The sequence below is a fragment of the Aegilops tauschii genome, chromosome 1 (assembly GCF_002575655.3).
Source record: "Aegilops tauschii subsp. strangulata cultivar AL8/78 chromosome 1, Aet v6.0, whole genome shotgun sequence".
NCBI lineage: Eukaryota > Viridiplantae > Streptophyta > Magnoliopsida > Poales > Poaceae > Aegilops > Aegilops tauschii.
Window position 1 is genome coordinate 174,436,769 of NC_053035.3, and position 72,089 is coordinate 174,508,857.

The following is a 72,089-nucleotide window of genomic DNA, read 5'->3' on the forward strand; positions in this document are numbered from 1 at the left end:
AGTCCAGAATTTCCTGGCTGACTCTCCGGGCTATTGAACTATGCGACTTAAGTGATCGGCATCCAGAGGTCGGACATATGTACCTTGGAAGTTGTCGAGGAAGGCGTCTTCCAAGTCCTCCCAGCTGCCAATGGAGTTTTCGGGCAAACTGTTCAACCAATGCCGAGCTGGTCCCTTGAGTTTTAGTGGGAGGTATTTGATGGCATGAAGATCATCACCGCGGGCCATATGAATGTGGAGAAGAAAATCTTCGATCCATACCGTGGGGTATGTTGTCCTATCATATGATTCGATATTCACGGGTTTAAACCCTTCTGGGAATTCATGCTCCATTACTTCATCTGTGAAGCAAAGGGGGTGTGCGGCACCTCTATATCGGGCCACGTCACGACATAGCTCGGATGGAGTTCGTCTGCGGTTTTTGGCCCGGGCGTGCTTATGCTTGTCGTGTCCGGCTAGGTAGCCATCGTCGCGTGTCGGGGCACGCCCCCGCGATCCGTAGATCTATCTGGTCTGTCCTGCTCTACTGTCCAGGTCCTGCCGCAGGTCATATGTATATCGCCAGGCTGTTTTATCTCTGCCATTACGATGAGGTAGTACGGGCTGGTGTTCGGCTTGAGTTGCCGCTTTGCCCCGGCCACGTGGTGGTCGATCAGCCACATTACGCGCTGATGGTATGGGCTCAAGTGCCTCGTCATCGAATTGAGGTAGCAATTTGCGCTTCGGGTAACTTTTGGTGGGGCGCTCGAGGCCGTATTCCTCGGCTGCTAGGACATTAGTCCATCTATCGTTGAGCAGATCTTGATCAGCTTGAAGCTGCTACTGCTTCTTTTTCAGGCTCCTTGCAGTGGCTATTAGCCGGTGCTTAAAGCGCTCCTGCTCGAGAGGTTCCTCAGGTACGATAAAATCCTCGTTGCCGAGGCTCACCTTATCCTCGGAGAGCGGAAGATAATTACTGTCCTCCGAGTCTTCGTTTACGGCCTGTTAATCAGGGCTGACTCGCCCATCTTCCCGTTCGTCCTGTTCGGAGGTTGGCTCAACGGGGTCTTCATTGTCTTCGGCATCGTCTAGAGTATTATTTTCTCCTATGCCAGTATTGCTATCTTTTCCACGGCGTGACTTAGAGCGGAGCCGCTGTCGTCAGCACTTTGGCTGTATCTCAGGAGGTTTATCCTCGACTGGGTCTTCTTTGTCATCACCGTTAGCTTCTTTGGGTGTATCCACCTTGTACACGTCATACGAAGAGGTGGCCGTCCAGCGTCCGGTAAACGGCGGGTTTTGGGCCTGCTCTTCTCCGGCATCGTCATCCATACCGTCGATGTCTTCGGTGTCATAATCAAGCATGTCGGTTAAGTCCTCGACAGTGGCTATAAAGTGGGTGGTGGGTGGGACGGAAAATTCCCTGCTCCCAGTCCCTAGTCCGGGCTGGGCATAGTTCGGACGTTGCTCCTCTGTAATAACAAGGGATCGCATTAAGTCCATGGCCTCGCTTAAAGGCGTGGTTTGGCCCGAGAGAAGAGAGACCGTGGAGTACGGCGAGAGGGAGACTCCTTGGCCGGACTCACACGATGCTGACTCCGAGGGTTCGGAGCCAGTGTCCGGAGAAGGGTCCGGCTTCATGATGGTTGCCAGCGACACCAGTTCCTCCGGCTCCCCTGTAATGGGCTTAATGGCCGTAGATAGTCCGGCGGGCTCAGGAAGCCCGTCTTCGGACCTGGCCATACGCTCCTGATCTAAGGCCAGAGCGGAAGTTGGGGGCCCGAATCCTTGGAATATCAAGTCTCCTTGGATATCAGCGACGTAGTCCAGATTTCCAAAACTAATGTGGTGACCTAGGGCGTAGTTGTCGATCTGCTATAGATGGCCAAACAAGTTGCCCCGCAGTGCAAAGCCGCCGAACACAATGATCTGGCCGGGGAGGAAAACCTCCCCCAGGGCAGCATTGTTGTAGGCGATTGACGGGGCCATCGATCCTTCTGGGGACGACGCAGCGGAACTCTCAATGAAAGCACCAATGTTGGTGTCAAAACCGGCGCATCTCGAGTAGGGGGTCCCGAACTGTGCGTCTATGGTCGATGGTAACAGGAGACAGGGGACACGATGTTTACCCAGGTTCAGGACCTATCTATGCAGGTAATACCCTACTTCCTGCTTGATTGATCTTGATGAATATGAGTATTACAAGAGTTGATCTACCACGAGATCGTAATGGCTAAAACCCTAGAAGTCTAGCCTGTATGATTATGATTGCCTCTACGGACTAAACCCTCCGATTTATATAGACATCGGAGGGGACTAGGGTTGTACAAAGTCGGTTATAGAGAAAGGAATCTTCACATCTGAACGCCAAGCTTGCCATCCACGCCAAGGAGAGTCCCATCCGGACACGGGAGAGAGTCTTTTGTCTTATATCTTCACGGCCCATCACTCCGGCCCATGTCCAACAGGTCGGGCACCCGAGGACCCCTTAATCCAGGACTCCCTCAGCAGCCACACGCCCTTGGCCACGCCCGGCGGGGCAGAGGAGGCAAGGACGCAAGACTACCAGAGCCGTGCTCAAGACCAGAAGCATAAAGAGTAGAGGGGCGAGGTGAAACTCCCCCGGCAAGGCCCTTGCCGGGGTGAGGTGAAACTCCGCCGGCAAGGACCTTGCCGGGGCGACCTTCACGACCCCGACAAGAGCCTTGCCGGGGCAACTTGCCCGACACCAACGAGGCTGCCACCCTTGAGTCTAAGAGTTCCGCCGCCGTCAACCACATTGGAACCAAGGCTCGGGAGGCGCCTCCGTGGTGGCATGCAGATCTTTGTGAAGACAAAGGGCCTGCAAGGCCTAGACAGGAACCAGGAAACAAGACAACAGCGAGGCTCCTTGCCTAGGATGCCCATGAGGCCCCGACAAGGTTCCTGCCGAAGATACCCACGAGACCCCGGCAAGACTCTTGGCGAGGGCACCCACAAGGCCCCGGCAAGATCCTTGCCGGGAATATTAGCAAGACCACGGCAAGGCCTTGCCGCCCCGTCGCCGCCCCAGCTCAGCGGCTGACCCACCAACTAAGCAAGTACCCACGTGGCAGTACGTGGCTCCTAAGCCAACTAGTCAAGCACCTACGTGGTGGCATGTAGATTTTCGTGAAGACCCAGCCTACATGGCGCTGCATGCCTCGTTGGCCTGGACGCGTGTCGGAGCAAGGCGAGGCGGCGACGGACGGGACGGGCCTCGTTACCGTGCCCAATAAAGTAAGAGGACACCTAAGTAGTGCATTTAATGTGTTTTGTCCTGTAATGTCAGGCGATAAACTCAACCACTTTACAACTTTCCACCTCCTGTGTGCCACTGTGGCAGCCCCTTTGAATATAAAAGGAGGCCCGCGGCGTACAGAGAGAGGATTTGGACTTTCTGGACCCTGTACGCTTTGTAGCTAGTCCAAGAACACCGAATAAACACAAGCCAGCAGGAGTAGGGTATTACGCATCACTTGCGGCCCGAACCTGGATAAATTTCCCGTGTTGGTCTCTTAAACCCGCTCTTTCCACAGCCCCGCGCCCGCCGACCGTAGAAGGGGTTCCCCGTGATCCCATAGGTGTCGTTTCCACCGACATCTACGATGCACACGCGTGATCCGCGTGGCTGGGGTTCCGGTCAATCATAACGCAACACACAATAGGCTCAGCGCACACTGTTTCCGAAAGCGAAAGAGATGAACCGTGTGCGATAATGAATGAGCAAAATTGTAAGAGAAGCCAAATTTCTGTTGTCATTTGTCGTTGAGCTCTTGAATACCATCGCACTGTACGGCTACCCGGCCCCTCTGTCCCAGAGCTCTCTCCTGGCGTCGTCCATGGCACCGCGGCGCATAGTGACTGGTAAGGAAGCGATGGCATCCGGCCGCGCCGCGTTCCTCACCGCCAGCGACCGCACACATGGTAAGGAAGCGATGGCATCTCGCTGCGCCGAGTTCATCGCCGGCGGCGGCCAGACAGTTACATGGGCGGACTTTGAGGCTGCCATGGCCGAATGGGTGGTGGATCTAGAGGCGGCCAAAGCCGCACATAAGGAGCGGAAAAGGCATAAAGCAGTCAAGAAAAGAGAGTCCCGCCGCCGCAAGAAAAAAGAGGCCGCACACCATGGTGAGGAGAGCTTGGCGGAGATCGAAGCACGGTGGGCTGCCGCCTACAAGGTCGGGAAGGAGAATGCTGGCGTCTGGCCAGCATGCCCTGATGGCAGCATGTAAGAAGTAGTTTAAGTTTGTAGTATTAGAGCAAATTACCAGTAGTACTTTAAGTTTGTAGTATGAACGTATAATGTCGAGAAGAGCATCCTTTGAGGGCTTGAAGTATTGATTAGCATGTGTGCCCGTGTGCATTTTTTGCGTTAATCATTAGGAGATCACAAAACACACGGTTTCTATGCCGTACCCGTCTGCGTGTTTCTGCGTTAATGACCCATAAGTCAGTTACCTGTGCGATGTTTCCTAATAAACCAGGCGTACCATTGACCGAAAAATATCAAGTACACGTGTACATTTTTTTGGAGACAGGATCTGCCAACTTTGTTTTTTCTCGCACACGAGTATTTTACGCACTTCGTCTACGTTGTGTGTTTCCCCCGCCCAAGTTTCACGTTTCGCACCGAAATTTTCATTAGGCGCGCGATTTCAGAATTTATTCCTCCAACCACATCCCCTTCCCCTCAGTATCCCCCCTCCCTTGCGCCTCCCCCTACCGGCATCTCAAACCGCCGCCGCCGCAACCACAGCTTCAACCACATCTACGTTCTGCTCGGATCCAGTCGGGTAACCCACCGATCTTTATCACGTCCCCGCCCTGATTGCTTAAATGGTGCCTGCGAAAGATCCTCACGCCTCCAAATCCTCCCCGCCAGGGGCTGATGGCGGTCCATGGCGCGATGGCCGCTGTGCGTGTTGACCCGGAGGAACACCTCACCTCCGCCGCCGCCGACGACATGGTGCAGGCTCTGGCCCAGATGAAGCCCCCAGCGACTACCCCCAGGACTTAACAGGTAAGATCTGACCAGCTAAATCTTACCAATACCACTTGCAACGACTATGATTTGTACGGTTGATGTATTAAGCATGTTCGTGCCTTATTTATTTCAGTACTGCACACTATGTGATGTTCAAATATTATCGTGTCCAGCTCAATTTCACCAATACCAGCAACAAACTTACAATACATTACTCAGGATATCACTACACATGCTGCCCATTTGCTATTTTTTGTGGATGCTAACCCTATTGTACTTAATGATATGTCTCCAACGTATCTATAATTTTTTATTATTGCATGCTATTATATTATCTGTTTTGGATGTTTAATGGGCTTTATTATGCACTTTTATATTATTTTTGGGACTAACCTATTAATCGAAGGCCCAGTGCAAATTGTTTTTTTGCCTATTTTAGTGTTTCACGGAAAAGGAATATCAAACGGAATGAAACCTTCACGAGGATCATTTTTGGAACAAACGCAATCCAGGAGACTTGGAGTGGACGTCAACGAAGCAACGAGGCGCCCACGAGGTAGGGAGGCGCGCCCCCACCCTAGTGGGCCCCTCGTGGCTCCATCGACCTACTTCTTTCGCCTATATATACTCATATACCTTGAAAACATCAAGGAGCACCACAAACCCTATTTCCACCGCCGCAACCTTCTGTACCCGTGGGAACCCATCTTGGGGCCTCTTCCAGCACTCCACCGGAGGGGGAATCGATCACGGAGGGCTTCTACATCAACACCATAGCCTCTCCAATGATGTGTGAGTAGTTTACCACAAACCTTCGGGTCCATAGTTATTAGCTAGATGGCTTCTTGTCTCTCTTGGGATCTCAATACAAAGTTCTCCTCGATCTTCTTGGAGATCTATTCGATGTAATTCTTTTTGCGGTGTGTTTGTCGAGATCCGATGAATTGTGGGTTTATGATCAAGATTATCTACGAACAATATTTGATTCTTCTCTGAATTCTTATATGCATGATTTAATATCTTTGCAAGTCTCTTCGAATTATCAGTTTGGTTTGGCCTACTAGATTGATCTTTCTTGCAATGGGAGAAATGCTTAGCTTTGGGTTCAATCTTGCAGTGTCTTTTCCCAGTGACAGCAGGGGCAGCAAGGCACGTATTGTATTCTTGCCATCAAGCATAAAAAGATGGGGTTTATATCATATTGCTTGAGTTTATCCCTCTACATCATGTCATCTTGCCTACTGCGTTACTCTGTTCTTATGAACTTAATACTCTAGATGCATGCTGGATAGCGATCGATGTGTGGAGTAATAGTAGTAGATGCAGAATCGATTCGGTCTACTTGTCACGGACGTGATGCCTATATACATGATCATGCCTAGATATTCTCATAACTATGCGCTTTTCTATCAATTGCTCGACAGTAATTTGTTCACCCATCGTAATATATGCTATCTTGAGAGAAGCCACTAGTGAAACCTATGGCCCCCGGGTCTATCTTCCATCATATTATTTTCCTATCAATTTGCTATTTCTGCCACCGTTTATTTTGCAATCTTTACTTTCCAATCTATACAACAAAAATACCAAAAATATTTATCTTATTATCTTTATCAGATCTCACTTTTGCAAGTGGACGTGAAAGGATTGACAACCCCTTTGTCACGTTGGTTGCAAGGTTCTTGCTTGTTTGTGCAGGTACTAGGGACTTGCGTGTAGTCTCCTACTGGATTGATATCTTGGTTCTCAAAAGCTGAGGGAAATACTTACGCTACTTTGTTGCATCACCCTTTCCTCTTCAAGGGAAAACCAACGCATGCTCAAGAGGTAGCAAGAAGGATTTCTGGCACCGTGGCCGGGGAGATCTACGCACAAGTCAAGACATACCAAGTACCCATCACAAACTCTTCTCCCTCGCATTACATTATTTCCCATTTGCCTCTCATTTTCCTCTCCCCCACTTCACCCTTGCCGTTTTATTCGCCATCTTTTTCCGTCCATCTCTGTCCGCTTGCTTCTTGTTTGCTTGTGTGTTAGATCGTTTGTTTTGCCATTATGGACAGTCCTTTATCTGCTCCTTTGTCTCCCGAGTTTGAAGTTCTTCACTTCAAACAAAAACAAGGAGAAAACTTAAAAGATGCTTGGTATAGGATGTTGGAATCTTATCGTAATTGCACCTTAGAGGTGAATTTTAAAATTTTACTTCGCAATTTTTATGTTGGACTAAATATGTCCCATAGACAACTCTTGGATTGCGTTGTCAAAGGAAATTTTATCGAATTAGATCCCAGTATTGCGCATGAAATTATAGAGGGAATAGTGGGAACACTACCTCAACAAAAGGGGCCACATCATGCCGAGGAAGAGACACAAGTTTTTGGGAAGATTTGCGCAGTAACCGAAATTTCACAAAAGTCTCTTGAACCTCTTAAGAGTGTTAGCGGAAATCTTCACCGCATGAATATGTTGATCACCCTTTGCAATAAGCGGTTCAATTCTTTAGATCTAAAAATTTCCGAATATGAAGGGAAGCGCAAAGAACCTCCTGGATTCGAGCATGACTCCGCTAAAAAAATAAAAACCAAAGATGATAATACCTAGATCTATTCTTGTTTTTATGCCTAGCTAGGGGCGTTAAACGATAGCGCTTGTTGGGAGGCAACCCAATTTATTTTTGTTCCTTGCTTTTTGTTCCTATTTAGTAATAAATAATTCATCTAGCCTCTGTTTGGATGTGTTTTTATGTTTTAGTTAGTGTTTGTGCCAAGTAGAACCAATAGGATTTTCTTGGGTGATAGTTGTTTGATCTTGCTAAAAAAGACAGAAACTTCGCGCTCACGAAAATAATTGTTAAAATTCACCAAAACGTGATAAATTGCCTATTATTTTTGCAGTAGATTAATATACTAATTATCCAGGTTTTCCTAGTTTTTCAGAATATTTGGAGTTTCAGAAGTATTCGAACAAATCAGATTGCTACAGACTGTTCTGTTTTTGATAGATTCTGTTTTTCGTGTGTTGTTTGTTTATTTTAATGAATCTATGGCTAGTATCGGGGGGTATGAACCATAGAGAAGTTGGAATACAGTAGGTTTAACACCAATATAAGTAAATAATGTGTTCATTATAGTACCTTAAGGGTGTGGTTTGTTTTCTTATACTAACGGAGCTCATGAGATTTTCTGTTGAGTTTTGTGTTGTGAAGTTTTCAAGTTTTTGGGTAAAGATTTGATGGATTATGGAATAAGGAGTGGCAAGAGCCTAAGCTTGGGGATTCCCAAGGCACCCCAAGGTAAAATTCAAGGACAACCAAAAGCCTAAGCTTGGGGGTGCCCCGGAAGGCAACCCCTCTTCCGTCTTCATCTATCGGTAAATTTACTTGAGGCTATATTTTTATTCACCACATGATATGTGTTTTGCTTGGAGCGTCTTGTATGATTTGAGTCTTTGCTTTTTAGTTTACCACAATCATCCTTTCTGTACACACCTTTTTAAGAAACACACATGAATCGGAATTTATTAGAATACTCTATGTGCTTCACTTATATCTTTTGAGCTAGATAATTTTGCTCTAGTGCTTCACTTATATCTTTTAGGGCACGGTGGGGGTTTTATTTTATAGAAATTATTGATCTCTCATGCTTCACTTATATTATTTTCAGAGTCCTTTAGAACAACATGGTAATTTGCCTTGGCTATAAAATTAGTCCTAATATGATAGGCATCCAAGATGGGTATAATAAAAACTTTCATATAGAGTGCATTGAATACTATGAGAAGTTTGATACTTGATGATTGTTTTGAGATATGAAGATGGTAATATTAAAGTTGTGCTAGTTGAGTAATTGTGAAATTGAGAAATACTTGTGTTAGAGTTTGAAAGTCCCGTAGCATGCACGTATGGTAAACGTTGTGTGACAAATTTGAAGCATGAGGTGTTTCTTTGATTGTCCTGCTTATGAGTGGCGGTCGGGGACGAGCGATGGTCTTTTCCTACCAATCTATCCCCCTAGGAGCATGCGCATAGTTCTTGGTTTTTGATGACTTGTAGACTTTTGCAATAAGTATGTGAGTTCTTTATGACTAATGTTGAGTCCATGGATTATACGCACTCTCACCTTTCCATCATTGCTAGCCTCTTCGGTACCGTGCATTGCCCTTTCTCACCTTGAGAGTTGGTGCAAACTTCGCCGGTGCATCCAAACCCCGTGATATGATACGCTCTATCACACATAAACCTCCCCATATCTTCCTCAAAACAGCCACCATACCTACCTATTATGGCATTTCCATAGCCATTCCAAGATATATTGCCATGCAACTTTCCATCGTTTCATTTATTATGACACGCTTCATCATTGTCATATTGCTTTGCATGATCATGTAGTTGACATCGTATTTGTGGCAAAGCCACCATGCATAATTTCATACATGTCACTCTTGATTCATTGCCCATCCCGGCACACCGCCGGAGGCATTCATATAGAGTCATACTTTGTTCTAGTATCGAGTTGTAATCTATGAGTTATAAATAAATAGAAGTGTGATGATCATCATTAATAGAGCATTGTCCCGGAAGAAAAAAGGGAAGGCCAAAAAAGGGAAGGCCAAATAAAAAAGGCCAAAAAAAGAAGAGAAAGGCCAAATAAAAAAAGGACAAGAAAAGGGACAATGCTACTATCTTTTTTCCACACTTGTGCTTCAAAGTAGCACCATGATCTTCATGATAGAGAGTCTCTTATTTTGTCACTTTCATATACTAGTGGGAATTTTTCATTATAGAACTTGGCTTGTATATTCCAACAATGAGCTTCCTCAAATGCCCTAGGTCTTCGTGAGCAAGCAAGTTGGATGGACACCCACTTAGTTTCTTTTGTTGAGCTTTCATACATTTATAGCTCTAGTGCATTCGTTGCATGGCAATCCCTACTCCTTGCATTGACATCAATTGATGGGCATCTCCCTAGCCCGTTGATTAGCCGCATCAATGTGAGACTTTCTCCTTTTTTATCTTCTCCACACAACCCCCATCATTATATTCTATTCCACCCAAAGTGCTATGTCCATGGCTCACGCTCATGTATTGCGTGAAAGTTGAAAAAGGTTTGAGATTACTAAAGTATGAAACATTTGCTTGGCTTGTCATCGGGGTTGTGCATGATGAGAGCATTTTTGTGTGACGAAAATGAAGCATAGCCAAACTATATGTTTTTGTAGGGATAAGCTTTCTTTGGCCATGTTATTTTGAGAAGACATAATTGCTTAGTTAGTATGCTTGAAGTATTATTATTTTTACGTTAATATTAAACTTTTGTCTTGAATCTTTTGGATCTGAACATTCATGCCACAATAAAGAAAATTACATTGAAAATTATGTTAGGAAGCATTCCACATCAAAAATTGTGTTTTTATCATTTACCTACTCGAGGACGAGCAGGAATTAAGCTTGGGGATGCTTGATACGTCTCCAACGTATCTATAATTTTTTATTGTTCCATGCTATTATATTATCTGTTTTGGATGTTTAATGGGCTTTACATGCACTTTTATATTATTTTTGGGACTAACCTATTAACCGAAGGCCCAGTGCAAATTGCTATTTTTTTTGCCTATTTCAGTGTTTCACAGAAAAGGAATATCAAACAGAACCAAATGGAATGAAACCTTCGCGAGGATCATTTTTGGAACAAACGCAATCTAGGAGACTTGGAGTGGACGTCAAGGAAGCAACGAGGCGGCCACGAGGTAGGGAGGCGCGCCCAGGTGGGTAGGCGTTCCCCCCACCCTCGTGGGCCCCTCATGGCTCCACCAACCTACTTCTTTCGCCTATATATACTCATATACCCTGAAAACATCAAGGAGCACCACGAAGCCCTATTTCCACCACCGCAAACTTCTGTACCCATGATATCCCATCTTGGGGCCTTTTTCGGTGCACCGCCGGACGGAGAATCGATCATGGAGGGCTTCTACATCAACACCATAGCCTCTCCGATGATGTGTGAGTAGTTTACCATAGACCTTCAGGTCCATAGTTATTAGCTAGATGGCTTCTTCTCTCTCTTTGGATCTCAATACAAAGGTCTCCTCGATCTTCTTGGAGATCTATTTGATGTAATTCTTTTTGCGGTGTGTTTGTCGAGATCCGATGAATTGTGGGTTTATGATCAAGATTATCTATGAACAATATTTGACTCTTCTCTGAATTCTTTTATGCATGATTTAATATCTTTGCAAGTCTCTTCGAATTATTAGTTTGGCTTGGCCTACTAGATTGATCTTTCTTGTAATGGGAGAAGTGCTTAGCTTTGGGTTCAATCTTGCGGTGTCCTTTCCCGGTGATAGCAGGGGCAGCAAGGCACGTATTGTATTGTTGCCATCAAGGATAAAAAGATGGGGTTTATATCATATTGCTTGAGTTTATCCCTCTACATCATGTCATCTTGCCTAATACGTTACTCTGTTCTTGTGAACTTAATACTCTAGATGCATGCTGGATAGCGGTCGATGTGTGGAGTAATAGTAGTAGATGCAGAATCGTTTTAGTCTACTTTTCATGGACGTGATGCCTATATACATGACCATGCCTAGATATTCTCATAACTATGCGCTTTTCTATCAATTGCTCGACAGTAATTTGTTCACCCACCATAATCTATGCTATCTTGAGAGAAACCAATAGTGAAACCTATGGCCCCTGAGTCTATCTTCCATCATATTACTTTCCTATCAATTTGCTCTTTCTGCCACCTTTTATTTTGCAATCTTTACTTTCCTATCTATACAACAAAAATACCAAAAATATTTATCTTATTATCTTTATCAGATCTCACTTTGCAAGTGGCCGTGAAGGGATTGACAACCCCTTTGTCGCGTTGGCTGCAAGGTTCTTGATTGTTTGTGCAGGTACTAGGGACTTGCGTGTAGTCTCCTACTGGATTGATACCTTGGTTCTCAAAAACTGAGGGAAATACTTCCGCTACTTTGCTGCATCACCCTTTCCTCTTCAAGGGAAAACCAACGCATGCTCAAGAGGTAGCACTTAACATGCCTGTCCATGTAGTTACGTAGGGTCATAACGGTCGATGCTTTTGTTTGCCGTCGAGGTGAGCTGCATCCCATGTCTTATAGTATTTCACATAATTTGTGCAATTGCAGTTTAACTTCTACCATTTACTGGTTGCCTGTAGGTACACATGTCAGTGGCACTGATCCACGCTTCGACCCGGAGGAACAACCCGCCTCTGCCATTGCTGACTTTGGGCGAGCTCTGGCCAAGATGAAGTGCCCCAGCAACTACCTCTCAGGACTTACCAAGTATGTACTCACCAGTTCAACCTTAACAATACCAGTTGCAGTTAATGGCTATGTTCTATATGGTCGATGTATTAAGCATGTTCTTGTAAACATGCCTAACACGTTTTTGCTACTTTCCCTACCTTTTTATAGACATGTGGGCCATTATCTGCTCTAGCAGCACCTGCCTTGTGATGTTTAACTATGGCAATTGCATTTTTATTAGTACCGGTTTCAATGTCTATTAAGCCTGTTGAAATTAACAGTTGAATCCATTTCTAAACAGTTGTATTTCAATGGCTACAAACTTACAAAACATGACTTAGGATGCTGTTAAGCCTGTTGCAATTAACAGTTGTATCTATTTTTTAATCTGTCCATTTGCTACCTTGCTACTCTCCGCAATGAAGATATATTAGAGATGCTGCCCATTTGCTATTTTTGGTGGATGCTAACCCTGTTGTACTTAACATGCTTGTCCATGTACTTACGCAGGGTCATAACGGCCAATGCATTTGTTTGCCGTCGAGGTTAGCTACATCCCATGTCTTACAGTATTTCACATCCTTTGTGCAATTGCAGTTTAACTTCTACCATTTACTGGTTGCTTGTAGGTACACATGTCAGTGGCACTGATCCATGCTTCAACCCGGAGGAACAGCTCGCCTCCGCCGCCGCTGACTTTGGGCGGGCTCTGGCCAAGATGAAGTGCCCCAGTAACTACCTCTCAGGACTTACCAAGTATGTACCCACCAGTTCAATCTTACCAATACCAGTTGCAATTAATGGCTATGTTTTGTACTATCGATGTATTAAGCATGTTGTAGTAAACATGCCTAACATGTTTTAGCTATTTTCCCTACCTTTTTATAGACAACCGGGCCATTATTTGCTCTTGCAGCACCTGCCCAGTGATGTTTAACTCTACAATTGCATTTTTATCAGTACCGGTTTCAATGTCCATTAAGCCTGTTGCAATTAACAGTTGTATCCATTTTTAAAGAGTTGTATTTCAATGGCTACAAACTTACAAAACATGAATTAGGATATTGTTAAGCCTGTTGCAATTAACAGTTGTATCCATTTTTAATCCGTCCCTTTGCCACCGTGCTACTCTTTTGAAATGAAGATATCACTACAGATGCTACCGTTTTATTACCAATTGCTATTTTTGGTGGATGTTAACCCTGTTGTAGTTAACATTGGCTTTCCATCTACTTACACAGGGCTACAATGCGCGATGCTGTTGTTTGCCGTCGTGGTTAGCTGCATCCCATGTCTTATACACCATATATTCCTAAATATAAGTATTTTTAGAGATTCCAATATATACTACATAAGGAGCAAAATGAGTGAATCTAGATACGTCCGTAAGTAGTTCATATTGAAATCTCAAAAAAACTTGTACTTAGGAACATAGGTAGTTGTATTTTACATCATTTGTGCAATCTCAGTTTAGCTTCTAACATTTACTGGTTGCTTGTAGGTACATATATGTGTGGTACTGATCCATGCTTCGATCCCTTTTTAGTATGGGGCAATGAGATATTCATGAACAAGCATCAAGTGAGGAAACTAAGAAAGATTGTTAGGCGAAAGAAACGGGTGATTGGAATTAAGCTCTTTATTTACACTTTGTCGAAGACAACAGTGAACTTTAGGATGGTATGTAATGTGTTGCCTTTTCCCCGTGCCCACAACAAGTTACTCTATTAGACCTCAGTATCTGATATTTTTCTCTCTTCAGTGGTTTCCGAAGCTATTTACTGATGATTACCTTGCAAACTACATGACCGGAGTGGAGGCAACTAAGGTTAAAGTATATAATTCATGCTACCATGATAATGCTCTAGAAGTCTTCCTGAAGGCGGTGAAGGATGGGCGGGTGATCGTCACAAGGGGTTGGACAAAAGTGGTTCGTGCCTATGGCATGTGCAGGAAGGCACATTATGGGCATTCCGCTTCTTCAACACCGTCGGCAGTCAAAATGATTTTACACTTGTCTCTTCACCTTTACCGCCTTTAAATACTGTGGTTCATCATAGTTAATTGCTGCCTAATCATGTAATTACTGAACATATTGTACTGGCAATTTTATTTATGGATTCGTTTTTGAACCATTGTGCTGAGAATTTGAATTGCACATTTCATATTTCAAAATTTCCAATTAGAATAATAAATTACAGGCAAAAATAAAAAGAGAACAGACGCTCATGGAACTTTGCAAACGGTTCTGGCAATAAAAGTGCTTGCGATGGATAGCCCAATGCCACACAGTTTTCTACATCAAATCGTGTGTGATGTAGTTAATCAAAGCGAACAGTTAACCAAGGCAGAGTGTGTGTGATAGTTACACCTTTCACACATGAGCATATACATAAAACTATGTGGGATGTACATACGAACGGAAATGTTTTCCCTGGATTGACTATGGGATGTACATAAGAACAAAAATATATTCCTTGGATTGACTGTGTGTGATATACATACGAACGGAAATGTTTTCTGGGATTCACCATGTGGGATGTACATACCTACAGAAATGATTTTCTCGGATTACCATGTGGGATGTACATACCTACGGAAATGATTGGGTTTCGATGCCTCGCCCGATCGCACACGGCCCCAGCCTCGGTCCCAGGAGGGCCTATCCCCGACGATTTCTGGGTCGTGTGGGAAGGACACCCTATCGCACACACTCACTTGGCGACGGTTCCAAATGCCGTTGCGGAAAGGGGTTAAAAACCATTTGTTTAGGACCGACGCATACCAGTGCCAGCACGGTACCGTCGTTGAGCGTTTATTCAACTTTGCATTTCTGAATTGATTATTGCTGACCCTTTTTGCTACCATATTAAATCCTTATCAGCTCCACATACATCTATGTCGTGCGTTTGACTCTCCATGGTAATCTCTCTATCCAAGCTTTGAGAATTTTGACTACAACGGTTGCTGATCACCACCTGCTGCTGGGTAAGAACTGGTAAGAATTTGAGATTTGCTTAACGGATTTGTGACACACCGCCACTTTCAAGTAGTCTGTAGGATCATATTCTGGTGTGTTTCTATTGCTGCTAACCATGGCAGGACCACAAGCCGACGAAATTGACTGGGAGAACATGACGAAGAACGATCTTCATGATAAATTTCAGCAAATGTTGAGTCAACAAGTGAAAGACATCATGGCTAGCATTGGAAAGGCACTCAACAGGATTGATGACGTTGAGAAGACAATGGACACCAAGTTGGATGCCAAATTCGATGAAGTACGCGCGCATCTTCCACAACCACCACCTGCATCTGCTGCACCATTTCAACAACAACCACCTCCACGTCACGAAACAGCCCTCCGTCGAGCGGGCCATGTTCCTTTTGAGCCAGGACAAACTTCTGGTGCCGATGCTACTGTTGTTGATGTTTCTATAGCTCCTGCTGCTACTGCAGAGGTGGAGGACTATTACGAGGATGAGGTTGATCAAAATCAAAACTACGTGCAACCACCAGCACCGCCAGCACCAGGTCAACCTCATGCATATAATCGCAACGGTAGGGCTGCAGCACCACCTTAGGTACGAGATTATGACCATATTCCTAAACTAACATTGAATATTCCACCGTTTGAGGGTAGATATATTCCTGATGTATATCTGACTTGGGAGTTAGAAACTAAACAATGTTTCACATGCTTACAATATCCTGAAGAAAGACGTGTTGCTGATGCTGTTTGTGAATTCACTAGTTTTGCTCCTGTTTGGTGGTCTGAACATTATAGATTGTATCATGATAATATCCCTACTACTTGGGTTGCTTTGAAAACTTCTATGCATACTCCTTGGGTTCCACCATATTATCAACGTGAGTTACTTCAAAAACTGCAGCGTTTGAGACAAGCAAAAAATTCTATAGAGGAGTATTATCAGGAATTACAAACTGGCGTGATTAGATGTGGTATTGCTGAGGATAATGAAGCTATGCTTGCATGTTTTATGGGTGGATTAAATAAAGAGATTCAGGCCATTCTAGAGTATAAGGAGTATAATAATACAACTCGTTTATTCCATCTTCCTTGCAAAGTTGAACGTGAAGTGCAGGATCGACAAGCATTGGCGCGAACTAATTTTTCTACAGGTCGACCTTCATCATGGACACCACGTACATCCTCTACGCCCACACTTCCTACTGCAACGCCACTGACTTCAGCCGCTAGTTCCAACCGAGATACAAGAAAACAGGCACCACCACCACCATCTGCCAGGAGTACACCTTCCGGTCCCGCACAGACCTCTTCTTCATCCATGGCATCAACAGGGCAAAAACATGAGGTTATATGCCATCGTTGCAATGGTGGAGGTCACTATGCAAGCAAATGTCCATCTCCGCATGTGATGATTGTTACTGAGGATGGTGGGTATGAGTCCGCTAGTGACTATGATGAGGAGACTTTGGCTCTTATTGCAAGTGAAGAACATGGTCAAGATGATTCTGAACATGAGACACAATACATGGCTGCTGAAGATGCTGACATGTATGAGAGTTTAGTTGCTCAATGTGTTTTGAGTGTGCAGGTAACACAAGCTCAGCAAAATTAGAGGCATAATTTGTTACATACAAAGGGAGTTGTGAAGGAACGTTCTGTCCGCGTCATCATTGATGGAGGGAGTTGCAACAACTTGGCTAGCATGGAGACGGTGGAGAGGCTATCTCTTACCACAAGACCACATCCACATCCTTACTACATCCAATGGTTCAACAACAGCGACAAGGTTAAGGTAACACATACTGTTCGTGTGCATTTTAGTATCTCTACATATGTTGATTCTGTTGATTGTGATGTGGTGCCCATGCAAGCATGTTCCTTATTACTTGGTAGACCATGGCAATTTGATAAAAATTATGTACACCATGGTAGAAACAATCAGTATACTCTTGTTCATAAGGATAAACATATTACTTTGCTTCCTTTGTCTCCTGATTCCATTATGAAAGATGATATTAATAGAGCTAATAAAGCAAAACAGGGGAAAAATAAGAGTGAAAATCAGATTGTGGCAAAATAATTTGAGCAACAAATGAAGCCTAATAATAAACCATCTAGTGTTGCTTCTGGAATTAAATTTAAAAGTTCATGTTTACTTGCCACCAAATTTGATATTGATGAGCTAGATTTCAGCAAATCTGTTTGCTATCCTTTTGTTTGCAAAGAGGCATTATTTTCATTTGAGGGCGTGCCTTCCTCTTTGCCTCCTGCTGTCACTAACATTTTGCAGGAGTTCACTGACGTCTTTCCACAAGAGGTGCCACCGGGAATACCACCTATTCGAGTGATTGAGCATTAGATTGACTTAATTCCTGGTGCTTCGCTGCCAAACCGTGCACCATACTGTACCAATCCAGAGGAGACGATGGAGATTATGCGTCAAGTACAAGGGCCGCCCGACAAAGGTTATATACGTGAATCTCTTAGTCCTTGTGTGGTTCATATTATACTAGTGCCAAAAAGGATGGTACGTCGCGTATGTGTGTTGATTGTAGAGGCATTAATAATATTACTATTCCTTATCGTCATCCTATACCTAGGCTAGATGATATGCTTGATGAATTGAGTGGCTCTATAATATTCTATAAAGTTGATTTTCTTAGTGGATACCATCAAATTCATATGAAATTGGGTGATGAATGGAAAACAATATTTAAAACTAAGTTTGGATTATATGTGTGGTTAGCCATGCCTTTTGGGTTAACTAATGCACCTAGTACTTTCATGAGATTAATGAACGAAGTGTTACGTGCGTTCATTGGACAATTTGTGGTAGTTTACTTTGATGATATATTGATTTATAGCAGATCTTTCGAGGAACATTTGGAACATTTACGTGTTGTTTTTATTGCTCTATGTGATGCATGTTTGTTTGGTAACCTTGGGAAATGCACCTTTTGCACCGACCGAGTATCTTTTCTTGACTATGTTGCTACTCCATAGGGAATTGAAGTTGATAAAGCCAAGAGTGAAGCTATTGAGAGTTGGCCGCAACACAAAACGGTCACACAAGTGAGGAGTTTCGTTGGCCTCGCTGGTTTTTATAGGCATTTTGTGAGAGATTTCAGCACCATTGCTACACCTCTCAATGAGCTTACAAAGAAGGATGTGTCTTTTGTTTGGGGTACCGCACAGGAAGAAGCCTCCATGGTATTGAAAGATAAGTTGACACATGGTCCTTTACTCCAACCTCCTGATTTTAATAAGACTTTTGAGCATGAATGTGATGCTAGTGGAATTGGATTAGGAGGTGTGTTATTACAAGATGGTAAACCTGTTGCATACTTTCCTGAAAAATTGAGTGGGCCTAGTCTGAATTATTCTACTTATGATATGGAATTATATGCTCTTGTTCGGACTTTGGAAACATGGCAACATTATTTGTGGCCCAAAGAATTTGTTATTCATTCTGATCATGAATCTTTGAAACAAATTAAAAGTCAAGCAAAACAAAACCGTAGACATCCTAAATGGGTTGAATTCATTGAGACTTTCCCTTATGTCATTAAACACAAGAAGGGTAAAGAAAATGTTATTGCTGATGCATTGTCTCGTCGTTATATTATGTTGTCACAACTTGACTTCAAAAGATTTGGTTTGGAGACCATCAAAGATCAATATGTACATGATCCTGAATTTAAAGATGTATTGCAGAATTGTAAAGAAGGGAGAACATGGAACAAGTTCATCGTTAATGATGGATTTGTGTTCCGTGCTAACAAGCTATGCATTCCAGCTAGCTCTGTTCGTCTTTTGTTGTTGCATGAGGCGCATGGAGGAGGATTAATGTGACACTTTGGCGTGAAGAAGAAGGAGGATGTACTTGCTACACAATTCTTTTGGCTAACGATCAGACGGGATGCTGAGCGTTTTGTTGCTCGCTGCACTACATGTCAAAAAGCTAAGTCACGACTCAATCCTCATGGTTTATATATGCCTTTGCCTATACTTAGTGTTCCTTGGGAGGATATATCTATGGACTTTGTGTTTAGATTTACCTCGAACAAAGAAGGGGAGGGAGAGCATATTTGTTGTCGTGGATAGACTTTCGAAAATGGCACACTTCATACCATATCATGAAAGCGATGATGCTACTAATTTTGCTGATTTTTTCTTTCGTGAAATTATTCGCTTGCATAGTGTGCCAAATACTATTGTTTCAGACCGCGATACTAAATTTCTTATCCACTTTTGTAGATGTTTATGGGCTAAGTTGGGGACTAAACTACTTTTTAGTACTACTTGTCATCCCCAAACTGATGGACAAACTGAAGTAGTCAATAGAACATTGTCTACTATGCTTAGGGCTTTTTTGAAGAATAACAAGAAAATGTGGGAGGAATGCATGCCTCATATTGAATTTTCTTATAATCGTTCGCTGCATTCTACTACTAAGATGTGCCCTTTTGAAATTGTGTATGGTTTCCTACCTCGTGCACCTATTGATTTGTTGCCTCTTCCATCTTCGGAGAAGGTTAATTTGGAAACCAGAAAGACTATAGGTTCAGTTAGAACAGAAGGAGGAGGCTCTTCGTTGCATCAAAACCTAAGAATTCATGCTTTACATGGTCTATTGCCCGCCCCGCTACCAGCCGCACTTTTTTCACGAGCGATGCATTTGTAACATCCCAAATTTTCATATTTGGCATGTTAATAGGATTATTCTTTTACATCATGATTTATATGCATATTTGAAATTTTGGAGGTTATGGAATATTCTAATGGGAGGGAATAAAAGGATGTTCCCACGTATTCATTTGCCTCTTATTTTGAGTTTACAGTTATTGAAATCATTTTCAACTCAAGGCAAGAATTTGGAGTGGAGATAATATGACTTCTCCCATGTTCATTGTATTTGGAAAATGCTAAGAATATATTCTGGTCAATACATAAATTATTTTGACTTTGTTGAAACTCAAAATTATTTTATAGTTGTTATTATAATGCTCTTTGTGTGTTTTATTGCATAAAATTATATTCCAAAAATGCATTTGTGTTGTAAAATTGTTCACTGTTTTATATAGTAGCAGTAATGTTTTACTATGTGTTCTGGTATTTTGTTTTTAGATTTTATTTAGATGTATTTTACCTCAGTAGAAAGGTTAAAAAGAGACAACTCGCCCACTGTGCAGCCGGGCTGCACAGCGGCCCAGCCGACACCTCGCCCGCGCGCGCGCGCTAAGCAACAGCGTAGCAGCAGCCGCTAGCAGGCCGATGGCCCATTTCCGCAGGCCTCTCCTTCTTCTGTTTTTTTCCTATCCTCCTCAACTTGCCCAACGTGTTCTTCCTGGAGTTCTGTAGCCGAACCCCTACCGAATCGAATCGATCGATTCCGATCGATCTACTCCCCTCGCCCAGTCCCGAGTCCATATAAATGTTCCCCGAGTCCTCCTCTGCCAAATTTTCCCAAAATATCTGTCACCCGTACCCAAGGCGTCGTCCTGATGTCGCCGGAGTTCACCGCCGTCTGAAGCTTCCGCAAGTCGGTTCCATCGGCTCTGGAGGTTACCAGCCTCTCCGCTACCTCCTCTGATCTTTGTCTCGATCTTCTCTCCCTCCCTCATGTTCTGCTGAATCCAGGAGAGCACCAAGATGCCGCCCACGAGCCAAACCCGGAGAAGATCGCCGCCGCGCCATATTTTGAACAACAGCCAACAGAGGCGACCCCCATCGCTGTGGACGCTGTGAAACTAACCGCCATCGTACGCCTCTTCCTCCGGTCAGTCCTCCATCGCCAGGGACTCCCTGTAGCCGTCGCCACCATCATCCAGAGGACAACCGTCGTTGTCTTATTGCCTCACGGTGAGCACGCGTGACCAGAACCCCTTTAGCCAATCCTAGAGCGACACATGGCAATATGCTACAGTAATCGCAGTAGCTAAAAATTGTTTTTGGATAGATTTTGTAGTGGCCCGACCCGAATGGATTGAAGTCTCTGTGCTTAAGTGTCATCCCTGGATCGGTATGCTGACACACAGTACTTGAGGATTTATAACAGAGGTAAATCACATGTATAAAGTAACATAAATACTATTACCTCAATCCAAATAACGGAAGTAACAACAAGGCTGTGGAGTCCCAACAACACCAACGGCAAAGTTGAGTGTAGACATCGTAACCCTAACGTATCACTTACTCGTCGTAAGATTCCTGCAACATGAGACGTTGCAGCCATGTAGGTCAGTACATTGAATGTACTGGAAATTTCACACCATAGAATAATAATGAGAATATCTATCTCTATATGCATATTTGGCTGGTGGAGGCTCTAAGTTTAATTTTGCATAAAGCTAATTTTTTTCCTATAACAAAGGATTAATTTTTTATTATTTTACTACCAATTTTATGCCATTATTGAGAAGGTTTCCCCAACTCAATCCCAAAGTTACCAAGTAATAATAATAATCCCAATTCATTAATTAAATAGAGTGACGAGATCAACCAATAATTCAAATACCAGATACTCAAAGATGTGCATAACTGGGGACACGACTAATCATGATTAGTTTGTACACTCTGCAGAGGTTTGTGCACTTTTACCCACAAGACTCGATCTCCTCCGTTGAATTTTTCGCACTGCCTGATGTTTGAGAACCGGATGATGGAGACACAGTCTTTCTGAAGAGGTCCCCTTAACCGATAGATAGGCCGGTACACCTGTAATCCCCTACATCTGCTAGCCTATCATGGAAAGGTTTCCCACAACTTACTCAACTATGCCAAAGCCCATAATGGCTTGTGGCTGCACAAGTAAGTTTCTAGGCATGAAATATCATATGATCCCTTTGAGCCTAGGTGGCATTCCATAGGGTGATCACACGGGTACTCCGGGATCCCCTTGGGCAAGCACTGGGTTCTCCAGGTGCCCGGGCAAGCCACTGGGTTCTCCTGGGTGCCCCAACCATTCCACCCAGATGTGTGTTAATGTTGCCACCTTAAGTTTCCCTTAGTTATTATCTCTCACAACTTGCATGATTCTCACATACCAATCCCCGTCTACGAGCATGGCCAAGCAATATGAGCATAATGTATATTCCCGGGGTGATTAAAGGTATTAGGTTCCTACCTCATCAACTACATAGCAAAACCACATGTACCCAAATCCTACACGTGCAAAATCCTTGAGGGGTGTATCTAATGCAAGTAAAACTGGGTATAGGAAGAGTATGATCAAAGTGTGAACTTGCCTTGTACTGTTGATGAAGATTCTTCGCATTCATAATTCCTAATAGTTCTACTCGTCACACTCCGATCAATCTATCGTAAGCAAGCAATTATAACCACACATAAGCAATCACTCAAAGATCCAAAAGAACGCAGAAAACGCTTCGAAAAACTTCAAAAAACATCAAATAAAGCTTCAGACAGAAACATATTTTTAATAGCAACAAAATTATTTGATTTTGATCTTAACAGAAATTACATGTCAAGTGCTTTGATTTGCAAAAAGAATCAATTAATTCGGAGTTATAAAACTCAAGTTATAGCCAAAACAAGTTAAAATTTGAATCTGATCTAATTCAAATTTTAAAATTTCAAAAAGTTGATCTTATATGTTCTCTGGATAGTGGGGATCATAACGAAGAATTGGGCGTTGGTTTCATTGGATTTGGACAAACGAGTAAAAAGTTGTGATAGATTGAAAAGCAGGTGTTAATCTGCAAGAAAACTAATTGCATCTAGGTCCCTGGCTACGAAATAGAAACGAATCAGACGAACTTCGCTACAGAACCTAACGGACGAATTCGTTCGCTACAGAGGCTAAACGAGTGAACCCTCACTAAATAAATAAAAACAAAACATTTCAAAAAAAACCTCGATCTAGACCGTTGGATCCAGATCGGACGGACGAGGGCAGGTGGCGGTTACCGCGGTGGTTGGGGTCGGCGGCGGCGAGGAAGACGGTGGCAGCGGCTCGGGTGTGGGTGGTGCGGCGGCTCCAGTGCTTGGTGACGCAGGTGGAGCGGTCGGGGAGGGGCGGTTCGACGCGGCGGTGACGTCGGTGAAGTCGTCGGGGGTCAAAGGCGACAGTACGAAGCGGGCGGCGGCGGTGAGATCTCGTCGGCGACGGCGGCGGTTGGCGAGTGCGGCGGTGGCTGCGAGATGAGGAGAGAAGGGCCGGGTGGCGCTATTTATAGGAGGGAGGAGGCGGCAGTGGCTTGGGCAAGGGGCAGCAAGGAGGAGGAGTCCTCCTCGGTCATGGCGGCAGCGGCGTATGCCATTCGGACACCGCGCTCGGTGTGGGGGACGAGGTGCGGAGCGCTGGCTGGGCTGGGCCTGGCCCGGTTGGCTGGGCCGGCCCAGTTCGGCAGAGAAGGATTTTTTTAGAAAGAACTGGCAACAAAATAAAAGAAAACGCTAATAATAAAAATGATATATAGGCATATTATATATCGAATATTTTCAGAAAAAGATTTTCTATAACATGATCATTTTTTTAGCTGCAAATAAATTCTACAAAAATTTAAATAAAGCAAACAATACTACTAGCTGAATTAAAAACCAAATAAAATATTTTAAAATACCAAAATGATTTCAAACTCATTTCTCTCCATTTTTCTACTATAGGGAATCATTTTACCCTATTTTCCGTATATTTTATTTATGGAGAAAAATAATTTGTATAAACGAAATAACTCCAAATTGAAAGTGGGTTTCAAAGGGAACTTCAAATTTGATTCTTTGAAACTTCCAACTCTCTTTCTTAGCATTTGAAGAAGTCATTTTATCTTCTCTCATGAAAATCATTGAGTTGCATAAAGTTTCTAAATTTGAAATATTTCCAAATGGAATTCAAATCTTTTCAAAACCCTTTTCATTTATTTAAATGGAAGAAGTCATATCATCTTCACTCCAGGGTTTTGTGATGAAATGAATTTGAATTCATGGAGATCATAAATGCAAGGTGAAAGTTTGGGAAAGTCATTTCATTCCCTCTCAATCAACTTTCAAAAAGTTTCAAATTTCACTCAGTTTCACACAACAAATCGCACAAGCAATCATTATTATTTAAGTAATATAACATCCCAAAATTTAGAATTTTGGGATGTTACAGATTTTCACCCATTTTTTGTTTAGTCATATCTCTTCATCCGTAAATCCAATTTAGGTGATTCTTTTTCCTGTGTAGTCATGTTGAACATGAGCATCTAGTAGAATAAAATTTTCACACTTTTGCATTGTTAAAATTTGAATTTGATCAAATTTAAAACTAACCTTCTGGAGGCCATATCTTTCAAACCGTTTATCCAATTTATTTGGTTCCTTTTGCATTGGGATCCTAATAGCATGTAGATAAGATATACCTACTGATATGTTTTGATTGTTGGAGATTTATTTAAATTCTTTGACGTTGACTTTATTTCAGTGTTATGTGAGTACGGTTTATTTATCGGTGCCTTCGTTAATCATATAGATTGACCGGAGTGTGAAGCGGATCGGAATTAATCGTCAGAGTACTTCAACAGCGTTCAACGCAAGTTTGCACTTTTGATTTTGCTCACCCTATATTCTGCTATGCATGTGTGGTTTTATGCTATGATATATGTTTGGCCTGATATGTGTATCCCGTGTTGTCATGTTTAGTATTGATTGTGTTATGTGATGGTGTGATCAACTTGCTATGATAGACGTGGGCATGTGTCGAGTGATCCATGAAAGTGGTGAGTGTTTATAGCCGTAGGCTCGGGATTATTAACCAGGTGAATGCGTCACTGGCAGAGAGCTCTATTGTCCCTAGAGAATGCGCCATTGACAGAGCGCACTTGAGGCGAGTGTCGGTGTCAAAACCGGCTGATCTAGGGTAGGGGGTCCCGAACTGTGCGTATAAGGTCGATGGTAACGGGAGACAGGGGACATGATGTTTACCCAGGTTCGGGCCCTCTCCATGGACGTAATACCCTACTTCCTGCTTGATTGATCTTGATGAATATGAGTATTACAAGAGTTGATCTACCACGAGATCATAATGGCTAAAACCCTAGAAGTCTAGCCTGTATGATTATGATTACCTCTAGGGACTAAACCCTCCGGTTTATATAGACACCGGAGGGGACTAGGGTTGTACAAAGTCGGTTACAGAGAAAGGAATCTTCATATCCGAACGCCAAGCTTGCCATCCACGCCAAGGAGAGTCCCATCTGGACACGGGTGAGAGTCTTCGGTCTTGTATCTTCACAGCCCATCAGTCCGACCCATGTCCAACAGGTCGGACGCCCGAGGACCCCTTAATCCAGGACTCCCTCAGTAGCGCCCGAACTAGGATCTCAATGTCGATGTGTCGGGTGCGCAGATTGTCTTCGGCATTGCAAGGCGGGTTCCTCCTCCGATGACTTCAAAGAGCTGTATTCGGCCTTCCATTTAATGTCGTACTCATCGGCTTCTGTGCATCCATGGCTTCAGCTTCCACGTGTCGAGCGAATACGAGAGGTCAGGGTATTTTTTTGCACATAAGACCCTGGCCATGTAAGAAAGGCGTCTATTTAAAGAGATTGGATCTCAGATCCATTCCACACCACGTGGAAAATCCTCAGAGCTTGCTAGGAGGAACCGCTTCAACATGGCTAGCGGTCCCAGTTCTTCCTCCCGTCCCCACGGCTCCGAGAAAGGCGATTGGGAGAGATGTTCCGTATCCCACGGTCAGCTGTTGAAGCTGCAAACACAGGGATTTCTTCCCTCTATGGATCTAGTCCCCGTTTGAGCGGGCTTGACTTCCTTCAACGGCGGGGCGCAGGCGGAGAATTTCCCCAATTCATCCAGGGGAACGAGTGTGCTTCGTTCCCTACTTGCTAAGAGGGGTCGGATTTCCAATCCACCCTTTCCTCTGAGGACTTCTGGAGTATTACGGCCTCCAACTACACAATTTCACTCCTGCCTCCATCCTGCACATCGCGGGTTACGTGATGAGGACATCAATACCATTGTTACACCCACAGCCCCTACTGCTACATACACTGGACCAATTACTAGAGCTCGTGCACGCCAATTAAATTTTCAGTTACTTTCATTTCTTGGTAACGATTCTAATGTTCATGAGAATATGATGCTGCCTAAATTGGATACATTTGTTTTGCTTACAAATGAAGGGCCTGGCATGGATAAGAGGGATGAACACTGGAGCAAGACCAAGCATGGAGAGGATGGCATGCACAAGGGGAACAAGAACGGAGATACAAGTGATGATTTCAGGACTTTGAAGCCACAATAATGAGTGCATGAAGCCTTGGACGAAATATACAAGATGCCACTTCATAAATTTCGTCCAAAGGCTATTCTAGGTGCTGCGTCACCTTATTATTGGGCCAGGCCCATGTAATTTTGAAATACATAAGTATAGGCTGTTTTTATAGTCCGTATGTGTGGGGAAACAAGAGATAGGGTTGGTTTCGGACCCCTTCCCCAAGGGCCACGAAATTCCCCCCTCTTCCTCCATATATACAGCCCTTAGGGCCCAGTTTTGACTTTGGGTTTTGTTTAGATTAAAGTTTGCCATAGCTGCAACTTCGCGTACTTCATTTTTGTTCAACGACCGGACAAAGGCGTCATAGAACCCCACCTTGATCAATAAAGTTTTCCTCTTATTTTCGCAATATCCAGATTGCAATCTTAGTTTCTTGCTTGTTCTACGTTTGCCTGCAGGAAATAGACCTTCGTGGTCAGGTTGATCATGCTCCGGCGTGGTCAATAACCTCTCGGAGTTGGTTTAGCGATTGCTAAGGAGCGACGTACTCGCACGTTCGTAGTTGGATCGTCAAAGTCGACTTCCTCCAAATCGATAGCCACCATCTCATCTAAAGACGGGACACCTTTGCCTCTATCAAGTGGTATCAGATTTTCAAGTTGCTCGGTGAGATTTTACAGTTTTTTGTAGTTTAGATCGAGTCTGTTCTTCATACCTACAGTCCACGAAAAAGCCACACACAAAAAATTAGGGCTAGTTCATCCTATTCGAACCAATCTAAGCCTTTGCATAATATTTTCTGTATTTGCTTTGTTGAATTTGCGGTTGCATCGTCATGTCAAGTTGCTGGTCTTAGCGTCTGGTTCTTTAGAGTTTCGAGTTCTGTTCACAAGTTGTCACGCTGCCGCCGCACCAACACATTCCTTACCGTTGTCATCTACATCCGCCTGTCCACCACCAATCCGAGTCCACATATACATCCGCCTGTCCACCACCAATCCGAGTCCACATATACATCTACCTGTCCACCACCAATCCGAGTCCACATATACATCTGCCTGTCCATCACCAATCCGAGTCTTTTCATATTAGGTTTGCTTTCGAGATCCATCTACTTTCCGTTTCGTGTTTCCTAAAAAAAAGTCTGAGACCCCCGGGTAGTTTTTAGGCCAAAATTTCGGCGACCAAAAATATTTTTCCCTATCCTATTTTTAGGCTTTTCTGAGTATTTTGAGCCACGTGCTATCATAGTGATTTTTTGTCGCACTTTTTCATCGTCGCTGCCCTGATTTACGAAAAAAATAGTCAAAAAATTTCGTGCCCATCCTATCATTTTGACCTGGGAAGAGTTTTGAGACACTCGCCATTATAGTGATTTTTTGCAAAAAAAGAGCGCAAAAAAAGCAGAGGGAGATTTTTTTTCTAGAGTGTGCTTTCCCATTGTTTACATGCAGCGCCGTGGCTTTGTTCGTGTTCTAGGCTCACGTCTCTAGTACGGTCTAGCCTAGGACCAGCTCAGTACCGTCGTTGAGCGTTTATTCAACTTTGCATCTCTGAATTGATTATTGCTGACCAGTTTTGCTACCATATTATAAGCCTTCCTAGCTCCACATACATCTACGCCATGCGTTTGACTCTCCCTAGTAATCACTCTATCCATGCTTTGAGAGTTTTGACTACAACGGTTGCCGATCACCACCTGCTGCTTGGTAAGAACTGGTAAGAATTTGAGATTTGCTTGACGGATTTGTGACACCCCACCACCACCATTTTCTAGTAGTTTGTAGGATCATATTCTTGTGTGTTTCTATTGCTGCTAACCATGGAAGGATCACAAGTCGATGATACTGACTGGGAGAACATGACGAATAAGGAGTTGTATGATAAATTTCAGCAAATGATGACTGAACAGGTGCAAGATGTGCTGAACAATTTTGAAGAGGCCATGGATGAGATAACTGGCTTTGAGAAGACGTTCAAAACAAAGCTCGATAACAAATTTAATGAAGTGCTTGCGCGTCTTTCACAACCACCACCGGCTGCACCTGCCGCACCTCTGCCACAACAACAACGACTACCTCCACGTCGCGAAAGAGCCCTCCGCCGAGCGAGCCGTGTCCCTCTTGAGCCTGGCCAAACTATTTGTGCTATTGTTGATACTTCTGTGGCTTCCGCTGCTGATGAGGAGGAGGATGATTATGCAGGAGATTACGAGGATGAAGTTGATCAAAATCAGAACTACGTGCAACCACCAGCACCCGGTCGTCCACATGCAAATAATCGCAATGGTAGGGCTGCATTACCAGCTCAGGTACGAGATCATGACCATCTTCCTAAACTAAAATTGAATATTCCACCATTTGACGGTAGATATGTTCCTCATATATATTTTACTTGGGAGTTAGAAACCGAGCAACGTTTTACATGTTTAGAAAATCCCGAGGAGAGACGTGTTGCTGCTGCACTTTGTGCTTTCACTAGTTTTGCTTGTGTGTGTTGGTCTGAACATCGTAGATTATATCCGAATAATATTCCAACTACTTGGGCTGCTTTGAAAACTGCTATGCATACTCGTTGGGTTCCACCATATTATCAACGTGAATTACTTAAAAATTGCAGTGTTTAAGACAAGGAAAAATTCAATAGAGGAATATTATCAGGAATTACAAAGTAGCATGATTAGATGTGGTATTGTTGAGGATAATGAAGCTATGCTTGCATGTTTTATGGGTGGATTAAATAGAGAGATTCAGACCATTCTAGAGTATAAGGAGTATGATAATATCAACCGTTTATTCCATCTTGCTTGTAAAGCTGAACGTGAAGTGCAGGATCGACAGGCATTGGCGCGAACTAACTTTTCTGTAGGTCGACCTTCACCATGGACACCACGTGCATCCTCTACTTCCACTGCACCATCACCTCCATCAGGTGCCACCTCCAACAGTGATACAAGAAAGCAGGCACAACCACCACTATCTACCAAGAGCACACCTGTCGGGCCTGCACAGAGCTCTTCTTCTTCCATGGCATCAACAGGGCACACAAGTGATATTATTTGTCGTCGTTGTAAGGGAAGAGGTCATTATGTGAGAGAACGCAAATGTCAGCGTGTGATGATTGCTACTGAGGATGGTGGGTATGAGTCCGCTAGTGACTATGATGAGGAGACTTTGGCTCTTATTACACGTGAAGAACACGGTGGAGATGATTCTGATCATGAGACGCAATACATGCACTACAAAAAAAATACACTTCTGTGATGATACGTGTTTGTCACAATAGGTCACGTTTTCTGTCATGCATGTACATCCATGAAAAATTTATGACAGAACCAAGATAGTCATACCTGTGCTGTCGTAGAAGTGTTCCATGACATTACCAAAATTATCATCACGGAAGTGTCCACTTCCATGATGATAAATCGCGCGTCACGGAAGTGCTTTTGTCAAGGGTGACCAACACGTGGCATCCACCGTAACGGAACGCCCTTAAGCTATCGGGTCCGGTTTTGGATCCGATAACCCGTTAACAGCCTCGACCAATGGGGATTTTCCACCTGTAAAATCATCATTGGCTGGAGGAAACACGTGTCGGCTCACCGTTGGGACATATGTCATCAACTCATTGGACCCAAAGTGCCTATGATACGTCGACACGTGGCACAGCCCAACAGAGGCCCATTCCTGTGAAAAGGCCGGCCCGTTTGACTTGGTCAAAAGGTGGCGGGCCGGCCCACTGCAAGCCTGTTAACAGCATGTTTGCATATAGCCCATTTACAGCCCGCTAACCCAGGGCCCGTTTATGGCCTATCCGAATTAGGCCCAGTAGCGTCATCGGGGCCGTCCAATATAATTCCAGCCCGTTTTAACTTCCGGCCCATGTATGGCCCATGACGTCTTTTGGCCCATATGAGGCCCTTAGTAACCCTCGGCCCATTAACGGCCAGTGGTAAAACTGGCCCGTAATGAACAGTGTATCACTTTGTACCCATTAACGGCCCATTATTCCGTTGGGCCGTTTCCAGCCCATGTTATCTTTCGGCCTTCTCAGGGCCCATTTATTCTTGGGCTCATTTCCAGCATTCATTTACTTTCGGCCCGTTACTGTCATTTTCTGCTTGTGGGCCAAATACAGCCCGTGGTTACAGTCGAACCGTTTCTGGCCCGTTAATACGTTGGGCCGTTTTCATAGCGTCATCAAATACGGCCTATTAACGACGGCCCGTTAGGGTCGGCCCATGAACGGACGATTTCAACTCTAGCCCATTTACGGCCATAATGTGGTCTGTTATTGGCCCATGTTTGGCCACCGATCATACGGCCCATAGAAGGCCCATTGATGATACGGCCCGTAGAAGGCCCATTGTGTCTACACCCCGTAGAAGGCCCATTGTTTCTACGGCCCTTAGAAGGCCCATTGTTTCTATGGACCGTAGAAGGCCCATTGATGATACGGCCCGTAGAAGGCCCATTGTGTCTACGCCCCGTAGAAGGCCCATTGTTTCTACGGCCCTTAGAAGGCCCATTGTTTCTACGGCCCGTAGGAGGCCCATGTTAACTACAGTAAATATGTAGCCCATTGTTAATGTGGCCTAGTTTTAAAAATTAGGTTATTCCAGCCACTAGCAAACCACAAAAAAAGAACTACACTGACTACAAGAAAACAAATAAACAAGACAACGGAAATAAATAAGCAAGAAACTTACGCTAGGCTATAACGGCTATTACACATATTACATCCACTGGGCATCAAAGTTCGCCACAAGTGCAAATATAGGGAACAAAGCATCATATAAACACCGCAGCAAAACAAGTCCAGAACTGAAACCACTTCAGAAGAGCTCAAGAAACAATATCCTGGGTACCCATAATGCTGGCAAGATGCTTAGCAAGCTTATTGACTTTCTCTTGTTTGGCGCTTAAATCCTCCAGCACTTGCTGTTGCACCAGAAAGTATGCATCTAAATTTTGTAGGGACTTCCTCAGTCCTTCGGCTTCCTGTCGCATAACATCTGATCGATGTCTTTCAACTTGAAGTTGAGACTCAAGAAGCCGAATTGATTTAGGCAGCGATTTCGAAGAGCTGGTGCCAGCAGTAGTAGCCAGTAACTCGAACACTACATCAAGACAGGACTTTGGGGTTGTCTCAGTGTCTTCATTATAGTTTTTATCAGCTTTCTTGGAGAACAACAGGGATGTCTCGCTATCTTGAACCTTATCTGCATTACTTCCTTTACCATTGCATAACGGGGTACTCTTCTCCAATATTTTATCCGTGTTCTAGAAGGGAAACAAACAAACACATCACAGGTTTACAATGTAGTATATGAAACTCATTTTGGTAAACCAGTTCAGTAGTAAGGTGGACAGGATAACAGCATGAAACAAACATATATCTATGTAGTATGGTCACTGTATGGTCTATATCATTCTAGTTTTTGTTGCCAAATCAAGATAGATACAGTTCGAATCATATCTATTTAAGACAAAACAACATAGACAGAATATAAGTGTGGGAAACTACACAGCAATAACAACACTTGTAATGTGCATGGCATGAGAACATAACTGTTTATTCAATTGAAACTGAAATCAACATAGAGCAAGTTACAACAGCAAACACGTTAAAGAAACAGGTTTAAAACATACCTGTTGCGCCATTGGAGTTTCAATTGCATCCTTCAAATTTGAAATTAGTTGGTATGAGTAAATACAGTGATGCAAGAGCAAAGTAGTATGAACCATAGCTACGGAACCTGACCTGAGAACAATTCTTCTTCTGCTTTAAGCGTTGACTTGGGGTTCGGAGTGGTGGTCCTCGTGCTTTGGGCACTGCAGTTGCCTTACTAACTGATCGTGTTTGGGTGCTCTGTGGTGGAGATGGTGCTGTGTCAACGGGAACTGGGTTACTATCTGCTGGGGTTGGGGTTAGAAGGGGTGTAGCTGGTTCTCTGTCCAACTGGGTAGGGGTACACTCTGCGTGAGTCTGGGTTATGTGTGGTGGGGCTGGTTCTTGGGAAAGTACAACCCTGGTTCTATCTCCATCGACAGGTAGCACGATCTTTTCTGAAGATCGTGTTTTTACTCCCACAGATACTGCCATCACCCCCTCCAATTGAAATGGCTGATAAACAAGAAAAGTAATTGAATGTACAGACATTGTAAGATAGACTGGTGCAATGGATAGTAGGGAAGAAAACAGGGCATGAAATAATTCACATTTATGTTGTCTAACCAAACAGAATAGCAGGACAAAATTTCAAATATATGATGGCTAATTAAACAGGATATCATGACACAATTTCACATGTATGATGGCTAACTAAACAGGATAGAATGACATACTTCAAAATATGATGACTATGTAAACAGGATGACATGATATAACTATACGATGTGTCTATTAAAGTGGTTGGCATGCCATAAATCACAAACATTCCGTCGATGGAAACATGATGGCATGATATAATTCACGGATAGAATGACATAATTCAAAATATGATGACTATGTAAACAGGATGAGATGATATAACTATATTATGTCTTTAGAAAATGGGTTGGCATGCCATAATTCAGATACATGCTGTCTATGTAAACATCAAGGCATGATATAATTCAAATATATGATTTATATACTAAGGAAGTGAGCAGAGGGCAATCGCATATATGATGTGTCAACTAAGGAGATGGCATTCAATATCGTGTATATGATGTAAAAACTAAGCATTGCAATACAACATATGCATGATATGAGTAATATAACCCTGCCAAGTTTGAGCTTACACCTCAGGGGGATAATAGGACTGGTCATCTGCCTCTGAATCCTCCTCTGAAGAGCTATCTGTAACCAGCAACATATCTGCTTCAACAGGTAGCATTGTCTTCTCTAAAGACCTTGTTTTCACTCCAGATTTCTCCATCACCAATTCAAATGGCTGATGCATAGGAAGAGCAGTTGAATATACAAACATTGTCGACAAAAGCAATGAGAAATACAAAAAAAGGATGGCATGATATAATTCACATATATGACGTTTGGCTAAACATCATGGCATTGCATAATTCACATATATAATGCCTTTCAACAAGATAGCATTGCATAATTCACATATATAATGTCTTGCAACAAGATGGCATTGCATAATTCACATATATGGTAATTAGACACTAAACAGGTGGCATTCACACAAATCATGTCTAAACTAAGGAAATAACATAGCAATGCAAGATACCATATGCATGATATGAGCAACATAACCCTGCCAAGTTAGAGCATGCACCTCGGGGGGGGGGGAATAGGACTGGTCATCTTTCTCTGAATCCTCCTCTGAGGAGCTATCTGTAACCAGCAAGACATGCGCTTCGTCAGATAGCATTGTCTTCTCTGAAGACCTTGTTTCCACTCCAGATTTTTCCATGACCGTGCCGAATGGCTGATGCACAGGAAGATTAATTGAATTACTAAAATTGTTGACAAATTTAACACGTAATAAAAAAAATGATGTCATGATATAATTCACATATAGGATGACTGGCTAACCTGGGTAGCATTGCAAAATTCACATATATGATGCCTGGCTAAACAAGATGGCATTGCATGATTCACATATATGATAAAGCAACTAAACAGATGCCATTGACACAAAGCATGTCTAAACTAAGCAGATGACATCTTTGATGTATACAGTAAGCAATGCAAGGCACCATATGCATGATATTACCAACATCAGCATGCCAAGTTAGAGCAAAGACCTCATGGTGTAAATAGGAGTGGTCTTCTGCTTCTGAATCCCCCTCAGAACAGTTATCTTCCTCTTGATTACGATCCGAAATGGGTGGAGGGGGGCTGCCTTTGCGCCCACCATGGAGCGACGTCTGCATGAAATTTTATTGCCATGCAAGGCTCGTCTCTTTTGCTCTACATGTTTAGTTCCATTGTGTACAATAACTGACATGCATAGGAATAAAACATAGTGAGATTATGTAAGGAGTGCATGCACAAATCCATATTGAAGGTGGCAAACTGTGGATAGGTCCATAACCAATGATAGCAGGCAGATAATAGCTTTAGTTAAAAAATACAGATAATGGCTCCTTTAATGTTTGTTTGCACCCAACATGAAACTCATAGTAGACACCCGAGATTAACCAGATAGTACTTATTGCTGCCCCAATATGTACCCCACAACCATTTAAAAACTCAAGTTTCAGCATAAGTTTGGACCTGAGTCGGAGTCTAATAGGTGAACACAACGGTAAAGTAGCATGTCATCATATTAAGCAATGCATAACGTAAGCAGACACGAAAGAGTGCGACCTCTCTTGCGGACCCGTGTAGTCCTCAAGGTCATCTTCTCAGTTGATGATGGTAATGCAGTTGTCGTGGCTGCCGGCGGCGGGGAAGAAGATCTGAGGTGGTGAAAGACAGTCTGGAGAGCGGATCCCTGCTGTGGTGAACCCTTCCGTCGTTGGAGTAGCTGAGCTGGGGTGGAACACAGCACCGCAGGAGCAGGACAAACCACACAAGGTTTTCTTTGACACATATCTGTAACAGAAGTAATTGTGTAAGGGCTTGTTTGAATTTGAGGATTCTAACAATGCAGGGATAGGAAATAGACAGGAATATGATAGGAATGCACGTGCAAAACAGAGAATTTAAAAACATAGGATTTCGGCCAATCTGGGTGTTTGGTTCACAAGAATTGGAAGATCACAGGATGCAAAGAAGCATGGTGAGATTAAGTCAAACCACAAGAAGTGTACAACCTCTTTGGTGAAGCCATGTCGATCTCAGCGTGACTGGGTTGGCCGGTGAGGATGCTCCGGCTGACTTGGCTGTCGGAGGAGGGGAAGAAGATCTTAGGCATCTGGAGATGGAGCCCGAGGTACTGCTCCGCTGTGATGGACGGTTTCGTCGTTGGAGCAGCTCCGGTGAGATGTACGACGCCGAGGCTGAAGCAAGACAAGAGAGACAATGTTAACCTGAGTGGAATTCTAATAGCATCTCCAATAGATGACGTAAAATACATAACCACAAAGTGCTAGATGTATACATCAGCCGCTCATCTCTGAACTTAACTGTCGAAACTGAATTTAACTGTCGAAACTGAACTTAACCGTCGAAACTGGATTTTGCTGTCGAAACTGAATTTTACTGTCCAAACTGAATGCACTAGAGGTGAGGCTACACGTCAGTCGACTGACTTTTTCATCTCTGGTCAGTCAATTTTGCAGCCGTTGGATACAAAATCAAGGGCCTGCAGTTCATCTTCAACCTCCACCCCCCTGAGCCGCCAGCCACCACCGGCCAAACAGCCGCCCCTGCCACCCACGGACGGCGGTGTGCCGCCCCGCCTGCCCCGAAAACACTCCCCACTGCCGGTCCGCCGCCGCCCCGGCCATCCCTCTAGGCCCCCCCGTGCTGAGCTTTTTCTCTGGCGATCACCACGCCACCGCCCCACCACCGTCGGCGACCACCGCCCCCACCCTGAACCCTAAGATAGATAGTGGGGTACCTCTCCGGCGAGCCCCCTCCCCGTTGTGGCTGGTTCTTCCTTAACTCCGGCGAGCCCCCCCACCCCCTGAAAATTGACTGACCCAAAAGTTGATTCAGTCGACTGAAGTGTAGCTAAATCGGAGCAGCATCGCAAGAAAGAGCAAGAGCGAGAGCAGCAGCAAGAGCAAGAGCAAGAGCAAGAGCAGACCAGGCAGGGGACCGAGAGCAAGAGCAGAACAGCAGCGCGAGCAAGAGCTAAAGCAGCACCAGCTCCTACTGATGTGGACGTTGCCACCGAGGGAGCGACGCCGTGGAGGAAGTGGCCCGCGACGCGGCCGTGGATGGAGCCGCGCCGTGTCTACTCGGGACCGAGCGCCGGCAGCACCGTGAGATCGAATCAAGAAGAAAATGCGGCGATTAGTGTACAACCTCTTTGGTGGCGCCGATTAGGCCGCAGCTTCATCCGAGGAAACGGTGATGATGATGCTCTTCCGTGGTGCAGGTGAAGACGGCGGTGTCGGAATGGAGGTGGCGCGAAAGACGAGGGGAACATCGGGGCAACTCCTTGGAGGTGGAGGACGGGGTGGCTGAACCGGCGGGACGACCAGATCGAGGACGGATCCTCATCCGGTACGGTGGATGAGGGACGTCTAGGAGTTGCTGTGGACGACGTCGTCGGGGAAGAGGCTCCGGCTGGGTGGTGGACGGAGGAGGGTGTGGCGCTTCGAGGGTTTTCCCGGCCTCGGTGTACAAATGGGTGGGCGGATGGGATGGGAGTGGGGAACCATGGCTTAGGGACACGCTTGTCCGAAATGTGGGGTAAGTTACGAAAGTACCCCCACCGATTTGAGGCGGTTCTTTCGGTTCAAGGGTATCACGGGCATTTCGCGTGTCGGGATTTCACAGGAGGTGGGAGTTTTCGCGCGCGTTGTAATTTTGGAATAACAAGGCGCGGGTTGAAATTTCCGGACAAGCCTAACGTGTACTGTACCAAATCAATTCGCACTACAAATGTCATTCAAAACTTTGAATTCATGTTATGTTCAATTAAAATATTTCGCTACGTGTATAATGCATGCAACCTAGTACTCAAACACTATAGGAAACTGCTAGTTTGCCGTCTGTGGAGCCCAAACAGCAAAGACGTAAATCCAGGCGGCAAAGAGTTTGCCGTCATGAAGTAGACGGCAAAGGTAAATCGGCAAAGAATACTTTGTCGTCTACTATTTTTTCTGGTTGACGGCAAAGACTTTGCCGTCAGTCTATACCTTTTGCCGTCAGCGGGTAAAGTCAGACGGCAAAATATTGCAGCAGACGGAACGGACGGACTGACGGACGGCGTCAAATGTTTTGCTGTCTATCGGCGGTACAGCCAGACGGCAAAGTCTATTAACTTAGCCGTCAACTGTCACTGCAGGCAGACGGGAAAGACGCATACTTTGCCGTCTGGTGTTCGTGGCCCACTGGGCAATGATGCATACTTTGCCGTCTGGTAGAGACTGGCCCAGACGGCAAATAGCCACCTCTTTGCCATCAACCGACCTATTGGCCAGACGGTAAAAATAAAGCAGCAACACAGGCTAGCGACATGTGGCAGGTTTGCCGTCTGTCCCTAGACGGCAAAGCTTATTTGTTTGATAATCATAAATTAAACAGTTTAATACACAATATAGTAATTGCATATAGTCCCAGGACCACAACAGGACGGCACTGTTCCATAGCAAATATAAGCAACAATGAACAAAGTTCCATAGCATATAGTCCCAGGACAAAGTTCCATAGTATATAGTCGCAAAACAAAGTTCCATAGCATATAGTTCCACAGCATATATATAGTCCCATACATATAATACACAATGTACAAAGATGGCATCACTACGTAAGATTTGGCACAACAACAAATGCCTTCATGTCCATGTCGTAGTTCAAAGAGCATCCAGGTGGCAACCTACAAGATTGAATGGTGTCTATCACGTTTTGGCACAAGAAGAAACAACGTGCTTGAAATCATCAATATGCCAAACAGACAAAAGAACCACCAACCATACTCGATCTCAAACATTCGGAGAACCACCAAGGTTGTTGTCGCTTGGGCCTCGTGCATGTGAAGATCCATCAGTATTAGATCCATGGCCTGATTGATGAGGCATCTGCATAACGGGCATACCATTCTGGGTACAATAAGCCTGCAAATTATGTTTGAGTGAAGATTAAGTACTGGTAGTACAAGAGTTCATGTATGTCTGGCAATTAAGGAACGAACCTCAAACATTGCAAAGCATTGACTAGTTTGTGCCAACACCGCCTGCTGCACCGCCTGCTGCACCGCTTGCTGCGTCCTCTCATCAGCCAGTCGCCTCTCCTTCGCCCTCCGCTGCCACTCGCCTCTCCTCCGCCAGTCGGGCCTACAAAAATATGGCATGGCAATCGCATCTTCAATCCAACAGTAAGTAAGAAACAAAAATATATAGAAGGACTTGTATAGAATACCTCCATCTCAACCATAGTTGGAGTCGAGCGTTTACATGTAGAAGATTTTGAGATACCTAACCGAGCTTTGTATTTAGGGACAGAGCTACGGGAGGAACTAGGGAACATGCCTCCTGCAATTGCTTCCTTGCCATGTTTCCTGCCTTCTCCAGAGATCATGACCAACGCGTGGTCAAGAGGATCTGTTGTCACATCATACTCAGGCCCTTTCAACTCTTTTGCCACCCCTTTAAATTTCTCCATCCGATCGTATGCGGTCTTGCTGGAGTACGCGGACGCTGTGTCATTCTCATCGTAAGGCGTGGCTGTTCTGTACGGTGCCTTATGGGCTAAAGCATACGAGACGAAAAGGTTGGGCAGTGGAGCATTATGGTGAGACGCCTGCAACCAAAGCAACATGATTAAGATTTCATCACAAGGATTGGCAACATGTATGACAAGAAAAAGCTTATGAAGAACAAATCGATATGGGAAGTAAGATATACCCAACGTTCACCGAACTCCATAATGTTCAAGTTGCCTTGATGATGTGGTGGATCCAGCATTCCGGCTCGCCGATTTCTATAATCTTTGTTTTTCGCCCTATACTCTTTGGAACACCAATAGTCCACGATCCGCTCCCAACACTCCCCCTTATCGACGCACCATCTTGGAGTAACCTAATTGATCAATTGCATCTCATATACGTCAAAAAGAAATCTAGTGCCAGCCTGTTGAGGAAATAACAAGCATGAATATGCTTTACCTGCATGTACTTGTCCTTCTCAAGACGGAGTCTCCTACCGGCTTTCTTATCAAGACTCTTATAGCCTTGATTTGCCATATATTTGCGGACGGCTAAAGGGCGCGCCTCATGCATCAAATTATGCACAAGCTTCGGGCAATGTCCGTTGACAACCGCTCGTGCCTCCTCCAACTTTCCATCCTCGCATCTATAGAAATCCTGCAAATATAGAGAAAATTAGTTTGGTGCAGTAATTTTCAAACCTTTAAGTCTGAGGTTTCTTATAAAATCTAAATAACTAAAATCTGCTAGTTTATTTATAGTGCTTTGAAAGGTTCGATTTATAAACAGAGCAGAGCACCCCAAGAAGAAAACAGAGCCTTCCAAAGATTCGATCAAACAGAGCAATGGCTGCCCAAGAAGTAAAATTTCTATTGAGAATGCGGAGGAGGATCACTGGATAGGAGAAACAAAAGAAAAAAGAGCAGAGAACTGTCAGCCTCGTTGCTCCCTCTCAGCTCCTCATGTGGTATACACACACATTTATAAATAAACTAGGCTGTCCGCGCGTCCATGGTGGGCGCCTCCTCACCTTTGTGGCCACAGGAATATTAAATCTAAGTTTTCTAGATAGTTTTGCTACTGTAGTATTATAGTCTGCTAGCATTCTGTTAAGAAAAATAAAGTAGAATCTAAATCTGAGGGTGCGTTTGGAGGCAAAGTATTTTTGCAGTTTTCTAAAAATACCGTGGTTTTTGAAAAAACTTTGGTATTAAATACTTTGAGGTGTTTGGATAAAATAAATACTGTGGTTTCAGATACCAAGGTATGTGTCATACTGTGGTTTTTTTGCGGTATCTAAATATAAGCGCATATAGGCGCATGTACACGCACAATTATTTTTGCCCCGGGTAGCTAGGAGAGGATTTGATGTGCATGACATGTTGCATGCATTGGGAGCCGTTTCTACATGCAGATCAGCTCCATGGTTATAGTTGAGCAAGGCACAGCGAGTCAAAACATCACTTGCCAAACTCATTGGTGGGTTTGTGAAATCTGAGGAAAACTATGGTTTTTAGAAACCGAAGTATTCACTGCCCATGCATTTAAAAACTGAGGTTTTGGATTACTATGGTTTTTCAAAAAAGTGCTACCAAACTAAGCCTAAGTTTTCTAATGGGTGGAATATTAATTCTCGAGTGCAGCATATCAATGGCTAGCAGTTTTGCTACTACAAGATGGTGGAGGGGTAGTCCATGTTCAAAAATTGATGTACTATAGTAGTAGAGATGCAGTGTGTGAAGGAAACTTAATGATTACCCAAAGTTCGGCAAAGACCCGCTCGGCTTTGTTGTGAAACTCAATGTTGTTGGCTACACCAAGATCCTCATAGGCTTTGTAGTGGTCCCAGGTACGTGCTGGCTCCGGAACTTTTCCCTCCCTAGGCAAAGTAACCATGCCAGGGTAATGCTCCTTAATGAGGTTCCCAAGGACGCCGTTCACGTGTCGGTACTTTCCCCTGCTAGCTCCAGCTTTCTTCCAACCACTACATAATGAGAAGCCAAAGTTATTAGCAATTCTTGCATACATTGAAGGTAAAAAATGGGAAGCCAAAGTTAGTTACGTTTCTCCACATGGAGCAATACATGGCCTCTGCTCCACAGGAAGCCCTCGTTCCGGGAGCCTTGAGGAACCACGTAGGTACACGGACCGACCCTCCTCAACTTGGATGAAACCAGCATGCTCCTCGTCAGAGGTCGAGGCCTCCTTGTCAGAGGTCAGGACCTCCTCGTCAGAGGCCTCCGACGACAACCGCTCTTCCTCCACCCTCTCAACCACGGGGGAGTGAGACACCGGCTCGTCCTCCACCCTCTCAGAGACGGGGGAGTGAGACACCGGCTCGTCCTCCACCCTCTCAGACACGGGGGAGTGAGACACCGGCTCGTCCTCCACCCTCTCAGACACGGGGGAGTGAGACACCGGCTCGTCCTCCACCCTCTCAGACACGAGGGAGTGAGACACCGGCTCGTCCTCCACCGGCCGAACCGGGTTTCTCTTAGCATTTGCTCCACGTGCACCTCTTCCCCGACCTTTTCCTCTTCCTCAATGAGCCTGAGGATGAGAGGAAGGCGAAGGATCGGCGATAAAAGTGCTAAGCAAAGATCTCGCTAGGGGGAGCCCGGGCTTTTTCCTTTGCGGGCCCACCATGCTTCACTCACCTGCTATGACAAAAAGTAAAGCAATTAGTACAAATACAAGATTATAGTTTAAATAAATAAGCATAAGTTCAAACAATTGTCGCAATGAGAATTACCAATGCAATTGTAGTACAAATACATTATAGTTCAAATAAATAAGTATAAGTTCAAAAAACATACGCAATGAGAGTTACCAGGCAATTATAGTACACAAACTACATTATACTTCAAATAGATAAGCATAAGTTCAAAAATATTACAAATTCAACATTACAACATGTTTGAGATCATCTGGCTCATGGTAAAGCAACTAGTACAAAATCAACATTACAGTTCAACACTACGACTAAAAATAGTCAGGATCATCTGGATCAAAATCCGTCTCTTCTTCAAGGTCAGTTCTAGCCTCATCATCAGTATCATACGTGTCGTCAAGGATGTTGTCCTCATGTTGACCGTCATCGTCACCTTCATCGGCAATTCCTAGACGTAACCGTTCAAGCATTGAGAGGTCTTCCACGTTCGTAACCTCTTCTTCTTCCTCTTCGACTTCTTCTTCTTCACTGTCAATGTGTACTTCCATGCGTGGATGGATATTGAGACGGCCTCTAGGCCCATGTTCTTCTTGGAAGAATTCTCCATCATATGTGTCAGGGTCGGTGTGAGGTTGATAATCCTCTTCACTGGGGGAAGGATGTTTACCATGTGGCGGCACATCGTACACGACATCCCAACCCTTAAGGTACTTCTTTTGGCATGCGTACTTGAGATAAAAAACTTGTGTCGCCTGTTGAGCCACAATATAGACATCTTCACATTCTAATTTGCTGTCTTGTCGAATTTCGACTTGCCCAATATCATCCCTCCGCCTAACCTTCTCCGGATCAAACCAATGGCATTTGAAGACAATGACTTTCGGAGGATTTGCCCCAAAGTAATGCAGTTCGTATATTTCATCAAGTCTTCCATAATACTCAACTCCATTACAAATAGCCGACACTCCCGTGTTTCTTGATTTTAGAACGTCCCGACGTTCCTTGTTCCCATGTGTGCGGAAGCGATACCCATTGATGTCGTATTTATCAAATGTACCGACCTTATAGTCAAACCCATTAGCAACTTGTTTCAACTCTTTGTCCAATATTGACGTACCCTACAAGTTTAAGAGGGAAGGATAGGTGTATTAGTCGCACGTAATACCAACTTCAAGTGTTCCAAGAAGTATACCTTACCTTTTCTCTGAACCAAGAAATGAAACCATAATTGCCGTCTCCTTCACCAGCAAGAAGCTCATACTCTTCGAGTGAATCACGTTCGACCCCTCCATTCGAGAATTGGGCAATGAATTCACTGCCCAATGAGAAATGAGCGGAGTTAAGAGAGAAACATGTGAGTAAATGTTACATAATGTACCAACACTTACTCAATGTATGGCCGCACTTCTTGAAGGTTGGTGAGGATATACAACGTAAGCGATTTCCAGTCTTTCGGATCCAAATTCTTTGAACCAGAAGCACCCACAGGTCCGAGTTGCCCTTTGAAGAGGCTGAGCTTGGATTCATGTTTAGGGTCGCCAGTATTGTATCGAGACTTTGCATTATGCGAGCTTGGAATATTGGCCGCATAGCGTGATGTCGTGAAGTTTGTAATCTCCTCCGCCAAGAATGCCTCAGCTATGGAGGCTTCAATTCTACATTTATTTCTACATTTAGCTCGAAGAGTCTTCTGCATTCTCTCAAGTCCATAGCACCAACGATTCTGCACAGGGCCACCCATTCTTGCCTCGGAAGGGAGGTGTAAAATCATATGTTCCATCGGATTAAAGAATCCTGGTGGAAAGATCTTCTCTAGCTTGCAGAGCAACTCGGGGGCCCGTTCTTCCATCTCATCTATCACAGTAGGAGATACTTCTTTAGCACAAAGAACACGGAAGAAATAGCTAAGCTCTGCCAATACTTCCCAATCATCCTCAGGGATATAGCCTCGAATCATCACCGGCATTAACCGCTCAAGCCATATGTGCCAATCATGACTCTTCATCGCGTTGAGCTTCAATTTATCAAGATTCACTGCCCTCATAAGGTTCGCTGCATACCCATCAGGGAACAACAAAGTTTTGAACCACATGCGTATCTCCTTCTTTTGTTCCCTAGTAAGAACAAACCTCGCCTTTGGCGTCCTCCAGTTTTTCCTGCCCTCGGGTTGTCGCAAGTTTTGCTCGGGTCTATCACATAGCTTCATTACATCAAGTCTAGCCTTAGTATTATCCTTCGTCTTCTCAGCAATGTTGAACAATGTGCCAAAAATGGCCTCAGCGATATTCTTTTCAGTGTGCATTACATCAATATTATGTGGAAGCTCGAGCTGGTGGAAGTAGGGGAGATCCCATAAGCATGGCTTATGAGTCCACGCGTGTTCTTCGTTATATCCCAAGAAATACCCTGGACGTTTGGGATCAGGCTGGAGAGCATTTAGTTGATCACGAATTTGTTCACCCGTCATCTCAGGTGGTGCCGAGTGTTCAACGACTTCACCTTTCATGAAGTTCTTCTTGTCTTGTCTGAATGGATGATCAGGACACAAATGTTGTCTATGAAAATCGAAGCAAGAATACTTGCGACCATGCTGCAACCAACGGCACTTCATGGTTGCCTTGCACCTTGGGCATGGGAACCTCCCATGCACAGACCACCCCATGAAAAGTGAATACGCCGGTAAGTCATGAAGTGAGTACTGGTACCAAACATGCATTGTGAAGTTCTTTTTGCTAGCAGCGTCGTATGTCCGTATCCCGTTCACCCAAGCTTCTTTCAACTCATCTATCAGTGGTTGCATGTACACACTTATATTCTTCCCAGGATACTTGGGTCCTGGAATTATCAACGACAGGAACATGTGCTTGTGTTGCATTATGGCGTCGGGGGGGGGGGGAGGTTGAGGGGAACAACAAACACGGGCCAACAACTATATGTCTTTGACACCATACCAAACGGATTGAACCCATCGAGTCCGATGGCAACTCGTGCATTCTTTGCCTCTTTTGCTTTCTCATGATGTATTTGATCGAAACTCTTCCAAGCTTGGGCACAAGACGGATGTATTAGCATCGGTCTCCCATGATCATCTTTGTCGTGTCTTATCCCATATTTGTGCCATGTCATCTGTTTGGCTATATCTTCGTTCAAGTAAAGGCGTTGAATTCTTGGCAAGATTGGAAAATATCGAAGAACATTTGCGGGGACTTTGCTCTGCTTCTTCGTACCATCACTGAGATCTCTCTCAACATACCTAGAGGCTTTGCACTTGGCGCAATACTTGTCATCGGCACACTCTTTCGTAAATAAGACACATCCGTTTGGACAAGCATGTATCTGCTCATAGGGCATCTTAAGTGCACGAAGGATTTTCTTCGCTTCATACCAACTTTTAGCCAGTTTGTGACCTTTGGGGAGAGACCGACCCCAAGATGTCACCATCGAATTAAAGCAATCTCTGCTCATGTTGAACTGGGTCTTTATAGACATTGCTTGTGCAATGGCATCAAGCTGACATTGGTTTGTGTGGTCGTGAAGAGGTTGTTGTGAGGAATTCAACATTTCTAAGAATGCCCTTGCAGTCTCCTCCGGTTCTTCCTCTGATCCCTCTTCACGTGCATCGTTGAAGTCAGCTATGATGTCAACTATCCCGGTACCATTGTTGTCGGTTCACCGACGCACCACCTCCTCTCTGCTGCGTTCAGGCTCGCCATGAAGGGTCCACTGGGTATACCCACGCTTAAACCCATGCTTCTGCAGGTGCACACACATCATCTTCTTCGACTGTTCTCTGCCGTTGCCACACTTCAAGCAGGGGCACCAACTTTTTCTTTGGCCTCTAGCAAATGCTGCCTCTACAAATTCGTTGGTCTTCGTCACCCATTCAATGGTCATGCCAGCCCGACTAGGGTGGCCAGTGTACATCCACTCACGATCATCCATACTGGTACTTGCACTGATAGTAGGGGCACCAAATTCATATTCATCAAGATATGTATAATGTAATTAAGACTAGATACACAGCTAATTACCATTGTCATATTATTTACGCCATGGTTTTAATTTTTTACCATACAAAAGGGAAACGTGCATTCATGGATTGAATCCTATCTCTAATAGGTAAAGATGGGTCCTAATCCCACCCGAGTACGTGTAGATTGGGTTCGTTTCCCGTGCTCTACTCCGGTCCTCGGCAAAATTTCGGCAGCACCTCCCCGCTGTTCTCCAGATACACATCTCGACAACAAGCCGAGAGAATGTGCACCCGGAGAACAACGAGGTGGCGCTGACAAAATTTTGCTGAGGACCGAAGTAGAGCACGGGAAACGAAACCCAATCTACACGTACTCGGGCTGTCCATGGATAACGTGGACAATTCGAAAGGATGACGGTTATAAATATGCAAAGACATGCATATTTATAGATGACACCCTTTCGAACGGGAGACGCCTAGGTTACGAGACTTGACATGAAAATAAAATCTAGTGGCATCGGCATGACGACCGGAACGAAGCAAATAGGGGAGGGGGAGGAGATGACAGTCAAGCTCACCCCGAGACCGTAGAGGCGGTAGTCGAACAACGATGGCAATGGCAACGGGACGGACAATGCTTCTGGAGGTGAAGAGAAAATCCCTGCACATGAAAAGCACCGGCACAACCAACATAAGCACTCGTAGAACAATCTAATAAAAACATTATCAACATCATCTCACAGTTGACAACCATATATATGTGTAGCAAGACTAGACTCCCTGGCTTGTCTTCTCCAATCTAAGCATGTTGCAAAAAACTGAGCATTTAATTTCCTACGAGCATTAATCAAAAGTTGAAATTTTTCCTTGCAGAACAACCATATTCTGGACAAGCACAAGGCTGCCTTATACTAAAAAATTTAGGCAGAAGAAAATGGAAAGGGATACATCCATCAGCAAATCATCCATACATCCATCTACGCATCCATCCTTACATACATCTATAAATCCATCCACATATACTGCAATCCATACATCTATCCATCTAAAAGAATACGAACAGAGATGGGGAGCGGTGCTCGCCGTGGGGTGGGGCAGAGGGGGCTTGGGGCAGAGGGGGAGGTGGTGCCCCGCTTCGGTGGTGACCAGCGGCGGCGGATGCGTAGGCGGGAACCGGCGGCGGTGCTGCCAACGGCAGCCGTGCCGCTAGGGCAGGGGAGGACGGGCCGGTGGCGGTCGCGCCATTGGAGGAGGACGGGTGGGGGGCGCAGTGGACAAGGGTCCCGACGGCGGCGCGGTGGAGGCGGGGACCAGCTGCGGCGGCGCGGTGGAGATGGAGACGGGCGGCGGCGGCGCGGTGGAGCCGGGGACGGGCGGGGATAGCAGCGCGGTGGAGACAGACGAATCGGGATAGTCAGTGGGACCAAGGGGTGGGGGATTTTCTTTTTTTCTTAGTTTCCATTAATTTGCCGTCAGTGGGACCAAAAGGAGACGACAAAGATAGGTTCGGTGCCAGGTTTTTTTTCTATTAGTTCGCCGTCAGCAGGACAGCACGCAGACGGCAAAGCAACCGAGTTTGCCGTCAGTAGATAACAAAAACAGACGGCAAAACTGGGGCACCGTTACCTACCGTCAGACTGGACACGTGTGCATCCTTTGCCGTCACTCAGTGAAACAACAGACGGTGAAGAGCCAGTTTGCCATCTTGTTTTCTTTGCCGTCAACCTTTCGCTAGGTTTGCCGTCAGCCGGCGGGCTCACAGACGGGAAAGCAGAGATTTGCCGTCAGCCATACTTTGCCGTCAGCAGAAGACGGCAAAACTTTCTTTGCCGTCTACCCCGACGAAATGCTGACGGCAAACTAGCAGTTTCCTGTAGTGAAATGAACGTTTTAGTGCATTCCAAACGTATATACTACCGCTTCAATATGAACTAAATTTGAATTCGTTTCTCTATTTGAATAAGATCTACAATAATGATTGTTGTGAAGTCAAAGCGTTTGAATTCGTTTCTCTGTTTTAATAAGATCTACAATCGACATTATTGTCAAGTTAAACCATCGTTTGTGTATTATCTTCACAGCACACCACATGATTAGTCTCGAGTTACATATGAACTATGTGTACTATATGAACTCGAACTCGATTTTTTGAATCCACTTTATGTTGATTTCAAATCATAGTACATTTCAAGCTCTAGCTAGATCTTCACAAACTAAACCATGTCTCATATGTATAATGTGTTTATCACATTATGTATGGTGCCCCGCCCCCTACGCCTACAAGTATTTAGATGTGAGTTGCAAACACCACACATTACCACAAATTAAAATAAAATGTGAGAATGTTCGATATATAGTATTGTTTAGATTGTTCGATATTTAGTTGTAAGCTGCAAACGCCACACATTATCACAAATTCAAATAAAATGTGAGATTGTTCGATGTATAGTATGGTTTAGATTGTTCGACATTTAGCCGTGAGTTGCAAACGCCATGCATTATCACATTATGGTATTACATGTGCAAACCCACTACATGCGTATCACCGCTATATTCATGCATGCATATGTTTAAAACACTATGATCTCCTACTCAAATATATGAATCCACTTTCATATCAAATTATTATCTTTGTTAGTCTCTTACACCCACACAATCCTCTAACCTTTGTAGCTACCACTAACTTTCTCTCGTGCATGCACACGCCCTCCTCGCCCTCCCCCTCCCTCAGCATTCTATCCAGGCGCACATTCATTTTTTTCTTCTTTAGGCCGTTCTCCCACAGTCTCCAAAACTCCTTTCCGACACACACCGATCGATAAACCTCTCCAGCGATGTCTGCCTACAACATACACACGCACCTTCAATCTCCTCCTTTATGTGTCCTTGCCTCGTGTCTCTCATACGGTCCCACACACATGTAAACTCTCGCCCGTCTTTTCATCGATCTCACAACCGCACACTCCTCCCCCTATCTAGCTAGTAACTGGGCCTCTCGCACCACCTCCTAGCTCCATTCTCTCTGTCTATCCGTCTCACCGGGCCTTATTTGCCTCTAACAAATGGAGGTACACCGACCGGTCTCCCGCTATACATATAGCTAGCTAGGTCCTTATAACTCATTTTTTTCCACGTGTCGATCGATCTACCTCATTAGTTATGTCTCTCCCTTCCTCCGACAAACAACAATTGATCTACCGATCTAGTTAGGTTTGCTTACCAAACACATGGTTCCCCTTCATCATCCATGGATGTGTCCAGACGGATCTATCACGCACAGGCACACACATAAACACATCCCCACTCTTATTGATAATATTGCAGTTCCACCCTCAGTTTGTCTAGTAGGCCTCTCCCACCATCTTCGAGAAGCAACTCCATCACCCATCCAGCACTCTACCCCTCACCCTCCCTCTCTCTCTCCTCTCTCTCTGTCCCATCCTATTTCCCGTCCTTCAGTTATGTATGGATGTCGACCGATCTCCCTCAAGACATAGCTGGGTCTCTCCTTCTCAACACATATACGAGTCGTTCTACCTCTATAGTTAGGCCTCTGCCTACCCCTCCCCCACCCCCACGCACACACACACCGATACATCGAGCGCTCTAGTCATGTCTCCCTGCCACACACAAACTTGACCTGTGCCCTCTGACGTTCCGGTAGCTAGGTCAGTCGCCCTATATCTTTGACTTGCACACACACACAATTTCGATGGCTCTCTTCATCGATCTCGCACCCACCCATTTGATCCTCTCTTCGACTCTATCGATATCTATCACCCCTCCCTCTCTTCTCGTGGATCGCCCGACCCTCTATATATGATATGGTCATGCCTCCATTTCACACACATTGCATGCAAAATTTTGTTTGAGATGTCATCGACACATATTCCCACAAATATATTCATGAAATCAACCTCCCCCCCAAAACAAAAAACACTCACGAATGCACAAGCCATTTGTCTAGGTTTGTATCTCTCACACACACGCACATAGGTGGGGACATGCACGAAGAGAAGAGGTGCACGCACGGCGCACGTACTCCCGTCTCTTTCCCAACCACACCCACGCGGGTACACGGTGGAGCTCATTTCTGTACGAAAAGGCAGCCCACGTGGTAATTTGACCGTGTACTGGTTGGCCACTTGGTGGAGGGAGGATCGTCTACCACGGGTGAACAAACAAATTGTGACCTGACGTGTTATGTTAAAAAAGAGGAAAACCATGTGGGGCCTACCTTAGAGGCAAGGCTCTATACACTGGAGTACTTTTGATGTGTCCCGTCAAATCGTAGAACAAGGAGAAGCTTGCTTAGTATGCCGTCTCCCCCGCCCATGGGCGCGGTGGCTCACAGGATGAGGTGAAGCTTGCTTACTACGCCTTACGCCCACTCCCTCGCCCACGCGCGCGGTGGCTCGCAGGACAAGGAGAAAATTTTACTAGTACTCCCTCTGTTTACTCCTCGTCCCTACCTTGGTTAGAGAGATTATCATATTGTTTGGAATATATGTCCTTTAGTAGATTTCAATATGAACTACTAGTGCATACTCCAAACATGATGTATATAGACGTATTTTAGAGTGTAGATTCACTCATTTTGCTCCGTATGTAGTCCATATTGAAACGGATGTAATAGAATGCACTCTCCCTCGCCCCTCGACCCTCGCCACGCGGTGGACGTGCAGCAATTCATTCGGTCTCATATAGCCAGAATGATATATACTGCAGTACCATTATTGCTCGACTTCGCGAAGAGGCGAAGAGCCAATCACAAGGTTAATAGTTTGGAGATGCCAAGCGCAAGGTTTATAGGAGAATGAGTAGTAGGTGCCGCTTCATTTATAAATAAAGTTTTTTTTCAGTGGCACGTATGCAATATAAATAGGGTCATATGGAGAGAAAAGGAAACCGCTCCACTATATACATAGGCAGGATGAGCCTACACGGTTGCTTGCTGGGGTTGCTCTCTTCAGTTTTCACACTCTCTCGCACAAAGCCACTGTGGTCACATCTCTAACATCCCGGCGGATCACGTCCGCCGGGGGAAGGGGTGGATGCTTAGTGTAGATGCGGTCGCCATCGCCGACGGTGAAAACCCACTGTCGGCACGTCCCGATCAGGGGTCCCCGCCATTCTCTCTCACAAAACCGGTGAGGTTGCCTTCGTCCATTGCTCACTGCCGCGACGTGGGTAGTTGCCTCCTCCCGCCGCCCTCCTCTATGTTGAGCTACGTCCGACATCCCTTAGGTACAACTCCCTTTACAGCCGGCTTGCACCACTGCTCCAGCTACCCACATCACTCCATGTGGATATTTCTCTACTTCTTTGCCCCGCACATACCTCTACTGGCTTCTACGTATTGTATTTGTGATGAGTTTATGTCTCATCAACTAGTCCCAGTAATCTTATTCTAATCACGCTTCTTCAATTTCTTTGCCACAGGGATGCTCATCTCGATTTTGGTGAAACTGCACAAAATGATCCGATGGTTAAAGGGTTGCAAACTTCATTTCTTAGGAAGCGCCGACGTTGCCAGCAAATTAAAGCCTGGTTAGGGTTTACGGTGTAAGGGCTCGGGACTGCATGGATCTTTTTTTCTTTAGCTGTCTCTGTTTCAATGGCTAGGGACTGCATGAGTAGTAGTAGTACTGTACGCCTTACGCCCGCTCCCTCGCCCACGCGCGCGGTGGCTTGCAGGACGAGGAGAAAATTTTACTACTCCCTCCGTTTACTCCTCGTCCCTACTACCTTGTTTAGAGAGATTATCATATTGTTTGGAATATATATGTCCTTTAGTAGATTTCAATATGAACTACTAGTACATACTCCAAACACTGATGTATATAGACGTATTTTAGAGTGTAGATTCACTCATTTTGCTCCGTATGTAGCATAAAGTTGAGACACTTATTTTGGAACGGAGGGAGTACATATTTGCTATGATCTGTCAATCATTGAGATGCAATAGCATGCATGTTAGTCTCCTTTGTATTTGATAAAATGTTGCAACGGGCAACCTTGGACGCAAGATACATGTAACAGAAGCTGGAAGCTTCATAGCATTGTACTATCTCGCTGATAAATTACAGTACGTACTATACAAGTACTTCCTCCGTTCCTAAATATAAGTCTTTGTAGAGATTTCACCATGAACCACATACTGATGTGTATAGATGCATTTTAAGTGTAGATTCATTCATTTTGTTCCGTATGTAGTCCACCTAGTGGAATCTCTACAAAGACTTATATTTAGGAATGGAGGGAGTACTATGTAAAGAGTTAGGTGTCGCACGGTGTCCAGAAAATATGCTGATAGAGTGAGGTGGGCCATGTAATCACTGAGCCTGCGTGTTTTCACTGCTCTTGCACTCCTCCGCTATAAGAATGGAGAAAATTGTAATCTAGTAGTACCTCCTTTCGCCGAAAGCGTGGGACATCCAGCAGTCCTACCACCTCAGTAATAATGACCAATGAGCCGTCAAATCACATAGACCCAGCAGTAAGTTGGACGGACGAAGCAACCATCACTCTTGAATCTGCTTCTCCCTTCAACGCAGGCGCTAGTGAGAGGTCGTGTCCGCTCTGCCCGGGCATGAATGCGGCACCGATTCTTTGGAGCGGCGCTGACCGTTTCGGGCGGGAAGCGCGCGCGGGCGATGGAGTGGCTTTGGGTGGGCCAGGCTGGTCAGGAGCGGGCGTGGCAGCTGTCCGCATGTCCCTAACGGACGCCCGGAAACGAGAGGATGCACCGACTCTCGCGGCTAAAATCGTACACTATACACCATCTCTCTGTAGGAGTAGGTCGATCTGTCGCTCTCTCTAACACACACATGCTGTTAAACACACACACGCACACGCACACGCACACACAGGTTCGTAGAATAGGAAAATCATGCGAGTGCGAAGCCACAGGAAGTGAGATACAAATGGAGTACGTACAAGAAGAGAAGAGGTGACGAATATTCCATCAAACCTGGACTGAGGAGTAGTACTCCCTCTGTCTAGGTGTTAAGTCATCCTACGGAAATCGGATATTCCCAAAATGTTTAGGCGTCGTCCGTTAACTTCGCATCTCAATCCCCTCCTGGTCTCGTTGCTAGCGAGCGTTGTTACTTAGGGAGCGTTTGGATCCTTAGCAAGAACAGCTTATAGCATAGCCGGGCAAGGTTAGGCATTTGGAACTATTAAAATATGTTAGCTTTTGTGGGCCAGCTAGCTTGGGTGGGCTAGAAAAACCTTGCTAGCTCAGGAGAGCCAGATTGGCCCGCTTCCGACAGCACACTTCGCGTAGTAGTAACATAGACTAGTAACATATGCATGTTGTACTAGTCCAAGTTACTCACCACTATGACCAGCCTAAGCAATGTAACCAAACGCTCCTTAATTACTCTGCCTTGTTATCTCCCCCGGAAACCCAATGCATGGAGCGCAACTACGCGTTGATCAGTCAAGAAATCAAAGTCACCTTGCATGCGAGTTAATACGTGGCCCTGCAAGGTAGCTAAAACGGTCAGGGCTTTGATTGGAGGAATGACCGGTCAAGTTTCTCCTTCTCCTCCAATCTGCTTGCACCTTGGTCCCGCTGCACCTTCTAACGTGACTTATTACACCTAGACGGAGGGAGTCATACGAGATACGGTGGCACACTGACTTAGGTCGAATACAAGTGCCCAAAATTGTGTGCATGTTATAATAAGGATTCACTTAAAATAGTACGTGAGCGAACAGAGGGATCAATTGGACAGTTTTCCCGAGCAGTAGCGAGATGTGTGAGGTAAGATACACCGCTGGCACTTTTAATTTTTCTTATTAATTTGTTTGTTTCACCCTCTGACTGGTGGAACCCAACGTACTACATGGAGAGAGGTAAGGTGACTAAGGCTGCATTATTTCTGCACCACTGTGGATAGTCTTACCACCATAGCCACATGACACGATTATGATTTAAATCCCAATGACTCCCACACAAAAAAAACACGGCATGATTGTCACACGAATGCAGGAATGTATAAAAGGTTATTTTCCTCTCGTTGAACATAACGGGAGGGTTGTGTAGCTGGTTAGCCTGTTCGCTCATCAAACTTGAGGTCTCGGGTTCGATAACTACACTTGAGCATAATTCATATATCTAGGGTTTGCACTCTTCACACTCTCTCTAGTATATATATACACGCTGGAGCATCAACGCTTGTAGTTGCTCTCTTCACACTCTCTCACCCTCTCTAGATCTAAACAGGACTTCGTTGGCCTCTCTCTCTCCCCTCACAGTTGGTCTGCTTGTAGTTGCTCTCTTCACACTCTCTCACCCTCTCCAGATCTAAACAAGACTTCGTTGGCCTCTCTCTCTCCCCTCACTGCTAGTCAAAGAGCCGGCAGGATCCGTCCTCCGGGAAGGGAAGGAGGCTTAACGATATCGCCGTCGGCGAGGGAGGGAATCCAGTACCGGTGCAACTGTTCACTTTCACCCAGCGGTAGTGCGGGAGGGCCTTCGACCACTTCTTCTTCGCCGCCGTACATAGTGTGGGTCGAACAGCCTCCAGTCGCCCACCGAACCACACCCCAAGAACCTTAAGGTATAATTTACTTATTCCACATGCATTGCTCTAGCTGCATGTGGGCTTTTTTCACTTCTGCACTCGAATCTAGGTGTTGGATCAAACAGGAAAGTAGTGGGGATAGTTGTATACCATGAATCTAGGACGTGGTTCAAAGAGGAAAGGAATGGGGGAAAGTAGTGGGAAAATTTGTATAGCATGAATCTAGGACGTGGTTCAAAAAGGAAAGGAAGGGGGAAAGTTGTATCGCATGAATCTAAGACGTGGTTCAAAGAGGACAGGAATGGGGGAAAGTTGTGGGGAAAGTTGTATAGCATAAATCTAGGATGTGGTTCACAGAGGAAAGGAAGTGGGGAAAGTACTAGTACAGACTGGCTATCCAGCAGCTACGTTGGTCAAAAAGGGAAAACAATGACAAACGCAGTACGGACATCTGTAACGAACTGATCTTTTGTTTTGGGGGACAAGGCTGTAGAGTTTGAGCAGGACTAGATTTGCTGCGCTCACATAGGGAAAGGTGTCTAAAGATAAAAAAACTGGGACGAACACAAATATGCTCCTTGGTTGTTTGTTCTTTGTTGCAACAGACTATGCATCACCCCAGTACATCGGTAGATGCACATGGTGCTGGTGCATCCACTGTCCCGGGCAACTCTTTAGCTATTGTTAATCTAAGGCCTTGTTTGGTTAAAAACTCCCTAGTCCCTATCTGCTTGGTTCTAGGGACTAAACATGGACTAGAGGTTATTAAATGACATGCTAAAATACCATGTTACCCCTAGTAATGAACTAATAGAGACAAGGTGCGATGCGTGGCAGGGGCAACTATTGGAAAAAGCCCCAAAAAGACTGTCCCTCAGGGTCTTCTTTCTTTCGTCCAAAATGCCCACTTTTAGTAACTAAAAGTCCCTCCTGTCTGGTTTAGATGGGACTGACACGGAATTTTTTTAGTCCCTCCACCAAAATGTCCCTGTAAACAAGCACCCTCTAATAATGCCGCTGGAAAATTGATGCAATGCCATAGTTAAAAGCAAATTACATGTTTAACGAATTTTATTGTTAATATAATCTCTCTGTTAATATTAATCAATGCCACCGTTTGAGAAATGCTACTGTCTTGCTTTCTTTCCCATTTAGATAAGGTAGATGCTTCTTTTTGTTGGCTTCTCACTACTACAAAAACAGCTATAGCCAATATGGACACTAATGGCGCACTGTACATGTGGTGCACCATTACTAAATACTAATGGCGCACCATGTGTTGGTGCGCCATTAGTGTGCAAATACTAATGGCGCACCACATCCACGGTGCGCCATTAGTAAAAACAAAATTAATTTTTTCAAAACTACTAATGGCGCACCGTGGGATGGTGCGCCATTAGTAATTATGTTTCAATTTTTTTCAAATTTTTTTTATTTTTATTTTTTAAACTACCAATGGCGCACCGTGGGACGGTGCGCCATTACTAGTTCAACTACTAATGGCGCACCACTCACACGGTGCGCCATTACTAGTTGAACTAGTAATGGCGCACCACTCACAGGTGCGCCATTAGTAATTTTGTTACAAATTTTGTTTCAAATTTTTATTTTTGAAAAACTACTAATGGCGCACGGTTGGGGTGGTGCGCCATTAGTAACTTGGCCCATTCCACCGAATGCACCCCCCGGTGGACCGCCTTTTCAGTTTAAAAAAAATAAAAGAAAATGATGGAAATGTCAAAAAAATAAAATAAAATAAGTTTCCCATGTGATATGTGGTCTAGTTGTTGGGAAAATTAACAAATATGAATTTTGACTTTATTTGCAAAATCTCTCTGGAATTTCTTAAAATGGGCATAACTTTTGCATACGAACTCGGATGAAAAAGTTTTTTATATGAAAAATCATCTACTCGAAAAGTTACATCCGAATTTAACGGGGGAACCTCGTTAAACATTTTCAAAATCCTCAAAAACCTAACAGAAAAAAGATACGGGCTTTCAAGATCTAGAGGCAAAAAAATTCAAAAAATTTCAAACTTACTAGTGGCGCACCGTTTGCTAGGTGCGCCACTAGTAACAGAAAAAAAATATTGGTTTTGAATTTTTTTTTCAAAAAATGATTCGTAATATGACAGGGAAGTTTGAAATATTTTTCAAAATTTCATCATACTCATGAATATGAACAAAGTCCTAGACATCAACAAGGTTTAATAGGATTGATATGATAGATATATCAACAAGTGGCTGTTAAGTGAGGTGGTGCTGGGGTTGGATAGAACTGCGAAGTTAAGCGTGCTCGGGCTGGAGTAGTGTGAGGATGGGTGACCTTCCGGGAAGTTTGACCACTTAGTGCGATTTGACCTGAGATTAAGCCATAGTGACCCGAGATTAAGGAAAAAAGGAAAAAAATTTGAAATTTTTTTTTTTGAAAAAAATATTTCTGAAAAAAAATTGAATTTTTTTTTTGAAAAATATATTTTTGAAAAAATATTTGAAAAAAATTTGTTACTAATGGCGCACTTCTATGTGGTGCGCCATTACTAAGTCAAATAGTAATGGCGCACCGTGGCCTATACTAATGGCGCACCAGTGGTGCGCCATTAGTAAAAAATACTAGTGGCGTGGTACTAGTGGCGCACCAGTAGTGCGCCATTAGTAGGCAAAACTGGTGGGCCACTAGTAGGCCTTTTTCTAGTAGTTTCTTTGTCATCCACCGTTATTGACCAGTAGTTGTTTCCTTTGCACCTCTGTGTAAACAGGGTTATCTACTTCACCTCGTTGCCATTGTGACCTTTTGTTGCACTGCACAAAACACTTTTGTTTTAAGAGTGTTTTGTGCAGTTCAACCAAAATGTCACACCGACAACGTTGCTTGATTGCTTGATCTTAGTGGAACTGCACAAGAGGAGATCTTACTTCCTATCCGTGTTGGCAAATTTGGTTAAGAACTTCTTCTTGTGAGTTGTTTCAATTCCGCGTCATGAGAGGTCAGTACTAGCCTTCTTTCACATGATTCTGCAGTGTGCTTTCATATGTTGTGCTACTTGTATGGTAATGTTGCTTGATTTTAGTGAACTGCACAAATGGAGACAAGACTTCCAATCTGTATGTGCACCTCAATATCCCATTGAGGTAAGATAAGGATATTTCACAACTGTTGGCCTGTATTTTGCCACTTTCATCAGAAAATTAACGTCATTGTTTAGTGCTATACTTGTGCAACCTAATGGACATGCCAAATCTTACATTGAAGGCGAAGCTTGTCTGTAATTGAACCAAGTGATGAAGGGGAGGAACAAGCGGAAGAAAAACGAAAATCAACTCCTGGTGCTGTAATGAAGCACTAGAACTGTGATGACACAAGTAATGATATAGTTTTGCATCTTAATTTATTGCTATGGCTGGAACGAGCAATTGTTTTGCCACTGATTTGATGCCACTCTTAATATAATACGTAATTATCTCTACTTGTGCAAACAGGGATCTTCTTCGAAGATACCATATATTTTAGTGGAACTGCACAAGAAGATGTTGGAAACATTACTCTAATCGAGGAGTATATAGTAAGCATGGCCACCACAGTAGATAGCAACAGATGGTTCCGGACAAGTGCTTCATCTGTATGCTCTACACAATAAGCCTCCTAACAAATGTTGGTACTCGCCCACTGATTTCATCCATATGATTGAGCTTTGTCATCTCTATTGGTGTTGTGCTACTATTTAGATACTGTCATCAAAAAGTGGCATTGTCCTTGAGAAGTGCTTCATCTGTGTTGTTTTAAATATTTCCTTTCCTTTTTTTGAGCAAACAGGGATGCTAGCATTTAGTTATCCTCTTGTCTTTGCACAATAGGATCATCCTCCTCTGAAGAAGAATATGGAGTACGTGAAGTGACTAGTTCCGATTATGCCAGGATGAAGAAGCCCTGTCTATCTTCTCATCAGAAGGAGTAGTTGAAGGATGGTTACATTACCCCCCACAAGACCAAACTAACTTCAGCTCAGAAGGACTGACAAATCTCCATTTTCTTGCTGTGATGCGCGAGTACAATGTTGTTGTAGGTTTCTTTCCGGTGAGTTCCATTTTTCTAAAAGTGTGCTCTACATGGACCATGTAGGTGCCTGTTTAAACTGTTAATTCATAGTACAGTTTGCTTTATACTAATCACTTTTTTGTATTTGTGCAAACAGGGGTGCTCAGCTTGATTTCAATGGGAACTGCACAAAATGTTCATGAATGCATCGAATCATTCATTTCCACCACAAGAAAGGAGGTGCCAATAAGTTCAAGGCATTGCAACATATAAGGGCGAAATCATACAAGCTACGCGCGAATTTGGGTGATTTTGGTGGAGCTGCACAAAAAGAACAGATGGTTTATTTAGCACGAGGTGCCATGTCAATGTTCGAACTGATGGCAAACCCCTCCCATTCCAGAATCGTAGGCATTTGATATTTTGGAATGGGAAAACCTTGTCAAATTTTGCTCATTGATTTTAGCAAGAAGACATGCGTTTGATATTTTCGAATGGGACACCCTTTGCTGTCAGCAGTGTCGATCCATTTTTTCTTTATTCTTTAGTTGTGAAGTAAATATTGGCTCTGAAATGTGACGCTGAGATGCATAATCATCGATTGTTTTGAATGTTCTCTTTGAATTGCCAGGCCTGTGTGTTTGATTGCAATGTACAGGAACGCTAAAAAGCTGCTCAAACTCTTTGTACTCCTTCTGTTCCTTTTTACTTTGCACATTGTGAAAGTGCATACTTTTTTCTATAAGATTGGTCAAAGTAGAGATACTTTGACTGCAGACAAAACTTGTATGCAGACTAGAAAGGACCGGAGGGATTACATGTGAAACTACTGCAAACGAGGTGATCTCCCTGGGAATAATGCTAGTACATATTGTTTTGCATGTTCATCCAATGCCAGTGATACAAGAATTCGAACTAAAAATAAATTCATTCATACATGGTTGGATTTCATATAAACATGCCGGATTTCATTACATTTCATACATTCTTCAACTAAAAAGGGGGTGCACTGGAGGTATAATTAATTAACCGAAGCTACCCACCTGTGTCCGGCTGAGCCGAACAGAAGCTTCAGTGACTTAACTGTAGGTGCAGTTGCGTAACTGACATGTGGCCCAGATGCCTGTTGGGCCCACGTGTCAGTCAACCAACTGCACCAGCAGTTAAGTAGAAGCAGTGTCCTTCTCCAACATAGCTCTCCGACTCCACGTCGCCGCCAAGAAGCTAACCGGCCGTCAGTGGTCAACCCGCCTAGCTTGTCATAGCGATTAGGGCAACTAGGAGCCCAATGATCAGGATCCCCACATGACAAACACCTTTCTTCTTGTCATTCTTTTTCTTGAAGTTCGTGTGTTGCACAGCCTTGTTCTTCCCATCAAACTTTGCTTTACCATCAAACTTGCCCTATTCTAGAACTTGTGGGGCTGGAAGTTCTTCTTCTGTACCAGATTTGCACTAGATCCTCCCTCAATTCCTCAAGCACGTATGTCCTTTGCTCTCGCCTTCTCTTCCACATCAAGAGTGCCAATGAGATCCACGAAGGAGGAAGCTTAGTGATGATACCTCTGGCAACAAACTTGTCTGGTAGCATACAACTGAAGTGCTCAAGTTCTCTAGCAAATGACTATATCTCATGAGCTTGCTCAACCACAGAGCGCTCTTCAATCATCCTGTAATCATAGAATTGCTCCATGATGTACAGCTCAGTGCCAGCAACCGGAGGGTAGCAGTGGTGGCCTTACATGGACCCGAGAGGCGGCGACCTACCGTGTTCTACTCTTCCTCGTTTTTTGTGTGGCGCGACCTCATTGGCAGCGGGGCGGGGCCTCGGCCGAGCCAGCGATGTCCTCTGTTTCGTTGCCAGCGGGCGGCGCCTCGGCGGAGCGGGGGAAATCCTCCCCCTCGTTGCCGGCAGGGTGGGGCCTCGGCGGAGCCGGCAGTGTCCTCTGCCTCGTTGTTGGCGCCGCGGGGCCTCGGCGGAGCCGGCGGTGTCCTCTGCCTCAATATTGGCGCCGCGGGGCCTCGGCGGAGCAGGGCCTCGTCGACGCCAGCGAAGCGGGGACTCGTCGGAGCCGGACTTGTCCTTTGCCTCATCCTCGGTCTCGCCAAACAGCGCCTCGCCCGCTTCATCGCCCTCTTTGTAGACGGCCGCAGCCTCCGCCACCTGCATGCGGTACCGCTAGCGCTCGAGGCGGCCCTCGCGGACGGAGCGTTACGAGTCGAGCAGCGCCTCCTGCTCCGCCCGCTGCGCGGCGATCTGCTCCTTCGCCTGCAGGTGCTCCTGGAGGAGATGGTGGTTGTAGGCGGCGTCGGCCTACGCCTCCCGGAACTGCTCCTCACGCTTCTGCATCACCGTGTCCATATATTGGGCACGGGCCTCGCCGATGGTCATGGTGCAATGCACCGGCAAGGATGGCGTGGATGAGGGGGTTGGCGCCAGATCGTCGACTACCATGTTCTCCATTGGGACGTCGTCGTCCTCCGGCTGCCTGCCGGCCAGCCAGTCGGCAGCAATGGCCGCCATCTCCTTATGGTCCGTCGTCCGCCCGTCCCGAAGAGCGCTGGAGCGCGAGGAAGCCATGCATGGTGGGCAGTAGTGGCGTGGACAGGAGAATAGGAACGGATGCGGATGACTGGGGCTATGGCCAGCGCAGTAGTTTATATAGCAATGGTGGGCGGCGGAGGGACGGACGTGTGGCGCCAGAGTAGCCGCCTCAGCAACCGCGTATCATTAATGTGGGCGGCAGAAGGACGGACGGACGACACTTGTGTCGTTTGAAGGCGGAGCAATCGCATGCACCGAGAAGCGGGGCGGGTGGCGCTGACCGTTTCAGGCAGAAAGCGCGTGCGGGGGAGGGAGGCGGTCTGGGTGGGCCAGGGCAGTCAGACTCCGTCTTGGGAGCGGGTCGGTCCAGCAGCCGGACATGCTGGCTCACCAGCTACCTCGCCGAGCTGAGCGACAGCAATCAGACGATGGACGTAGCTTTCGACCAGGAGCCGGCGCCACTGTCCAAGCCGGTTCATGCCGTGTTCACCATAGAGCAGGTGCGGCCGCACTTCGACGCCCTTATGGCGGAAGAGCTACCAACGCCGGAGGACCTGTACTGCAACCTTCGTCTCCTCAACGAGCACCGGTGAACAAGCGAACTACAATGCCGTCGTGGACATGTGGCCCTATGATCCTGGCTTCCCGAATGAGCAGCGGGCGCTGTATCAGACCATCCGTAGGGCCCGCGAGGCCCTCTCCATCATCCTTCGAGTTGTTGCGCTCGCTGTGACGCCGCCGTCTCGCTCGTGTTGTCAACATGGTCAACGGACATGAGGATGAGGAGATGACTTTACTTGGAGAGGATGACAGTGGGGACCCACTAGGGCCGTAGCCGCATGTACGCAAGTGCCTCCTTATTAGTATATAAAACTAGAATTTTTTTGCTTCCTCCTGGTTTCCTGACATCACGGTCCCACACCATTGTCAACCTATGTAGTGAATAAATGAGCGAATTGCACAAGAAGCGGCCGACAGCTGGTACCAAGCAGCTCGAGCAGTATTTGTGTTTTTGAGGTATGAGCACTACAGAGTTTTTCTTGAGCGATGTTTAGCCCAGATATTAATTTTTCTCCTCTGAACAACAACGAAAACATCGCTGTAGCTATTAACTGGGCGGGCTGTGGCCCGTCTAGCCCAGGCTGAAAATGGCTAGCCCAGCTATAATTTTTTTGTAGGAATACCCAGGCAAGGTCAAGTTGTTATTCTCCACCCCGCTGGGCTGCAAATCTTTCCTAGGAGGGATGCATTAGGCTTAACAAGAAAATGGGCTTTAAGAAATAATAAATGGGATGTAATTATAAAAACTGGGCAGTAACTATAAAAAATGCACCAAACACGTAATTACTTTATAAAATATTATTTTTGGATATTGAAAATTTTAATTTCATTAATTGTTGCGAGCGCAATGTTTCGTTGGATTTTTACATAATATAAATTTATATTGAAATTGTATTTAATCTGACTAGAAATTTCGTGATAAAAATATTTCGGATCCCATCAAAATGTGGGAAATTTTATTGAATTATGGTTTGAACGGTTGGTTGAAATGGGCTGTACTTTTAACAAACTGTAAATGGGCTGTAGTAAATTCCATTAGAATTCAAAAATTCGCTGCACATTCTTACAAATCTCAAATGGGCTATAAGTTCTCTGCCACACACTTGTGGCCTTACTAAGTTGACGCGTCCCCTAAAAAAAAGAGTTGACGCGTATGCAAGCCTGTGTCAACTTATAGTCAACACACGGTTCTAGCAGCAGTGGCCGTTGGATGTCCATCCAACGGATGCCGTGCTTCTTCTTCAATCTCGGATATTCTAGCTTCACCCGCCCAAAAAATGATTCCTCCCCCTGACATCTGGGGTGCACCGTTTCGGAAGCTGACCTATCGGCCTACTAAGTTGACGCGTACCAAGGGCTTCGTCAACTTACTCAATATAAATGATTCTAGCTGCAGTGACCGTACGATGTCCATCCAACGGCCGTTGTGCTTCTTCAACCTTTGGTCTTCTTGCTCCAGCCGCCCAAAGCAGCGCCGGTCGTGCCGCCTGCTCCTGCCTCCCGTGGCCAGCTGTGTTGCCGCGCAGGCCTCACCGCCCCCTACTACTCCCACTGCTGGCTAGGGCATCCCTCCACTCACCAACACCCCCTGTTATTATGCGGCGACGGCAGCCTCACACCGCAGCCGAACCAGTGAACCCTCGTACTCCTCTCCGCGCAGGCATCCACTGCCGCGTCTTCCCCGGCTCCGCGTCGTCCCCTTCCTAGGCCTCGCCATCGTCCACCGCCCTGGTGCTCTCGGCGCGGCGTGGTCAACGTGGTCAAGGAACGACTTCCATCGGAAGAGTACTGTACGTGGAGAGGCTGACAGCTGGGTCCACGGCAGCCGCAAGGAAGTGCCTCCTTATTACGCGGCAAATAATTATTCCTCCACCTGATAGCAGGGTCCCATCGGATGGGCCACCGTATTTGGCGAAAAAATGTTTCCCCCTGACTGCTGGGACCCACAGGATGGGCCAACGTATTTCGCGAAAAAACGTTCCCCCCGCTGTCAGCTCGGACCCACCGGAGGTGCCTCCTTATTACGCACAAAAAATGAATACTCCCCCTGCTAGTTGGGACCCACCTTGGTGGGAGGCTGACTTGTGGGCCTACTAAGTTGACGGGGACAGAGTGCTTTGTCAACTTAGTCAATATGAACGATTCTAGCTCCAGTGACCGTACGATGTCCATCCAACGGCCGTAGTGCTTCTTCAACCTCTGGTCTTCTTGCTCCAGCCGCCCAAAGCAGCGCCGGTCGTGCCGCATGCTCCTACCTCCCGTGGCCGGTAGTAGAGGCGCGCACGTAGCATGTACACATACATACAACGGCCAGTGTGCAAGAAAGAAAATACGGCCATGTACGTACATACAGGCAGGGTCTCGAATGCCTACTCGCGCATACGTACAGCCAGGGCTCATGTACATGGCTGGGTCGGAACGGAGAAACAGCAAAGTCGCCGTGTTCATGGGGGGCCAACTGGCTGGGTCAGAACGGAATGCGTCGTCGTGTTCATCGGGAGGGCTTGGACAGAACAGGCGATGGAAACAAGGCCTGGCGTACCGCAGAATGGAGGAAACGGCCTTGTGTTCGACCGTCCACGTTCGAAATGGGATCTTGTTCATCGGGAGGGGTCTGGCGTACCGCAAAACAGAGGAAGCGGACCTCCTACGGTCGAAACGGGGGTCCTGCTGATCGGGAGGGGTGTGGCGTATCGCAAAACGGAGGAAACGGACTTGTGTTGGAGCGCTACGGTCGAAACGGGGGTCCTGTTCATCGGGATGGGTGTGGCGTACCGCAAAACGGGACTCCACGGGATACTGTTCATCTCCACCGTCGACCCCCTCCAGCCTCCATGGGTTACTGTTCATCCACCGTCGACCTCCTCTAGCCTCCACCTGCGACTGTTCATCCACGGGCTCCTGTTCATCCAGCCTCTACCATGCGCTACTCCAACGGCTACTGTTCAACCAGCCCTCTCCATGGGCTCCTGTTCAACCACCCCTCCACGGGCTACTGTTCATCTAGCCCTCCACCGCCTACTGTTCATCCTGCCCTCCACGGGGTGGTACTGTTCATCCAGCCCTCCACGGGGTCTTGTTCATCCAGCCCCAGCCGGCTCGATCGATCGGGGTCCTGTTCATCCAGAGGCAACACCATGGGGTCCTGTTCATCCACCCCCACCAGGAACTGTTCATCCAAACCCCCCAGCAACGCTCACTGTTCATCCAGAGGAAGCATCGAACGTCTTTAGTTAGCAGCAGCAGCGAAGGAATCACTCGATCGGGTTCAGTTAACAGCCATCGATCGATCGCTCGGGTTCCGTAATGCATAGCCTACAGTGCAATCACTCGGGTTCAGTTAGATCTCAACGCCTCGCTCGGGTTCAGTTAGAGCCCAACGCCTCGCACCCACTCGCGTGCATGCATGAGAGAAACGCGCATCGCTCGGCCCCGACCACCCACCGTAACCGGGAACACCCCGATATTTTCCTCGCCCTCGCTTCTACCAAGGTTTTTTCCGTCATGGACGGCCCAAAGAATGTCATGCAGCTCTCTCCGGCCCGCTCAGGACGAAAAGCCCATTTTCTGTCATGATTTTTTGTCATAGAAGTAGGACCCCACCACATCTATGATGATACCGGGTTTTGTCATAATTATCGTCATAGAAGTGTCATTAGTATGACAAAAAAATTGTTCGGCCCAAAATGTCATGGATGTGTCTTTTTTTGTAGTGATGGCTCCTCAAGATGCTGACAGGTATGATTGTTTGGTTGCTCAATGTGTTTTGAGTGTGCAGGTTACACAAGCTGAGCAAAATTAGAGGCATAATTTTTTCCATACAAAGGGAGTTGTGAAGGAACGTTCTATTCGCGTCATCATAGATGGAGGGAGCTGCAACAACTTGGCTAGCATGGAGATGGTGGAGAAGCTATATCTCACCACAAGACCACATCCACATCCTTACTACATCCAATGGTTCAACAACAGCGGCAAGGTTAAGGTAACACGTACTGTTCGTGTGCATTTTCGTATCTCTACATATGCTGATTATGTTGATTGTGATGTGGTACCTATGCAAGCATGTTCCTTATTACTTGGTAGACCATGGCAATTTGATAAAAAATCTGTACACCATGGTAGAAACAATCAGTATACTCTTGTTCATAAGGATAAAAATATTACTTTGCTTCCTATGACTCCTGATTCCATTTTGAAAGATGATATTAATAGAGCTAATGAAGCAAAACAGGAGAAAAATAAGAGTGAAAATCAGATTGTGGCAAAAGAATTTGAGCAACAAATGAAGCCTAATAATAAACCATCTAGTGTTGCTTCTGAAATTAAATTGAAAAGTGCGTGTTTACTAGCCACCAAATCTGATATTGATGAGCTAGATTTTAGCAAATATGTTTGCTATGCTTTTGTGTGCAAAGAGGCATTATTTTCATTCGAGGACGTGCCTTCCTCTTTGCTACCTGCTGTCACTAACATTTGCAGGAGTTCGCTGACGTCTTCCCACAAGACGTACCACCTGGATTACCACCTATTCAAGGGATTGAGCATCAAATTGACTTTAATTCCTAGTGCATCGCTACCCACCCGTGCATCATGCCATACCAATCCAGAGGAGACGAAGGAGATTATGCGTCAAGTACAGGAGCTACTCAACAAAGGTTATGTACGCGAATCTCTTAGTCGTTGTGCTGTTCCTATTATACTAGTGCCTAAAAAGGATGGTACGTTGCGTATGTGTGTTGATTGTAGAGGCATTAATAATATTACTGTTCGTTATCGTCATCCTATTCCTAGGCTAAATGATATGCTTGATGAATTGAGTGGCTCTACAACATTCTCCAAAGTTGATTTGCGTAGTGGATACCATCAAATTTGAATGAAATTGGGAGATGAATGGAAAACAACATTTAAAACTAAGTTTGGTTTATATGAGTGGTTAGTCATGCCTTTTGGGTTAACTAATCCACCTAGTACTTTCATGAGACTAATGAATGAAGTTTTACGTGCTTTCATTGGACAATTTGTGGTAGTCTATTTTGATGATATACTGATTTATAGCAAATCTTTAGAAGAACATCCAGAACATTTATGTGCTGTTTTTATTGCTCTACGTGATGCACGTCTGTTTGGTAACCTTGGGAAGTGCACCTTTTGCACGACCGAGTATCTTTTCCTGGCTATGTTGTTACTCCACAGGGAATTGTAGTTGATAAAGCCAAGATTGAAGCTATTGAGAGTTGGCCACAGCCCAAAACGGTCACACAAGTGAGGAGTTTTCTTGGACTCGTTGGTTTCTATAGGCGTTTTGTGAGTGATTTTAGCACCATTGCTGCACCTCTCAATGAGCTTACAAAGAAGGATGTGCCTTTTGTTTGGGGTACCGCACAGGAAGAAGCCTTCACGGTATTGAAAGATAAGTTGACACATGCTCCTTTACTCCAACTTGCTGATTTTAATAAGACTTTTGAGCTTGCATGTGATGCTAGGAGAATTGGATTAGGAGGTGTGTTATTACAAGATGGCAAACCTGTTGCATAGTTTTCTGAAAAATTGAGTGGGCCTAGTCTGAATTATTCTACTTATGATAAAGAACTATATGCTCTTGTTCGGACTTTAGAGACATGGCAACATTATTTATGGCCCAAAGAATTTGTTATACATTCTGATCATGAATCTTTGAAACAAATTAAAAGTCAAGCTAAACTTAATCGTAGAAATGCTAAATGGGTTGAATTCATTGAGACTTTTCCTTATGTCATTTAACACAAGAAGGGTAAAGAAAATGTTATTGCTGATGCATTGTCTCATCGCTATACTATGCTTTCACAACTTGACTTCAAAATATTTGGTTTGGAGACCATCAAAGATCAATATGTGCATGATGCTGATTTTAAAGATGTAATGCATAATTGTAAAGAAGGAAGAGCATGGAACAAGTTCGTTATTAATCATGGCTTTGTGTTCCGTGCTAACAAGCCATGCATTCCAGCTAGCTTTGTTCGTCTTTTGTTGTTGCAGGAGGCACATGGAGGAGGATTAATGGGACACTTTGGCGTGAAGAAGACGGAGGATGTACTTGCTACACATTTCTTTTGGCCAAAGATGAGACGGGATGTTGAGCGTTTTGTTGCTCGCTGCACTACATGTCAAAAAGCTATGTCACGACTCAATCCTCATGGTTTATATATGCCTTTGCCTGTACCTAGTGTTCCTTGGGAGGATATATCTATGGACTTTGTTTTAGGTTTACCTCGAACAAAGAAGGGGAGGGATAGCATCTTTGTTGTCATGGATAGATTCTCGAAAATGGCACACTTTATACCATGTCATAAAAGCGATGATGCTATTAATGTTGCTGATTTGTTCTTTCGTGAAATTATTCGCTTGCATGGTGTGCCAAATACTATTGTTTCAGATTGTGATACTAAATTTCTTAGCCAATTTTGGAGATGTTTATGGGCTAAGTTGGGGACTAAACTGCTTTTTAGTACTACTTGTCACCCCCAAACTGATGATCAAACTGAAGTAGTCAATAGAACATTGTCTACTATGCTTAGGGCTATTTTGAAGAACAATAAGAAAATGTGGGAAGAATGCTTGCCTCATATTGAATTTGCTTATAATCGTTCATTGCATTCTACTATTATGATGTGCCCTTTTGAAATTGTGTATGGTTTCCTACCTCATGCACCCACTGATTTGTTGCCTCTTCCATCTTCGAAGAAGGTTAGTTTTGATGCTAAACAACGTGCTGAGTTGATCTTAAAAATGCATGAGTTAACTAAGGAAAACATTGAGCATATGAATGCTAAATATAAACTTGCTGGAGATAAGGGTAGAAAATGTGTTGTCTTTGCACCTGGAGATCGTGTTTGTTTACATTTGCGTAAGGATAGATTTCCTGATTTGCGCAAATCAAAGCTAATGCCACATGTTGATGGACCATTTAAGGTGTTAGAGAAAATAAATGATAATGCATATAAACTTGAGTTGCCTGCAGATTTTGGGGTTAGTCCCACTTTTAACATTGCAGATTTGAAGCCCTATTTGGGTGAGGAAGATGAGCTTCCGTCGAGGACGACTTCATTTCAAGAAGGGGAGGATGATGATGACATCAATACCATTATTACACCCACAACTCCTACTGCTACATATACTGGACCAATTACTAGAGCTCGCGCGTGCCAATTAAATTTTCAGGTACTTTCGTTTCTTGGTAATGATTGTAATGTTCATGAGAATATGATGCTTCCTAAATTGGATACATTTGTTTTGCTTACAAATGAAGGGCCTGGCATGGATAAGAGGGATGAACACTGGAGCAAGACCAAGCATGGAGAGGATGGCATGCGCAAGGGGAACAAGAACAAAGTTACAAGTGATGATTTCAGGACTTTGAAGCCACCATAATGAGTGCATGAAGCCTTGGACGAAATATACAAGATGCCACTTCATAAATTTCGTCCAAAGGCTATTCTAGGTGCTGCGTCACCTTATTATTGGGCCAGGCCCATGTAATTTCGAAATACATAAGTATAGGCTATTTTTAGAGTCTGTATGTGTGGGGAAACAAGAGATAGGGTTGGTTTCGGACCCCTTCCCCAAGGGCCACAAAATTCCCCCCTCTTCCTCCATATATACAGCCCTTAGGGCACCGTTTAGACTTCGGGTTTTGTTTAGATTAAAGTTCGCCATAGCTGCAATTTCGCGTACTTCGTTTGTGTTCAACGTCCAGACAAAGGCATCACAGAACCCCACCTTGATCAATAAAGCTTTCCTCTTATATTCGCAATATCCGGATTGCAATCTTAGTTTCTTGCTTGTTCTTCGTTTGCCTGCAGGAAACAGACCTTCATGGTCAGGTTGATCGTGCTCCGGCGTGGTCAATAACCTCTTGGAGTTGGTTTAGCAATTGCTAAGGCACGACGTACTCGCACGTTCATAGTCCGATCGTCAAAGTCGACTTCCTCCAAAACGATAGCCACCATCTCATCGAAAGATGGGACACCTTTGCCTCTATCATTACGTTGCTCTTTCTGAGCTACTCCTGGGCTGTGAGGCCCATTTTGATTTATGGAGGAAACTATTCTGCCTCGTCCCTCATAACCAAGAGGGATCGATATTCGAAGTGGGTGGAGCCGAGGTATGGCGCATCGCCGGGACCGGATACCTATCCGGCACGCCGAAGAAGGTGTTCGAAGAGTGGCCTTCCGAATGGTTCTATATTGAGGTTGTCGCCCTTCCTGACCCAGTCCGAATGGGTCTTCCTGAATTTTCAAGCGCTCCATTGAAGAAACGCCACAGCTAGCGCCCTCGGAGCCTCGAGGAGGAAGATAGCACAGAAGTCCGTCAATTGATGCGAAAGATAAAGACGCTCGCCCAGTCCGGATTATCAATAGTCGAGGTAATGGAGACTTCTATAGTGGGGGGGGGGGTCGAACCACTCCAGTACAGAGGGCTTCCCATGTGGCACTATAATGGGGAAGATGACGCCTCACGCTGCGGTCGGAAGGGTCCGAACACCCCCGCCGGTTTGGCCAAAATATTGGCCGAACTGTACAAAGGGGAGAAAGAGGAGTTCACTCGTCTCAAACGTCGAGATGGATTTTCCATGTACAGTCCTCCTAGCTGGGTGAGTTCTAATCCCACCATTTTACTCAATCTTCTCCTTGAGTCATTTTCAATGGATATTAACCCATCCATTTGCAACAGGAATGGCGGAAGGTTACCGAGGGGGATCCATAGCCCCGCCCCCAGCCAGAGGATCACAACCAGGACCTTGACCCCGGATTCGAGGAGGATCCAGACATATTTGTAGAGCTTGAGGATGGAGTATTCTACCAGGCGAGCTATGACGGCACGGAAGTGGCCATCATCACCGACTATCCCGGCCTCCTCCCTGCCTCGCATGTAAGTAATCAAGAGACACCTCCTTCTAAAGAGCTTCCTCATTACGCCTCACCCACCCCACTATTTCATGCTCCAAAGGGGAGGCGCCTGACGCCTCAACGTGCGCCAGACGCATCTCCTAAGAGCACGGCGCCCGCACCAAGCAAATCTTCAAAGAGGAAGGCGAACGACAATACGGAAGAGCCTTCATCAAAGAGGTATGGTTTTTGATCATGCCCCCTGGCAGTCGCATCAAAATGTGACACTATCCGATGTGTCTTATCAGGAAAAGCGTTTGCTGGACTATGTCCGCGGATCTAACCGGCCGCGCCTCCACAAGTCAGGTTCCCGACCCTACCTTAAAGGCGAGGGCTGATACGGGAGTGACGCTAGATTGTCCTTCGGCAGAGGAGTTGTCACGACCGGTTTTTCAATAAAATAATTATTGAGAAACCAATCCCTTTTACGGACCAGCGAAGAAGAATTCCTACTCACTGGTAGACAATAATCTTGGTCACAGAAGAAAAATACCAGGAGTACTAAATATAACACAAGGTTGAGCAGAGACTGCCCAATAATGTATTACAGGCACGCCGATAAAACAACACGGCAGATAGGGTGGCAAACTTCTAACTCACGATAATAACGGTGGTGGAAATATCATCGCGAAGCGAGTGATATGATTCCAGAAGACTACAACTCATCGAGCGTCGGAGTGAGGCTCGAGGAGACTTATTGCGGGTGGCAGAAGCGTAACAACACAAGTGACCAATATCCGGGATCGCGCAGGACTGACTGGGACTCCTCTAGGCATCGGACGCGCTATCAAACTCTTCATCCAAGAGATCACCTTCGTCAACATCTGGCCAAAACAACAAGCCAGGTGAGTACTATGAAAGTACTCGCAAGACAGTTCGGACATAAGGTATAACAAATGTAAACATGAAGCACATGAATAAGTTGACCAGTGCGATTAGACATAAATAAATACTGGGTGCCAAGCGAGGGTCTGAATGACGCCTCGAGCGGAAACTGCAGAATAGTAATACTGGTGCCAAACGAGTGTCTGAAAGACTCCTCGAGCGGAAAATGCGAAATAATAATGCGGGTGCCAAATGAGTGTCTGAAAGACTCCTCGAGCGGAAAATGCGGAATAATAATGCGGGTGCCAAACGAGTGTCTGAAAGACTCCTCGAGCGGAAAATGCGGAATAATAATGCGGGTGCCAAACGAGTGTCTGAAAGACTCCTCGAACGGAAAATGCGGAATAATAATGCGGGTGCTAAAACGAGTGTCTGAAAGACTCCTCGAGAGGTAAATGCAGAATAATAATGCCACAGTCGGGCATCGGGGCGACACCACATAAAGGGCTTATAACAGAAAGTAAAGACAGTGCATGCCGCAGTCGGACGTCTGAGCGACATCACATAAAGGGCTTATATCGAAAGTGAGAAACGAGTACACGCCACAGTCGGACGTCTGCGCGACGTCACCTAAAGGGCTTATATCATATCTCATTATTACAACAGTTCGGAGACATAAATTATCACAAGCATGAGACACAAAATAAAGTTAGTCCATCCACTGGAATAACAATAAATCTGAAATTTTACCACTTGAGCTTGTTCACCAGGGACAAGTTTTTCACACGGATAGATATGGATATAATGTTTACACTACTGATCATGGATACGATGATTCGGAAAGAATTGACTCTGCAGAGTTTGTACTTAACCACAGCCAACGGATTTCAGTAGTCACGGGGACTAGTACCGTCTGCGGTGTTTTGGAGGAAACACGTCTAACCAGTACACACCCAATTCAACCATCCGAAGCCAGGGATCACCCTTGGCGACGTTCAAGAAAAACCTTGAGACGGGGAGGCTACAACCTCGCGTAGCATGGGATCAAATTTATATACGTGCGCTCTAAGGGGGTGCCCCCCCTCTCGGTCCCAAACGGAAACACCCATGCCCCCTGACCGAATGACTGGCTTTAATCCTGGGCCAAGGTACCATCATCCCGGCCTCTCTGTTTGGTGTGTACACGGAAAGAGGTTACCAACTTACTAAACCGCATCCTGGCAATGAGACATGTGGTAGCATGGA